Genomic DNA, 55,866 nt, shown 5'->3' on the forward strand with positions numbered 1-55,866 from the left:
CCTCCCCCCCCCCCCTTAATTCTAACAGTTCTCCTTGCGTCCTTTAAAACATTAATCGCCAAAGTCCAAATGGAGTCATTCAATTATTAAAATTCTCGATACCAACAACAAAAAAAAAAAGTAAATCTGCGTACAGGGTACGCTATTTTAAAGTACGCATACGCGCAATCGAACTTCCTAGGAATTGAACAGCGATTTTGGCGAAAAATGCGCGTTTGGCGTACACAGATTCCGCATGTCACGTTTATATTCTTTGGCTCAAAATCAGCGGGTGAGATTTTAAAGAAAACAGAGGGGAGGGGAAAAAGGAAAACACCTACACGGGCAAACAACACACACCTACGTATATACATCAGACACGTATATAGCCATCCAAACACAGAAGTGCACGTATACACATACGCACAACGCGGGGCAAAAAGGCTTCCGGATCAACAATGCTGTTATTATATACATACAGAACCAATGTTTGTTTGTTTGTTCACTGGACTGGCCGATAGACTTTGGGCGGTTTCTGCATCAGAAGAACGCATTCTTAAACGTGAAAGGCCATGTTCGACCGTCTGATGTTGCTACTGTTCACTGTATACACAACTTCGTGTTGAACATATGACGCGCATTCTACAACTGGCGATCAAGAAAAGAAAGAAACAAGACAACGGAATTTCGTCTTTTGACAAGTTCTTCATTTATGGGGGGTTGGGATCTGCTAAAAAATAAAGAAGAGACTCGTGAAGATAGGACGCGATAAAGACCATTATCGGAAGTTTAAAGGCTAAATACACAGCGAATGGTGTTGCCTGTTGGGGGTGTAACGAGGGACTACCGTTGCATCAAATATAGAGAAGCGTCGCTAGTCAGCAGCTGAGGACGCTAATTGGTTTCCCGTACTAAATAATCACACGAGGCATGCCAGTCATGTCAGATTTTTCTGTATCTAATAGACTTATTATTATAATACATTTTTATTTTACTTGCATTTGAGTATAGGCAGAGGAGGAGCGCGTTTTCCATCCTGTTACCAAATGAGCTTAACCCTTATTGTTCCATACTTTATTTGATCGAAAATCGAACGATCGAAAAAGGGGCTTGCCAAAAAGAGACACTAACATCACTAATAGGACGGAGAATGAGCGACAGTCCTACTGGTCGTATCGCATGCGAGATGACGTATATGGAAAAGAGACATCAAAAGAAGCTAAACATAACGACGACAAAAAAAGAAAACATCTCCTATACCGATCGATATCTATAACAATAATAATAATAATAATAATAATAATAATAATAATAAAGAATGGGTGCCATTTTGTTTTCTTTAAAGTTTCCCGATAGCTATATGAATGCACCTATTGATCGCGTATCGAATCACTGAGATCAGTCACAAGGATCAACCATTTATGACACAGCATGGGCCTAAAATCTAAAACGGAATGGATTGCGCAATGCAATTCGATTGTTAGTCGCTCTCCCTTTCGTGTTTCGCCGAATTCATTCAAGATGTCATTTGAAATTCGTACTGGGGTTTAAATCTGATCCATTTGTTTTTCCCTTTTTTTAATGTAGATGATCAAAATGATGATCATCGTCGTCTTCTTCTTTGCCTTTTGTTGGCTTCCGTTCAACCTCTTGCAGGTATGTTTTTGAGCCATAAAAAAATATCGGCTAGCTCTCAAATCGTTTCATGTACATCGATTATAAAGGTGATCGGCGACCATTACCAGGAAATATGGAGTTGGACGAAAATCAACTACGTCGTTTTCGCGTGCCATTGGCTGGCCATGTCGCATTCGGCCTACAATCCTATTATCTACTGTTGTTTCAACTCAAAGTTCAGACAGGTAGGACACATGTTTCACCTTGCCACACCTATTAATGACCCTCCTTCTCCACTACTCTGCGATAAAGAGAGCCCCCCGTAATAACAGTAGGATATAATATTGGTTGCTACATTTTTTCAATTGTTTTTCGATAAGCTTAAATAGATGAACTATATGTCACGGAATGGAGATACGACATTTGAGGTATAAGAGATTTTCAGCAACAAAAAAGAAAACAATATTCGATAAAAAAAAAATCATTTGTTTTTGGATTGTGCCTGTTGTTATAGTGCGCGTTATACGCGTTTTCTATGCACCCTTTATAGCAACATACATATGAGAAGGCTGGCCGTAAAGTATGGCTATAAATATCTTGTTGATACAGAAACGTGTAAGCTGCTAAGCTACTGATACCTCGCAAACGTACACTCTGTCCCCCATTTCACTGTCTTATTTTCATTTTTTGCGTTTATCTTTTGTTTCGTGTGTTTCGTTTTCCTTTTTGCCTCCTTCTGTCTTATCGTGTTCAATGTTTACTTAGTAGCCCGTGCAGCGTACGCGTTTCTAATATGATAAGAAAAGACAAATTTATCCACAAAATAATTTAAAACGAAATATTAAAAGAAGGCCCTGTGCCTCTGTATGTCTCTCTCTCTCTCTCTCGCTCTCTTATAAATGTCCCTCTGTTTCGATTGACGAAAGACGAAAGGTAAGCCATCAACAGACATCTCATAGCGTTCCTTTTTTTAATAATTACTTGTTAATACCCGCTTAAACTGGCTGCTGGGCAACGATTATATCAGAGAAACGTCATCGTGTTCTCCCCTCTCCTCCCGCCCCATCCTTTGTGTATGTTATCTTGCCTGGAAGTTTTTTCGTGCGCCTCTACTTTTGTCATTTATTTTTTTCTTTTCTTTTCTATTAAAAGAATAATTTGTATTGGCACTCAAAAGGCAAAGGCAGTATACTAATTACCGCACGCCCAGTTACGGTGGCAATTAAACCATTGAAAACAACTGAAACTAGTGACCAATATAAATTTGAAAAAAAAAAAATTAAATGCAAAAGCATAAACTCACTGAAATTTTTTTAATGAATCGCGCATATTTAGATTGTTCTAACAGTGGTAATGAATATTTTTTGTTCGTCGTTTTCTTTTCTAAACCTGGAATAATAAAACCAAAGGTAAACAAGATAAAGGAACAATAGTTTCCACCGCATGAGCTGCACGGCTATGGTTGGCTTCTTTCTTTTTTTTGTAACAACATTTCAACAATGATTAAAATTCATTTTACAGAGCAGTGAATTTTGAATAGCTTAAATAATAAGCCACAGTGATGAGATCCCATCTAGTCATGCAAATTATCTAGCTGTTTCTTTTGATCCCTTTTGGTCGTAACGTACGGTCCGAAGACGTAAAAAAAATAATAATTGTCTGATACCTCCTGAATGCCGATTTTGTATATCAAGCAATTACTATTTTTTTAAAGGCCCAAATAATTTGTGGGCATCCCGTGGAAACTAAACGCCGAAAACCCGGCCTCCGCCCCACCCATTTCCCCGTGTATTGCAATTCACGTTGGTACTTTGAAGCTGGCGATTGTTGACCATTCTCACACCTTTCGATGTCGCTATAGATAATGCCAATCCCAAACGCAAAACAACCTGACTGTGACGCCAAATCCCTCAACATTAAATATTGCCCGACCACACCCTTTTCGCATTGTCGCTAATACCCGTTTCCAAAATAAACCAGTGTCAATCTATGTGGATTGATTATTTTTCTGTTTGTTTGTTTTGTAAGCACATCGACTGCTTTCGCAGCTCTTCTACAGTTAAATAAGGAGGTTCGATTTTTGTCATACGTAAAAATCGGGTTTTTAGTAAATCAAAAACCTTTTTTTTTCCTATTCACGCGTCACAAGCGAATACGCGCGTGATGCTTAGGAATGATTTCATTTTCTTTTGACTAATAAAGTCATTAGAATTCCATGTAATACACTACTGAACCAATCAGCTCTAGATTGTCAATTATATCAATCAAATAACCCACGCTCAAAAATCGAACTGCCTTAACAAAACTGTTTTTGTGTTTTACCTTTTTAAACAAAAAAAAAACGAACAAAACAAATGGATTTAAATGGTCAACCGTCGATTGCTAATAAATGATTGCTTCATTTTTGGATGTACAGGGTTTTCAAGTATTGGGCGTGCGTTGTGGCTGTCTGAAGGAGAACGTGGAGTGGCTGAACGCGGGCGATTGCGACTGTGGTGCTCACAGCGGCACGCAAGGGAGCGGCCATGGCGATCACGGTTGCGCCCCGCTGCAACGGGTCAACACCTACACGACGTGCGCTGGCGGCAACAATTTAGGTCAGCACAGCAAGAACCCGTCGTGCCGGGTCCTGCTTCCCAGCAGCCACAACAACCATCACGGAGCCAACATTCACTTTGCGGGCCAATCGGGTGCGCACAACCGCCACTACCAACACCAAACGAGCTGCAAATCCAGCTCCTCGGCCCGTTTCCAGCACCAAGCGGAAGCCGGCGGCCAGCAGCAACGCGCAAAGTGTTGCTCCTCGTACAACAACAGTGCGAACACGCAACGCCGCTTCTCGCCGTCGTCATCTGCGGCCGTTTGCGGCGCCAGCGTCAATTACAACCGATCCGCTTCTCGTCCGCCCAAGTTTGTCTTCCGCACCAATTTCCCAACTCAATCGTCGTGCCACCAACAGCAGCAGCAATTGCTCTCTGGTGGGGATGGTTCGCCCACGAGCATCCAGTCCGCAGGCAACACCACGGCCGAATCGCACATTTGAAAGTGAGCGCGCAAGGCCACAATAGCGGCCATCTGGTACGACGGAAATTCTTCACCAACAATAGCCGGCCAAATGATAAGAACAAAAGAGATCTGGCGTGCGAGCCGTCTCATTCTTCGAGACTCTAGCACTATAGGACCATTTCCGTTTTTTCTGTTATCGTTTTTTTTATTCGTTTAACATTCTTTTATGTTGTTTTCTATTGATTTAAACTCATCAAAAGGTGGATTGCCTATGGCTGTTGACTTGTCGTATCCTGGTTTAGCAATTTTTTTAAATTACGTATTTAAGTTAAAAAAAAACGTAATGTAAAATCTGCTAAAATCGTGCGCAGGTAATCAATACGTGATGTTTTCATGCCTGTTCTGCTCTTTAGATTTCACGTTAAAGAGTTGGGGAAACAGTCCGCGTAAACAAGTGTAGTATAAGACAACCATTTAGTATTATTGAAATAAAAATGGGGAAGCTCTGAAAATGAGTCAATGTCGTGATACCTTTTGAATCGTACGACATTGCAGTCGTGTATCCATTGATTCGATGTTGACGCTAAATTGAATCGGAATATCTGAATGATCACCCATCAAATGCCATAACGAATCACGTTCGCGTCACGTCAGTCACTCTCGTATTCCTCACGTATATTATTGTTATGTCGGTACTGTGACGTCACATTGATACAGTCTATGTACAAGTCAATTTCGAAGAATCAAAGAATATTACGGTTTCGAAAGGCAGTGACAGAATGGCCTTGTATGTTCCAAACAACAACTATGTATATTATACAAAAGAAAGAGAGAGTTTTGGTTTACCCTTGACCTGATTTAATGAGTATATTTGGACGACACATCGTCTGAATTCTATAATGTGTTACGTTTGCGTTATTTTTTAGTTTTTTTCGCGATTCCATGTTGTTATGATAGACGGTTTGACCGCAAATGTTGTATCGAAAAGAGAGAGTCATTTAATGCACATTTACAGCGTAATGCCCTTCACCTTCTTTCCTTCTTCCCTCTCCCACCCCGCCCTTTTTTTTGGTTCACGTTTCTAAATAGAAATTGACCGATATTAAAATATAAAAAAAAATACGGCCTGATTAGATAACAAGTTAATCTCTCAGCGCGTGTCTGTTGTATATCTCGACTCGCAGTCCGGTACGCGCTCACGTTGACCTTTACGTTGTTCCTTGTTTTGATGTTTCATCGCCTGCCTACGTGTTGGAAACGTTGACATTCGACCAATTTATGTTCAAATTCTAATAATAACCGACATTTTCAAGAACAAATTGCTTGCGGAAAATTCAATTAGCACCGATCAATTCTTATATTTAAGAAAAACACAGTCAATAAACCTAAAGCTATTAGCGGATTTCTATTTAAGCAAACGCATGAAACGTGCTCCTCTTGGTCACCACATTAACACGCGATTCACGCCCCAAAACCAAAATACAAAACAAAAAACAATTGTCCAATTTTATACATCTCGCTAGTTAATAACGTGCGCACGAGTGGGTTGAACAAATGTCTATTTTTCTCAGCCAAAATCCATTGATTAGTACTTATTGTCACTATATACCCTTGTTCCGCTACTGGCGTATGTAACCCCTAGCCTCCCCTGTCTGAGCTATATGTATACGTAATCCATGCTACCACTTTTATCTGCGTAACAGTATAGCCGTGAGATAAAAGCATCTCTTTTCTTTGGCGAGTTGTTGGCGTGCGTGCGGGAACTTGTACGTTAACGTCAACATTTTGTTTTTGTACCTGCCGTTGTATGAAACGAGACACATACATACAAAATATTGTCACACAATTACACTCTATTTGTTTTGTTTTTCTTGTCAACCGTTTATTGTGTGCAGTCGTTTTGATTACATGGCAATCTGTATAACATTAAGTCGACATTTTGCTTCGTTCACGATTATGTATGTATCGTTCACGATATGTATCGAAATCCAAAATGAAACTATACAGCATATACTGCAGGCACATTATGCGTATAAGGAAAAGCATGAAACGCTTGAAATAAATAGTTGCAGTGTTTCGAGGTGTGCGTACCAGATAACCAAATGAAGTCTGGTGTACATTTGACTCTGAAAAATACAAGTGAGATTGAGGCTAATGTTCTTGTAACCTATTCCTTTATTCCAATTTTTTTTTGTTCCCATTTGATACGACGGTACAACAGGAATGATACGACCAGTATGGAGATGCAAGTTCTAGTTTTTCGCTTTCACATATCGCCCTAGCAGTTGAGACATTCCGTACGGCGTTCGTTATTCGATTTTTAGTTCCACTCTCCCTTTTTCCTTCTTCTGCGTATCTCATTTGAACGTGTCGCGTAATGTGGTCAATGCCGGTGCGTTTATTGCTTGGTCGACATCGCTCGGAAAGAGACGCCTTTGCACTTTGGCGTCAAACTCTGTTTTGAAATCCCGCACAAATGTGATAAAAAACAAAAAACAAAATAACAAACAAAGCGAAGACACCCCTTAAAAAAAATAGAACGCAAAAAAAGTTCAGTAAGCTTATGGGTTGTGACTAGGTTTGTGATTCGTCGGCATTAGTTAATGGTTGAAACAGTTCATCGCTCATCTTATTAATTTCCGCGAAAAACATCGTTCTGTGATCGAAACTTCTGCGCTTCGTTTCAAACTTCGCCACGTAACCAAGAAATGGCAAAATTATTTGAAGACCCTGGTGTGGACGAGTTCCGCGGATTGGACATGCGAAATTTGGGTATCGACGAAGCCTGGATGGTTGTGACGTCACAGTTAACCAACCCGTCTTGGCTCTACGTCCTTTCCGATGACTGCGATCAAGTGAGTGAAATTGGGAATTTCAGTTATTTTGTGCAGAGTATATGTTCGTTAATTAAAAGCTTTATATTTGATGGATCACAGCCCATAAAACGAGAAGAAATATGATACGTATTTTCTTGTGTACCTTGTCGCATAGTTCTACAAATATAGAGAGAGAGACGCAAACAGTGTTCGTCGACACTCGTCGTTTTCATCCGACGAATCGGTGTGACGCAAGACTGTGATGGGTGCCAGTCTGAAGAGCTTATGTGAAAGTAAATTATAAAAGAAAAAAAAAAATGCGTAATAGTATACGGTGGGCGACAAATACAAAATGTAGAATCTCGAATATCAATACCCATCATGAAATTGCGTCTTTTGAAATCGTTCCTGTTTGAAAAGAAAGTAGACTATACTCTTTTTCTTTCCTTTTTCATTTGCTTTTTTTCCCACTATTACTAAAGCATTTACTACTCCTGGGCTTACACAACAGTGTTTGACTGAAACTTTCGTACCGAATGTTCGTGAGCTTCCCGCAGGTCTCGTTGTTGTTCGATAAGAACACCATTAAATCTTATTTGCGTTATTCCAACATTGAGGCATAAAAACAAGTACTTGACAACTGAAGCAAAGAAAAAAAAAACAAGTTGTTTGTTGTTTTGCCTTTTCCCCTCAGGTTCTATATTCTTAGGTTTTTTTTTTTACTCAACACGAGCTGCAATGTTTTCTCCATGTCGCCTTATCACTCCTAAAATTACACAATTGTTAGTTCTCCCACTTGTCTGCCTTCGTTTTTGTTTTACTTTAAAAAAACAAAGCCTTGCCTTTAGTGTAGTTTCCAAGTCCTGGTTGTCACAGTATTATACCACGTCCTGTTGTGATGTTGCTATTTGTATAGCGCGGCACGAGGAATTTACATAGTCTCATTGCAGTCAAGAAAAAAGCTAACACATATATCCCTTGCACGTGCAAGACAAGTAAGGAAACACAATCGAATTAGCATTGGCATACATCGCAACGTCGTAATGGGGTCACGGAAAAATAGGGGGGATAAACAAAATTTTTTATAACTTGATGTCATACATGGCATCTTTTTTAAAAGATATATAAGAAAAGAATGTGATTGTAGATAGCGTTATTAAGAAAAACACTTTGAAAGAGAGAGTGTATCCGGAGTTGTCGGTAGACGCGGGATATTGTATATATATCCAGCGTGCAATGATTGTTTTTTTTTTTACACGCGATGGGAGGTGAAACATTGAACGTCTGTGACCGAGTTTCTATTGAATTTCATTCAGCCAATATTTATTTGTGGCCCTTTTTTTCCCCTCCGTGTTACATTGTCTATTTCGTTTTAATATATACAATTTCCGAAGCGAAAAGAAAAAGGGGAATGCGTAAGTGTCCGCCTTGGCTTTCCATCATCTGGAAAAGTAAAGTTCTACAGCCTATAATAGAAAAACAGCCAATAACATGTAAATTAAAGTGAATAAATCTTGTCTTTAAAAAAATCGCGTTGTTATTTGCAATTATCAAATAGAATTTCATTACCATTCCCATATAGATCCTCGCATGAATAAAGTGCAATTTGATTTATGATTCGTTTTAACTTGATTGTCGCAGTGCGCTTTCAAATTGCTGGCTAGCATCGGTGCGGAAGCCAATAACAGTCTCGAAATGAGCACCAAGCACGGATGGACGTTGCGCTTCAGAAATGATAACGATTCAACCCACGTCCCTCGGTCCACAGACAGGTAATAACAGTCCCAGTTTGTGAATATTTAAAAACACTTCTATAATCTGCCATGGATTTGCAATGCCTTTATAATTAAGTTGCAAAGACTTCATGTTTCCGTAAAATGACTTATTTATTTAGACCTGAGTACACTCGCCCACTAAGTAAAACCGTAACGCTAAACAGTTAACGCGCACGTGTATCCGAAACGGAAGTGATACATCCTTGTTTTCCTTTTTTTTTTTGCGTTTCCTAGCAATAATACCCTGTGCCAACTGCACGTTACAATGGGAGAATTCGGAGTCTATGACGTTCAGATCAACCCGTCGGAGGGTGATCGTGCCAACTGCAGTTTCTCTACGGCCAAAGAACCAGTTAACATTTATGCTCGTAAGTCTCTAGAGTTTACTTTCTAAACAGAATGTCTCCGACGCCCTTATGCGTTATGTCGTTTTCGCCGGATAGCTTTTGACGTCGAAAAATACAAAAAAAAAAAAAAAAAAGATGACAAAAGTATCTTGCAACATAAGCGCACGGACCGGGGTAAAAAAGCACTGCAACGGTGTGATTGTTCAAAGAAATATTTGCTGCATTGTCTGTGCATGTACTAGATAAAAACTAAAAATGTAATATTACGTATCTATAATTGTATTGAGCCTTTTGTTCCTTATAGCTTTATTGGCCTGCTTTCTCTTCTACGTTGTACTGGCCTTCTTGTGGATTGGATTAAAAAAAGCTTTGCGAAAAGGCTATTTCGATGGATGTCTCTACGCTCTCAAGCTGAAAAAGAGGCCAAATGTGAACGCTGATGAATCGGTCACGTGCAAACAAACCGAAGATGACAAGACGAAGAAAAAGAGCTCTCGACTCAAATCGCTAGACACATTTCGTGGGTGAGTTGTGAAGCTTTTAAACCCATTTGGTTTATACGCAAATCCCATCCGAATTCGTTTGATAAATATTGTGCGTTAGTGTATAAAATGAAACGCGGGGGGATGACTCCGGTAGGAAGAAGATCCAATCCTCTAGTTATTCCCACCTGAATATGCAAACGTGATGCTATAGCAACAAAGGAGTATTCAATCATCCGTACATTCGATTTACATCTTTCCGATGTGTTTTTTTAATTTTATTTTTTTAATACGTATCTATGCCAGATATAAAATGAGATGTGCACATATGGATCTATAGTACCATATCGATTTCAAAACTATAAGACGGTTACATAACCCCAGCTCAATTTAGGTTTGGTGAACGTCGGGTATACGCAGTTTGCTTTGACGAGAACTATCTAGACTTTCTGAAGTAAGAAAAAGAAGATCTTCCATATTGAAGTATGATTGGGCTAAGCTAACAAAGAATACGCCTCAACACTTACGACAGTGTAGTACAACTCTAAAGAGAAGCTCAAATTAAACCAAGCGGATAACAATTTTTACAGTGAAATTTGAACAGGCCATAATGTTGTACATGTGTAGGAAATGCTAATCCGTAGGTCACGTTAAGTAAATTGGCATCCCATATCCTCCTTTTTTTATTAAGGAATATAAATTATCTAGTTTGTTTATACTAATCCTTTTGTGATGAAGGAAAAACAAGAAAAAAACCAGATATCCACAGAAGGATATTAAATAAATCAAACGATCAAACGTTGGAGGGAAGAAACTCTATGAACGATCGTTTATGATTTATGCGAAATGTTATTGAAAACTTTGCCATTCAAATTTCAATACTAATTTATAGCCTTCATCTATTATCTATTTGAACAACCCATTTCATTTTGCTACTTTCCTTTGGCTATGTCGCACAATGTAGAATCAGTATTGTCGTCATGATATTCGTCAACGACGGCGCTGGCCAATATTTCTTCTTCGAGCACGCAACTTGGAATGGACTTCAAGTGGCCGATCTCGTCTTTCCTTGGTATGTCAGCTATTTATTTTTATTTTTTTTTTTCAAATATTGCCATTCCATTGCTTCCGTCATTTAACGGATGACACATGTCATTGTTCTAAATTGTTCTTTGCTCACAGGTTTATGTGGATCATGGGTGTGTGCATGCCGATCTCGCTGAGATCCTCGCTACGCCGCAAAGAAACCAAACTGGCCATATTTGCAGGCATTTTACGTCGTTCGTGCATGCTCTTCCTACTCGGACTAATCAACAACTCGCTCGGCGGACATATCGAGCTCAGCCAATTGAGAATTCCGGGCGTACTCCAGCGCTTCGCCATCACTTACTTAGTTGTTGGCATGGCCGGCCTTTTCTTTACGCCCGCCGATCTCGCGGCTCCTTATCAATCAGTACGTAAATTCGAACACTAATTAGAATGAAGAAGCTTTGCTAATACACCCTAACTCAGAGTAAAACTCGGAAAATGTTGCAAGATATCATCGTCCTGTGGCCGCAGTGGATTTTCTTTTTGCTGCTGGTTGCCGGCCATTGTTTCATCACATTTTTCATTCCCATCGAAGAGGAATGTCCTGTCGGTTACCTGGGTCCCGCTGGACTGCATTTAGATAACAAATATCCAGGCCAGTGCATCGGAGGAGCGGCAGGCTACATCGATCGATTGATCCTTACAGTTCAACACATCTACAACTGGCCCACAACCAGGCAGGTCTACGAATCCGGGCCTTACGATCCAGAGGGAATTTTGGGTAAGAACATTTTCGCTGAACCATTTTCGATTCATCGTGTATCTTACTCCTCCGCTCCTCCACTACAATTAGATCTTTTCAAATGAGAAACATCAATTCTTTAAACGTGAATTCATTCACAGATGCTATATATATTCATGGTTAGCGGGGATAGTCTCAGACTTAGACATAAGAGTCTTAAACAAATAGAAATCGATTCCTAAAAAAATATTGGTTTTAGTCTAGACAGAGAGTATACGTGCTGCTCTACAAGCATATTGAATATCTATCTATTAGCATCCACTGTAATGAACCCTTTGGTTCATTGAAGCACTTTATCGACCATAGCATGATTGCACCATCCTTCAGCTATAATCTTTCTTATCTATACTATATAAATGTTGAAAGGGAAGGTTATTTAAGAGCTACGTATACCATGTCATCGACTGCATCATTTTTAAAAAAAAACTATATCAGTCGCATTCAGATGTACGAGAACATTTCGGTGTTCTTTCTTCATCTGAAGAGGCAAAGAAAATGACCAAAAAGATAAACGTGCCTCATGTATGTTGGCTATCTTGAAAGAGCTGATCAATTCAAATACCTAGAAAACTCAGTCGACCGCGATTTCCTGTTTACAGGGCAAACCCAACCAACAGTATATGAAAATCTCCTCGCGGTGCATGAACCAATCGCAGAATAAAATTGAGATATCTCGTGAAGTAAATATCCTGGAAGTACAAGCATTTCTTTAAAAAAAACTATCTTCTTCATTTATTTTTAGATTTGGGTTGTAGATTGGCTTGTTCTTTGTTTTCAATTCGCGTTTTTTTTGTATCGAAAAAGCAGATTACAATTTTCTAGTAGATGTTGATTTTAGTGGCTAGATAAGCCCAGTTTCATTAATTTATGTTTTTATTTCCATCGTAGAAAATGTTAGTGTGTTTCACGATTGGCTAGCGCATCGACCTACTGACACGTTTTTATTGCACCGGTATGCCATTTCTTCAATGTTCAACATCAACGAACAAGTCAAATTTTCCTCTGTCCAAGAAATTCAGGCATAGTGGCAACATTCGGTTCACACCTCTAACTCATACGGGCGTTTATGCATGATCGTAACGAAAGGGGAGTAACAAGAAAAGAAAACAAATTTGATTTTTGTTCTGTTTTTTATGAAAGAAAGAAGCCCACACAAACATTCGGTAACCTAGCCGTGATTATATCCATTGAAACGGTAATCTCCAGCACTCAAGCAACAGTCCATCCCATAGAAAAGAAAATAGTAATAAAAGCTCTTTTCAAAAATTTATTTATAACAAACGACCCGCCCTCCGCCCCCCTCAAAAAACGAACCATGAAATGCAATCACGAAAGACCGATTCTTTTGGTTGGTTTCACACGCTATTTATCTCCTACTTATCTTGAATAGCAATTTGATATTGAGCTTTTCCTCTACTATATCTTGTTGCTGCACGGCTTTCATGTTCAGCGTGGCTTATTCTTGATTTCTTGGATCATTGTGTCTGACTGTAAGCCAGCGGAAGTGTGATGGAGTTGAGAGACCTCCCCCCCCCGTCCTTAAAAGAAACTGAAGAAAAACATCTGACATCTGGATCGGGACCGACGTTTCGGTTAATGCAACATGTCGCTCGTGACAGCCACCTGTCGTATTTTAGTTCCTGATGGTAGACTTCTTTGATCGCCATAGCGACGTCGGTGATCAATGTGCGCACTGCGATTTGATACGATTATCAATCAGGACTTTATCATACGAGCCTTGCGTGAATCTATACGCGATTTCTTTTCCATCCCGGTTATTGCTTCGATTTCTTTGGCACATTTCACATGCGGTCGATGGTTTCGGCCTACTTATTTACTCTATACGATGATTGATATCGCAAACGGAAGTAGTTCTTCCGTTCAAAAGAGAAAACTGCTGTAGAAATCATTTTTATGTAACGTATCGGAACAGCAGGCGCTTTAACAGTATATCTTATCAAAGACATTCACGAACCTCTTATTATAGTTGGGGGTATTCAATTTGTTTCGTATGGACAACGAGATCATTTGTAATCCTATTTTGTCTAGGCTCGATGTTGTGTACGTTCCAGGTGTTTTTGGGGGCGCAAGCCGGCGTGACTCTCCTAGTATTTAGCGATTGGAAATCACGAATCGCTCGTTGGTTGTCGTGGTCCGTTTTGACCGGCACTATTGGCACCGTCCTCTGTTTGGCATCACAGAATGACGGCTGGATCCCCGTTAACAAAAATCTATGGTAACCGATATTTCGTCATACTCAACGAGGTATATTAATCTCGTTTCGTTATTTTTTCGAAAAATAAAGGTCATTGTCCTACGTCATGGTAACGACTTGTTTCGCCTTCTTCCTCTTGAGTGTTTGTTACTACCTCATCGACATCCGAAAATGGTGGACTGGGGCTCCTTTCTTTTATCCCGGTATATTCACGTCGTTTCTATTCAGTGTGTGTGATTCTTGATAACTGATTAGAATACCATTTTCGATTGATTCAAAACACTAGGCATGAACGGCATTCTGATGTACCTGGGTCATCAAGTAACCTACAACCTTTTCCCGTGGCACTGGCAATCTGGGCCGATGAACACGCATTTTGAACGTTTGGTAGAAACCCTTTGGGGAGTTTCTCTTTGGGTTGCCATCGCCACTTGGCTGTATCACAAAAAGTTCTTCTTAGCTCTTTAAAACATAAATATCGGGAGTTTATAAACGTACTATTTACAACGCTCGCATGGCAACCTACTGACGATTCGTTCTTGGCAAATTGCTATACTGACGGAGACCGTCTTGCTTCAAGATCCGTGACGATTAATCTTTCAAAAGTTAAAGAACAGGGTTGTACACCACATGGTTCGGACGGTAAAAACAAAAAACAAAAAAAACGTTAAACACTGGAATGGCTTAAAGTTCAAAATCGATGTAAGACGGGCGTAGTTTCCGTTCAAACCGGAGCCGTGTGAACTATTCGCTTCCAAGAAAAACGTTTAACGTCTACGTCGTGGAAAAGTTAAAAATGAAAGGGGGATATGTGGGAGCCGGTTCGTGTTTGCAGAAGGTAGGTTGCTTTCAATAAAAAAAAAAAGAGCAAACGTAAAAGGTGTGAACAAAAAATGCCAAACATCTATTGGTAAAGAAGAATTGAACGAATAATTGATTTTATGAGAGATGCATATTTCATGTTAGGTAGTCGGCAGCAGTAAGAGATCGATAGTTAAGATGCTTTGTGTATACGTCTATGGGTAAACAGCATTGATAAAGTAGGAGGTTACAGTTTACTGTCAAACACTTCGCGCGTAGCTTTGCAGCATAGACTTCTAGAAGATGACATTTCCATAATTGGAGTCAATTTCTCTCTTTTTAAATGCAATTTTCCGTTACCGGGAAAGCAAAAATACTTCGAAGAAAAGAAAAACACGGTAGCGATCAGAATGTAGGCTCTATCTAATGTCATAGCAAACATCATTTTGCTAGCCGCCTTCGATCCTTTAAATTCAATGTCATTGCATTTGCGAAGCTATGTAGTTGTGCAGCTATTCGGTGGGAGTTCTTCCTTCTGTTCGACAACGCTTTGTTTTTAATTGATTAATGCTCACGGGTGCAATCCTTAACTCAATAAGAGAAACGGAAACAGTCATGAAAAGAAATCATAAAATTCCGCTTTAGTTTATTCCCGCGTCTCGAAAGAGAATGAAAGCAATTTCTAACATGAATCCCGAAACGGCGCATATTTACTGTATGCAATCAGTGGTAGTGTGTGCTGTTATTACAAAGATGAATCCGAATGAATTTTGTGTGTACACAAGTGATGTTTTCTTAGCACTCGGCGAACAGTTATTTGTTTGCCGGATAACATTTCTACTCAGTCACCTCATTGCTTCAAAAGTGTGTGGTTTGTGGATTAAGCCAGAAAGCTTTGCTCTACCACACGTATCGGCAGCACATAGAAAATAATCGTAATGCAACTGTTTGCTATCGCTCTATATACGACGTGTCCAGTGGTGCACTATGTACACTTTGTTTATATAGGCCAACTATACGGTATAGAAATATAGGCTTTTATTTCGATCTAAAATACACCGAAACCCTTGACATGAATGAGGGACAAAGAAAGAAGGCCCGTTGAAAGCTCTTCTTTAATAAAATATACAGGCACATGCGGTGTCCGTTGGCCAATAGTGACATTACAAATCATCTTTTATAAACCATAGGACGCGACCGTATCCCCGAGTAAGGGGGTAAAGATGATGAAATTGATTTACGCAACCCCTTATTGTTTGTAATTTTATTTGTTGTAGTCTGTTGTGCGAAATGATGATATGTTTGTACTGTACGTTGCAAGAGGAAAATGTTTGATTTGGATCCCTAATTTTTGACGACGTTTAGTACAGCAAATATATTTGCATAGTTTAGTTGTATGGTTACGTTTTATGTGGTAACCACGCGTGCATTGTAGTCCAGGAAAACAGCCAGAAGATTACATATCGAAAATAACAAAAATGCAATAACTTCAACTTTCGGGCTTCTATTTATTTGAATTCTCCGCGACATACGCTAAGAACATGTTTCTTTTCTAAGCAAGCACGAGGAAGTCATTTTAGAGCAGCCTTAATTTTATCTGCTTTTATAATAGAGAAAACTTCGTATAATAACCCGTCTCAGCCTCAGTACCGGGAAAACATCTGTTTATGATCTAAGGTGTCTGCTGCTCAGAATAAGTTCTGTGCTAAATGGAAAAAAAATGTCCTTCATATAGGAAATTGAATTGGGCTAGATAGACTTTAAAAAGCGTAAGATAGGATTATTATTCTTGGCTTCAGATTGTTTTTTTATCGATATATTTAGATTTTTGGTTTGCGTGGGACTTCGTTTATATTTGAAATTCATCCGCCAGTTGGGATCGCGCATATTTATTACTACTATTATTTTAAACGAAGAAAGGTGAGCATTTACGAGGCATTACAGCCTTTGGTGGAAAAGGTTTAAGACGGATATAATTCCCATACAAATGAATATAAATTGCCCAGGACACCAAGGAAGAAATACACATCAAAATAGCAGGGCAAGACTTAAGTTAATTGAATGCAAAATCACAAACAACGTAGCAGCCAATGAAAAAGATGTCTCCAAATTCAAATGTGTTTAGTCATTTCATTACCATTCAAATTATAGCTGGTATCCCTATCACATTCGTCCGTATTGCAGAGGTACGACACATCTACCAGTTCAAAAGAGAACAAACAAAAAATAGAACAGAGAAAGAGAAGGATAGCAAAAAAGAAAGGCGAATAAAGGTATGAAACAAGCAACCAGCAATCAACAGGGCATCGGGAAAAGTAGTTCCATCGAATCGTTAGCACGGCACTCATTTGGGTCTTGCACTCTCTGCACTTTGTGAGCAACAAATCGATCATCAATTAGTTAGCCATCTAGGACCTTTAGATAAATTTGTCTTTTTTCAATTTCCTCTGCCTATAAAGCATTTATAGTTGCTCCTAACATTTTTTCCCCCTCCTTTATACTGTGCGTTCCAGCAACGACTGCTTGGATAAAGCCCGCTGAACGAGATCAGCGTAAGGCGTGAAATTCCCGTGACGCAACCATCATTTTGCAAACTGACGTCTCTCATGAAGCGTTTTTCGTTTAAAATTTGTTTCGAAATGGTTTTGACGAAAATAAAAGTTTGAGTGTGAGCTGGAAGTTTATTTGCGCGCTGCTCGGCAGTCCTGTTCAAAGTTCCATATTCCCGTCATTAGAGAAAGGACAAACTTCTTGAAAATAAAGTTTTCGTATGAAACCAGAAATACCATGCCTTGATGAATGCTCAAAAGACTTCCAACCCGAAGGCCCAGCGTGACGAGCAAAATTCAAATGGCATTGCAAAAGTATGTCGCTAAGGCTTTGACGTTAAGGTTAATCCAGGACGTTTTTTGTACGCCGACCTCTTAAAGACTCCGTCTTTTCAAATCAGGCCATTGAACTTACTCTTGTTTTTGTTCCATTGACATCTCATGGACGTCGTGCGTTTTCCGCCTTTTTACGTGAGAATTTATTTAGCCTTGCTTCGAAACTGCTCCTTTTGCATCGCATAGAGGAGTTCATGAACCAAAAGAGCTTTAATGTCATAATTGTGTCACTCCTCCTCAAATTTCCCTACGTTTGTCAATCTACTGATGAACGAAAATGAGTCGACTGTGGTTTGAACAACAGGTTTACTTCAATTTTTAATTGTTTCTTTAGACTCCGATGACGTCACTCAGCTTATGAACGTATTGTTTTCGAACGTAGGGATCTCCTACAACGAGGCGACTTCCCAAGGATTTCGAGATCTCTAAATGAGCAGTCCTAAACGAGATGTTAATCATTTTTTTTTCTAGCTCAGTACTCCGACGCACTTTTATGAGGTGAAGTAGCTACATACGCATTTGTGCTCTGTCACCTTTTGTGCCCAAACATTGGTATTGTTCGTGTTTGATCGACTAGTAATTGCAAATGCCGTTGCCGAGATGAACTACAGGCTGCAAGACTTCCAGACGGACGCTTCGTTGCACCTTATCTTTTTTTTCTCCTGAGCCAGATAAAACTTTAATTCAGTCAAAGTTTGTAGTATTGCCAGGAGGGAACCCAACGATTGCTATAGGGCGCCGAAGCCGTTGCTGACTTTATTTTCTTTTATTGTAAGTTAGAATAGAAGCCAACTTTTTCTTTTGTTCACGTAATGGGTTTGAGGGACTGAGATAAACTCAATAAAGCAAAGCTGTCATTTTTGGAAACAAAACACCTTTGATTTTTCCTCGCGATTGGATCTAATAAATATGCAATGAAATGACAAAATGAGTTCAATCGTATTTATTTACTCATCAAATTATGCATTATTTTCTCCTTCAGAGGACTTTCATTAAAAATATTCAACGTCTTAATCCTGTAGGCAAAATAAAAAATACGCCCTCTAGGAAGCCTTCGATTTGCAACGAAGCCCAAGGCTTTCGGTGTATTTTTGGTAGTTTGACATTTTTAGACGACAACAGGTTGTATTGCTGTTTAGCCCAATCGACCAATGAAGGAATTTGAGGCATTGACTCGATAAATTCGTTCAGTTGAGTCTAGTGGGTCTTCGCGTCTTGTGCTTGTGTCAGGAATACTGAATCGATGTCACAGTTAAATTGTTTATTGGAAACTTTTTCGTGGTGAACAAGTGTGATAATGAACAGCCCAGCACTACAAAGTCCATCAGAGGAGCTGAAAGGAATTAGATGGCCTGTTTTTCTCGTCGTGTCGTCCAACGACGGATCGTCTCTTCCAATAAGTGCCTACAAGAAACCCTTTTCTAGTAAGTTTGTTTTATGCTACTTCTTCAAAAAATTATGGCAAGCAGAAAGTTGGCATCATAGAAGATTGCCAAACTCTTAATTCGTTTGTTTTGGTTATATTTCATGCTATACAATTTCTCCATTTTTGTGGTTCTTTAGAGGTAAAACACAACGCCATCTAGCTACTGGTGTTCCGTCAAAAATGTTTTTATCTGGCACCGCTAGGTGTCTATGGGCAAATTTTACCGAACGACGTTATTTATCTTTTGTGAATTAAGGAAAACGGTATAAGGGTGAGGAATCACTATTTAAACACGTCCTTTAGACGAAGCGCTGTTGTTAGGAAAACTACAGAAAAGAGCAATGAATATGAACTAGAATCCTTGATTTCAAAAACACAAAACGTAGCTATTTTCCCACGAAATTTACGGAAAAGTAGATGGACAAGAAATCTGCCTAACTGGCAATCATGAAAAGGACAATGTGATCAGTTGCAATAATTGTTGCTTACGTCCTCAGAACTAGGGTAGAGAGCGCAATAATCATGCGCACAGAAGAACGGGTGGTTTTATTGATCTGGTGGGGTGGGGCTGTCGAGTTGTTGAGTTCGCCGTGAACGTTACATAGTTACCCACTGTTCTCGGTTTCTTTTGAGCTCAGGCGAATGTATCATCAAGACACGAGATCGAAAAGAAACCAGCGAGCTCTCTCCATGATCTCCATGGATTCTTTTCCGTGTCGAATAAAATCTGAAATGTCTAGCATCAACGATACAATTTACCTGTGCAATTTCCGCGTGTCAGTGGACGGCGATTGGCTTTGCCTAAAAGAGCTGCACGAGCTTCAGTCTTGCGAGTTCCCATCACGTCCACCATTCCTTAGAGAAGAATATGGTTTGTCGTCTGGTTGTTTTGACTTTCTACATATTTTTCAAAGTGGAAAAGTTATATATTATTATATTCTACTCGTCTGTTCTTTTCTGATGTATCCGTTTTTGTTTGTGTCGGCCGTTAGCCGTTCTTCGCTTTTGAGCAACTCTGCCCAATTCAATTCTTTAGCACTGTACGACAAAGTAGCAGAAATACAAAACTGGTGAAAGGCCCCCTGAACAAATTTGAAAACAGTTTAATTGAAACGTTATTTCTAGTAGCCGGTGTTTAATTTTAGCGAATGGGAAAAAAAGGACTGACTATGATATTGTGATTCGCCGGTTTACATTTGATTAATTTGTATTTCGAAGCTTTCATTTAAAAAGGTTTACATGTAATCTTATTGCCATATTCTCTTCATTTTTTCGTTAAAACTGTATGTTGCAGAGCGAGATCCAGCGCAAGTAGAACGGACGAATCTGGTCAATTTGTGTAAACTCATCGTCAAAGAACTCATCGACTCATCGGTTCAGTATGGGCGAATGCTTGACTCGGATTTCGTCCCCCTACAGCACTTTTTCATCGTTTTAGAACATGCCCTTCGACATGGACTGCGACCCAAAAAGGTATCGTGAATGACATGTGTATTTTAGTTCGATAAACGGGTTCTAATCTTTATTATTCTAATTTCGAATACAGGGAATCCTCGGACCAAAAAAAGAACTATGGGACCTTCTTCAAACCGTCGAGAAATCTGCTAACGAAGCTTGCGACATAACTGCAAGCGTAAGAGATCTACCAACAGTCAGGTAAATAACATTATTAGATGTGGTTTTGATTACAAATGAAGCAATTTATTATTCTGTTTTAAACAGAACAAGTTTGGGTCGTGCTAGAGCGTGGATTCGTCTCGCTCTGATGCAGAAAAAGCTGGCCGACTACTTAAAAGTCTTGATTGACCAGAGGGATGGTGTTTTACATGAATATTACGAACCTGGAGCTTTGTTACTCTGTGATGAAGCTGTCATTGTGCTAGGACTTTTGCTAGGTCTCAATGTTGTCGATTGCAATCTCTGCTTAAAGGTAAATGTGGGAAGATAAATTTTATTTTATTTCCATTCTTTTAAAATCTTTATTTATTCACAGGAAGAAGATCTTGATAGTCAACAAGGTGTAATTGATTTTTCCTTATATTTGAGGACTGGTAGCAATAATACGATGAATGCTACTACCGACACCGTCGATTCTTCAAGTATGACAGCCGTGCTAGATCAGAAAAATTACGTGGAGGAACTTAACAGACACCTATCGTAAGATTCATTCGCTTCCAACGATGAACTGAATCATTAACTCTGGTTTTTGTTTATTCCATCAGGGCAACTATCACTAATTTGCAGACCCGATTGGACGCGACAACAACGAGTAACACGCTCATGAAAGAAGAACTTACACTGGCCAAACTGGCTCTGGCGAAGGCACAAGAGGAAAATACGCTTCTCAAAGGATATGTCCGAAATGAAAGTATGCCTTTGACTTGATTTAAATCGTTTAAAATAGCATTACCAATGCACGTCTTTAAGGAAGCGATTCAGGTTCTCAGGAAATGGAACCGGTCAACGCGACGAATAATCGTTCTAGCACCTATATGGCGGCCGAAGATGCTATCGCCGAGGTAAAGCTTCAGTTGGCTGAAGAGAAGAATAATCGTTTGGATTTGGAAAAAGAATTGGAGCTTCAGATGAACATGCGAGCCGAAACAGAGGTTGCTCTTAAGTTGCTAGAAAAAGACATCCACGAAAAGCAGGATACGATCGTCTCGTTGCGCAAACAACTGGAGGACATCAAAGTCATCAACTTGGAAATGTTCCGCAAATTACAGGTGAGCTTTTCTTCTCTTATTGTATCAGTATCGAGGTTCTCCGTTAGGTTATGATCAATTCTGAAGTGTTAAGTAGCTCAAGGGCAACTGCGTGGTATTCTGCTAGTTAAATTTGAAAAGGGAAGCTATAATTCCTTTGCCATTTCTTCTGTGCGCCGCATGAACATTTTCTTTTCGATTTTTTTTTAAACGTTTATTCTATCGATTAAATCGTAATAGCAATGATTGGATTTTTATGTTCGTGGCCGTTGTGGCCGGCAATATCGCACCATCGCAAGCTGTAAAACTGTGCGCAAACTTGCTTTTTACTAGTACTAAATGAACTTAAATCGATTTTCTTCCTGCGAGCTTTCAAATCAACTTGGGATTTTTCGTTTTAGTTGCAGTTGTGTTTTCTGATTTCAACGTCGTGATATGATTGTTAAAGTAATCCGGTCCAGTTACAATTAGAGTGTACAGGATTTTGGACGCATTTGGTTTCGCTCGTATCAATCACGATCTTTTATGGCTGGTAGATTCACGTTTGCGTTGCCCCTCTGGAAAAGTAATTAAATTTTTGATTGATCTGGTGATAGGGGAATCTGAATAGATTGTAGCAAGAGATGACATTCTTGGCACTTAACAAGAAATCTGAATTGACATTCATCAACCAGAGGAATGTGGATACATTCCTCATCTGCAACGTGAATTCCGTTGCTGATTGATGAGACATTTTTCTCTTCGACGTTTCATCAAAGTGGAGATCAATCTTAACCCTAACCATTTTTCTTTTTAAAACCAAAAAAAAAAATAATAGAAGTAACCCTAGAAACCAAAACTACGTAGGAAAAATAAAAGAAAATAGTTTTCAAATTCTTCGCGATAGATACAGCACAGGTTTCTGCACAGTTCTATGGTTTGCCATGGCTATAAGACTGATTTTACTATAGCTCTTGCAGCCTTTCCACATCCTTCTACCGAAAATGAAAAACTAATATTGCTTGACTAATACTGGCCGTAACTGAATTGGTAAAGGAATGCGAGCTAGACCTACGAGAAAAAGGGGAAATGGTCAGTCGCCTGCAGACTAAAGCGGCCCATATTTCTCACATACTGACCAACCTGGAACAATGTCCTAATCCGAGCTCGCCGCCACCGACGACGATGACTCCCAATGCCAATTCCAGTACAACTGAGCGTTGATGCAAGACGCCCTCGCGTCGGCATTTGTTTCATCCTTCTGTCTTTTTGCTTTTACCTTTCATCTGCTGTGCTTTTAACTGATCTTGACTATGCGACAAAGAAACATGAACTCCCTTTTTTTTTTATCGTGCTCCCACACCGTTAAGCGAATCACGGGCGTTCTCTCGCGGTGCGTGGTTGCTGAAAGCGTGTACACACCTCCCCTATTTTAGAAAAAGTTTTGTCTTTACCGCCCGAACGTGTCATCTCCTTTTTTGAGATCTGCTAGGAATTTTAAAACAAATCAAATTCGGCTGTGTACAAATCCCGACATCTGTTGTGTTAATTAATACATGTGTTTTTGAAGAAGCGGTACACTTTCTGTTTATACCTTTCTGTCTCCTTCTGTTTGTCTTTGTTTTGTGTTTTTGTTTCCTTGGTTGATCGTTCTTCTTTATTTATTAGGATCAAGAGAAAACGGCCAATATCAAGAACGAATATGTGGCTAAATTAGAAGCGGAAATCGGTGAAAATAAGAAAAATCTACGACTGACACAAGAACAGTATGCATGCGTTTTGAATCGAACTTTATTTGTTGTTTGTTTTGTTTTTTTCTGATGTATTTGAACAACGTAAAATGACTTCGTACGCAGGATGGACGAATTGAAATTGGCAGCGAAACGGACTGAGGATAACGTACGTCGCTCCATGGAAGAAAACATGGAGTTACAGTCACATTGTCGAACCTTAGAAGAAGATCTACGACTTGAAAAAGAATGGCGCTCATCGCTGCAAGAGTCGATCGTGACCGATCGCACTACCATGGCCGAGTTGCAACAAAAACTCGAGGAATCTCATGAAATCCGAATTGTAAATCAAATATGCTCTTTAAACATCTTATGCACGGACTACCATAAGAGCTGTTATATTTGTAGGATTACGCCGATTTGGAAGGTAAACATCAACGACTGCTGAAACTCTGCAATGATCAGGAAAAAGCTTTAGAAGAAGTTGGCGTTCGATTGCGTGATACTAAACTGGAGGCAGACACATTAAAGTATGGCATCGACCTATTTATCGATCTACATTTTATTTTACACTTTGCGTTACACTTGCATTTTATTTTTCACTCGTAGAGAAGCCACCGTTTGGGTTCCCAGGGATGCGCAATGGGCACCCGATGAACAGGTGACTCACTGCGGACTTTGCAACAAGGAATTTAATCTCGCTCGCCGTAAAGTAAGTTACATAATTCGCCGCGCATTTAAAACGCGTGTTTAAAAAAATATATTTTTCAGCATCATTGTCGTTCGTGTGGGGAGATTTTCTGCGCCGCTTGTTCTGATCAACAAGCGCAATTGGCGTCTTCCGCCAAACCTGTCCGTGTTTGTGACACGTGCCACACTCGCTTACTTCAACGTTATTCTGCGGCCTCTTAAAAAAACGTTTTATCTTTACTTTTAAACTTCCTTCCACTGATGAAATGTTATTCGATTTGAAATGTCTATTGTGCCTCTAATGCTCGGGTTCAAAAACAAAAGAGTTTTAAGATTTATTTTGGGTTGTATTGAAAGTTTTCAATCGTTAAAAGATTTGAATGGCGTTCAAAATACATAAAATATGCTCGAATCGAAGTGGTTAATGAACGCAAATGGATGACTGGATCAAGGTCTGTATGGGTTTAAGCAGCCTCAAGTCTTTAGTTTGATTAGTGGGATTGGCGAAAAGGAAAAAAAACCTGGACAGTATTTTTAAACGAAACACTTTGTTTTTTGCTTTTTTTTGGGGATTTTTCGGTTTATCACAAAAAGCGCACGATTTCATGCGATAAAAGTCGTTTTGAATCAAACACCTATATGAGCGTATAAAAGTAGAAAGCACTGAGAGGGGGCTTACGGAAAATTGATCTAAAGAAGTCAGGTAAAATTTGCATACACCCACCCCCCATCAGAGAAAAAGTCTTTTTGGGGAGATTGGGGAGAGTTGGCGAAAAACAAAAATTGAGTTAAGGTTAATTATTGCGTTTCGTTGAAAAGGAAAAAAAAAATTCACATTGGAGTAACATTCTCCCCTTCTTCAAGTCCAAAATGTTGCGTTCCAGGTGGTGCGCGGTAAGTTGGGAAATTTGGTGGCAGCTGGTTCTGCGAAAAAAAATCGCGATAATTCTTCTGCTGGCGACGAACCATTCCAGGCGATTGGGCAACTAATTGCTGTTTATCTGTGGTACTGGTTAGCCCTTTAGGAGGCCATACCTGTTATCAGTATGTTAATCACTTGAATAATAGCGCACAAACCTATTTTGTTTATCAACTGGGATTGAAATGTTTTATTACCATGTCTCCCAACATCCGGACGGGAGTGGTTCCACGTTTGAAGAACGATTCTGATCGAATGGTAGGAGCCTCTTTGCTGAAACCGGTTTTTTTAACCGCAGCCGGCCGCAGCAGTAATCCAGGTGGAGGGCTTGGTTTGGCGATGAGCGTTCGTTGTCCCACCAATTCGTCCGAGGCGAAAGGTTCTGGCATTCTGCGCGATGACATCCTTACTGCTTTCTCCTCTTTGCTTGGCTCCTATTCAGCCATACGTATAACAACTAGTGTGTGTCCAAGATATGCTGATTTAAAAAATGTCAGTCCTATGTGGGTTTTACCTGTTTCTGCTGAGCAGCGACTGATGGACGAATAGGATCCGAATATTGGACGAAGGCGCTTTCCTTTGCTGATGCAAATGGATCCTTTATGAAGGGATATAAAAATAAAAGTAAAATCAAAACATTTCCTAAATGATGCTAACCTCTTATCAAGTTAATCCTGTCACCCAACGGAACAACGAAAGCACTTTTTCTTCCAAATTGTGTCACTAGTTTTTGCGATTTTAATTGTTGGAATGGTGGGTAAACGAAAGAGACGACGTGAGCTGGACGCTGCGTTCCAATGGACTGTTACCGAGACTGGACCGATTTGGCGTCATGTACTGCTTTTGCTTTGCCGGTCTTTTTTTTTTCCCAAGTCGAAACGAGACGCTTCATGCATCTCCGGCCGCGGGACCGAATCTACTTTTGGATTCGTTCACTACCTTTTTTTCTTTTCCTAGTTTTCCTAATCTGCGGGAACTTTATTCTCCATCAGGTTCTCTAAGCTTGTCTGATTTTTGTTTCTAGTCTTCTATTAAGAAAACAGTTCTAGAATAATTTAGCACTCGCACTCTCTCTTGATGTTTAAAGAATATATACATATACATACTGTATATAAAACGGGCTTACCTTATCCGTCATAATTAACAAGCTCGTTGTCGGTTAGTTCAACTGTCTGTGGAATTTGTCATTGAAATATCTACAGTGTAGAATGTCATTTCTGGAAACCGCCCATACTTGCACTTTGTTTAATTGAGGCCTAAATTGCAAGAACCTCTTTTAACACCCTATTGGTGTTAGATAAAAATATGCCCGACGAAAAGTAGGCGTGAATGCACGGTTGGACATGTGCAAAAATTTATGTTGTGAATTTCTTGATAAACCCATGAAAAATATGTTATGATTTTCTAATAAAATGCTTTAGATCAATCTATCGTGACGTAAATAAACGGGAAACTCGGATTAAGGAGTGGACGTAGATACAACGCCCACTCCTTGATACGGGCTCGGCCCCACCCTGAGTCGTACTTTTAATACGTCAGCTTTGGTACGATCTAAATCTAGAATAGCATCTAAGACATACCAAACACGGATTTATGATCCATGCTCCTCGAGAAATAAAAAAAAAAAAGGGAAAGAAATCAAGTATAAATCTTGCGATACCTAAATCGAGCAACAGTTTCCCGCAGGCTTAAATATTTACAGCACGTTTCGGATTGCGTAAATAACAGTGGTTGTTGATGATCGCACTTCATCACATGAATTGCAAGGATACTAGCGGGTCTTTCGAAGTTCCTACCGTCTTTTGTGTTAATATGTTTGGCTTGAGATTACAGCCGACTGTAAAATCCCAGTCCCTGCTATCAATCTTGGTTCTTCCTCATCAATCTATGCTGTTGATGAAAATTTATATTTCCCCTTTTTTATTCCCACCCATTCATTCTTTTTTCCACGTTCGTCTCATCGTAAAACAATGCGACATACCTCTGAAGCCAAAGAAAACAAAAACTTTTCTTTGCCACCGTCGCGTTGCACGTCTATGACGCATCGTGTGTCGGCCATCGTTTCAGCGTGAGTGTTTCTGACTTTGCAAGCGAACCGTTGCATGCCGTCTGCCAAGTGGAAGCTCCACCGAGGGCCACACATATTTTAACACTGATGTTTGGGTGTACCAAAAAATAGAACCCAAAAACGAGGATAGCCGGAGAATGGTCGAGAAAGATCGGGATTTTTCATTTTCAATGGATCCATCTGCCGACCTTTTCACGTAATTATTACTGTTGTTCTATGCTATCGCAAACTAACATAAGAAATGGCACTGTGGAGGACGCATAAAAATTGATTTTCTTACTTGGGCATCGGAGTATGAACGAAGCATGGGTTTTCGCTGGCCTCGCGGCGGAGGCGGTGGCGGAACGACTTTGGGAGTTTGCTGAATCACCAGATCATCCAACTGGTTTTGATATTGTTGCTTTTGATGGTTAATCGTGTTATAGTCTCCTTGTTTTTGAAGAGAAATCGTGTTATAGTCTCCTTGCTTCTGAAGGGGAATCGTGTTATAATCTCCTTGTTTCTGGAGAGGAATCGCATTGTAGTCTCCTTGTTTCTGCGAAACGTAGACGTCGCGATGCTGTAGCGATGTCATGCCAACTAATCCGCTGTCGTATCCGTAGTTGCGTGTTTCAATCGTTTCGATTTTGCTATTTGCTGTCGGTGGCCAAGCAACGCGTTTCCTGTCTAATAGTCCACACAATTCTCAGTTTACCATTTTTGCAACGTTTTGTTTTACACTATTTCCACTTTAAAACGAATTTGCAGAAGGTAATGGGAAATTTGAATCATCAGAATTAGTTTTAGATTGACAACGAAAAAGGGGGGATCAATGCCTTTTGCACCTGAATATTCCATTGACGCTCTTGAAGCTTGTTGCTGATGCAAGTAACATAGCTGCGGCTCATCCTGTGACAACATCTTGTAAACTTCAGACCTTGCCAGGTTTGGTACGGCCAACAAACTGAAATCAACCCTACATGTGTAATCACAGCGAAGATTAAAGAGACATCATTCTTCAACGTCTATAATTAAATTCTTTTATGTATCTTATTCATTTTTGATGGACAAATTTCCGCTAAGGTTGGCTCGGAACGCGAAATATAAATTTAGTGCGCGTTGCTCATCCTGACGGTATCGTAACATAATTCCAGACAATAATAACCATTGCTAATCAAATTTATCTACAGCTACGTCAATGTCCTTTGTATAACGTTTCTGATCGCAGCCGAGCTCGTGTGAAAACTTGTGCGGGCCTCCATGTATAAATAGATGCCGCTGTATAACCTCGTAACTGAACTTGCCCACCTTTTTTTTTATTAACTAGCAAGGGACTTTCGTTTATAATGGAAATCGACCGTTCTAGGACGCTCTGTGTCTGACTCATTCCACAGCAATGTCCTATATGTGTAGGCTTCCCGAATTAGAAATATATAGCACGTGAGCAAACGATAACAGCCTTTCGACTGAAATTCTTTTGTCATTGTATTCGTTCTCTTAATTTTTGTTTTTTCTTATGCCTCTTTTGCTAATCAGCTGCCTTTTGTGAACGAAAACATCCAGAACCCTCCCACACGTTTTCAAGAAATGTTTCATTACATCCTATGGCATTGTTGTTGCATTACTTCAGCATATGAAAAGAACTGGAAGATACGCTCCTATTTATAACTTTCGTGTTCCGATAATCATGTAGAATTAGGAAACAATTTTTGTTTTTATTCATAAGATATTTTCCAGTGAACGTTGGTTCGTCTTTAACTTCCTCTGGGTTCTGCAAAAAACATCTATTTAAGAAGGAACCCGTCGGTTTGGGCTTAACGTTCTGTAAGATACGCCAGTTTTACTTTCTTACAGTACCAACATTTCGAAAGAATTCCGGATGCACTAAATCCTCTAATCGAGCTGTAACCTTATTCAAATAAACTTTAGTGTATCATATTTCCAATAACTTATATTTCTCGAGAAAGTTTTCTTTGCTGCTTGTGAACTTGCGCGTGGGACGGTATAGCATTTACGTAAGCCTTCCTCAGGGGCTCCTTTCTTTTCGCTTTCGGGAAAAGAAGGATACAGGGAACAAACAGAGGAGGAGTTTAGCATCAATACGATATACCGTCCTTAAAATTCTAATAGTTCTTTTAACAGCTTTCGCTATAGCGGACTCTGTAAACGAATTAGTTTTCATCTCATTTGTTTCATTTGGATACCAACGAACACTTAAATGGATTTTTCGAACTCTACCCCATTTTTTTTTAAATAAAAAAAATTTGTTTGTAAAGAACACTTCTACATAAACACAACAACGGGAATATCAAAGCAAAATGGACTTCTATCGCACTTATAACTCACAGTTGTGTTATTCTTACTCGCCAGCTGTTAGGGGTAAAAGAAAGAAGTTAAAGAGACAAACACCAACAGAAGAAAGCCAGATGATAAACTAACACAAGAAGCGAGATTTTGGTCGAGAATTTTCCTCACTGGCCGTAAAGAAACTGTCGGTCGATGAGGGATTCGACAGTATAACACCATGGTTTCGAGTAGGAGGTGGCTTGGCGGCATATCAATATGTTACACGAAAATACTTGCTTTGTTTTTATAAAAATAACAACAAGAAAAAGAATGAATGGGAAAAAAGAAGGTGAAAGGGATAGCTCGCTTTGTGTAACTAAATCAACCAATCGTATTTGAGGCCATAGCCATTCTTGGTATGTTTATTTCGATTTAAAATCGCCTCTAAATTTTTAGCGCTATTCAAGTAATGTGCCACTTACCCAATAGCTCCGTTACCCAAAAGACGAGTATGTCGTTGAAGCGTTTCAGCCACCTCTTCAGTCGAATACAGTCCTAACGGAGAGTTGTACTGATTGTGTACCAGCGTCACTCTTTTCTTGGACGCAGGCTGATGATGTTGACGCGTCGCCATTTCTCGTTGTTGTAGGATTTAAACGATTCAATTTTTTAGGTCCTTTCTTTCCTGTGTAAATTGAAAATCGTCCAATGTTTCAATCGATTAAGCAAAGAGTTATATATCGGCAGACGCGTTAGCGTGAAATAATTGTACAGTTAGTCATAATGATCAATTTGGACATCTGGAGTTTTGCCGAACGGAAAAATCAGACGCTAGAGAGAAATCTTTGGAAACGGTAGCAGAAAAAAGTGCTAATCTACAATAGAAATTTTTGCTCGCATTGTTATCTTTTGAGGACGCAGCCACTAAATTCTAGATATTTGAGTCTATTTTGGTCGATAAGCTGTTAAATCCTAGCTATTGTATACGTAGCAGCAGCGAATATCGTATGTAGTGGCGACAGACGGTACACCTCTTATTCTTACACGCTACTGCACAGAGTCGGTAAAGGTAAATTGTTTTAACACTTTTCTGTTCGTAAATTGAAAAGTGCTTGATTACGAGTTACGTCAGGCCATTGCGTTTTGTTATGTTGTAGCGTTTCCTATGCAACCAACGCGCGTTATTCACGTGTAATGGCAATTCACGTTTCAAACTGAACAAGGTCAACTTAGACTAATCGATCTAAAACTTACGTGTTTGAAAAACTCCACTCCTTTGCTTTTATTTTGATCACTTCAGGAAACAAGAACTTGCGAATAAATGATCAAAAATGTGTTACAAGAGTATAGATCTTCCCGTCCTCACAACCTCGAGTCTCGTTGTGGTCTGTATATGTTTCTAGGGCGAGCCAGCCTAAGCTATACTCCAGTCAGTGAAAACGAAACGGCAAAGTTGCAGAGTTCTCAATCGTCCAAAGAGTGCTATCTTTTTATGTTGGCTAGCACGTTTGCTGTACGCCATTATTAAACAAACTAATTATTTAGTTTCCTGGATAAGCGTTATACGTGCTATACTTGCATGCTATGCTTACAACAATGTTATGAATTTTGTTACAATAACTGGGAACTTTTCCAGTAAAATGAATTTACATTGCGAATCAAGCGTGCCGAATGAAACCATTTACGAATCTGTCCGCCTTTGAGGTTTTTTTATATGCTTGACGGATGGATACTTTCATTTAACCGTCCGTGCTGGATGCATGCCGATATCAAACTCAAAGACCTACGTTATAACACACCCACCGCCCAGGCAATGGAAGGCATTGCTTGGTATCAACATTGCTATTAAGAAATCTGTACTTTGTGTTTAAAATTCGATCAGCAAAGCTTGTAAGCATCGTTTATGCAATAAAGTACAAACTCCCTCTTTCTTGCGCACATTCGGACAATAACGTTTAGCATCTTTGCTTTAAGGATCAAGGATAATATATTTGGGGAAGGTTCGGGACAACAGCGTGGCAGCTTGAAACTGCAGGAGTGCAGACTTATAATAACAAGCGCTATTTGTATCCGTAACGGTGGAGCAATAAAAAGTTAGTGGCATTCTTTTCAAAGTGTGGCATTCGCTTTTTTTTTGCGTCTGGTGACCAAAATGGGATGGCCATCAATAACACTAGTAACACGGCTGAGCTATACGCTCTATCAACACGTGATAGCGATAGTCTAAAATGTTAGAATAAAGTTAAGCTAGTTTCTGCAGCAGGTGATAGAGCCTGCACATCCACTGGATTATAACGAACAATAAATGCAATTTGCTTCAAAAGTTTAGTTTGTTTTATTCTTTATTCTCTAGTTTGTATTTCTTCCATTCAGATTCAGACTTTTAACTCAATGAGGTCCACTATCTAAGCTCCCTCTTGGTCTGTTCCAGAGAATTTATTTTCCAAATATCGATAATAAAAGTTGAAGTTGCTCAGAATCGTTCCACGTCTGTCTCTTGCTTCGCTATGCTTCAGTTAGTTTTTTTCCATATCGCTGCCGCTTGTCATTCATGCAAAGCGGCTCGAAATTCAATTCCATAGCATTTTTCGGTTTCATTGGCTGCTTGATCCGGCATGATGCGCGGATGGGATTCTCTCATGTAGTCGTTGAGTGAAGTTTGTTCTGTTTCTTTCTATCGATGCTGTGCTTTGAGTTTTTGAATTACATTCTGGTGTTGGGTGGGAGACTGGTTGCCTGAAAAGAATGTCCCCAAATTCCCCAGAAAAAACCAAGAGTCTTAAGAGAAACCGAAAGCATTTCCGATGAAATTTTCCAGTCATTGATCAAATTTCAAGCAAAATGTAGATGGAGGGCCGGTTAAAGGTTCAACATCGACTAGTTATTCTGAATAATAAATCCAGCGTTCATAGATCACCTTCAGCCTTTAAGAGAGACCGCTTGTGAGTATATGATAACCGATGATTGAAAATATAAAGCAGTGGAAATCCAACTGAAACTCAAAAACGATAAATTCCATAAAAATTGAAGTCCATTTTCAAGATCCTCGTTAAATTTTTCATCTAAATCGTATATGTTTATAGCCATATCTAGGTATTTAAAATTAAATGAAATGCGCGAAAAAGCCGGGCTTATTTTGTCGGGCTTATTTTTAAAACTGACTTTTATCACCAAAAAATTAGGCTGTAAAATTTTTTACTTTAACTTAAGTTGTTATAACCAAATTTGAACACTGGATCCACGCACAATATTGGTTTTGCCATTATTTACATACATACATAGTTGGTTGTGTCATACTCAAAATTAAGCCCGGCAAACTAATTAAGCCCGACTTTTTCGTCTATATAATTTTTTTTCGAAACATCTAGATATAGCTATAAAAATACATGATTTTGCTTCAAAATTAAATCAAAATCACAAATATGTCGCTTAGTTTTTGTAGGGCTTATAGTTTTGAAATAAATCATAAAAAACAACAAACCCAAATATGTGCGCTACCAGCGTTTTGTTTCCGTTTATTGAAAAAGCAGTTGGTTTGACGGGAAAACAAACCCTTTTTTCGAAATCAGCGTTTAATTTGGGTTCTGCAGTGTGATTTTTATCCGATTCTAAGAGTTTTTATTTTTGGCGAATTTTGACAAAAGTGTGAAGGCCTTCTCACTTTTTCATTTTTGGCCAAAATTTAAATTTTGTTATAAATACATGGTTTTGATTCGAAATTGAACGAGCTTCACAAAACTGAAGTTTATTTTTACGTGGGGCTTATAGTTTTTTTATAAATAGAAAAAAAAAGGATGATAAATGCTTGCGCGCCAGCAGCCCGTTAATTCATTTTATTACACAAATGGCTGGTTTTACGAGATAACAAATATTTTTCCTGAAATCAACGTTTCATTTTAGGTTAATTTTTAATGAAATTGAGTGCCAAAATTACAAGAATGAATTTCTGTCATACTCAAAATAAGCCCGACAAAGTAAGCCCGACAAAATAAGCCTGACTTTTTTGCCCAGTGAAAACGAAATTGATTTTCGTTAAATCCTGTTTCTAAATCGTAAATAATTAGCTGTGTATTTCATACATTAAACAACAACAAAAAATCAATAAATTTAATATTTCGTAAATTTTCTATAAGACTGAATTTCTCGATATCTTACGTAGAAGCATTGAGGCAAACAACAATCAAATCCAGCAAAGGCCCTACCGTTCCTTCCTATCGAAAATTTTCGAGACATGATATCTAATGTTTGCTGATCTCGATTCAGTGTTTGTCTTGGTTATAAAGCACTTGTGGATTCAAATTCCATCTCTCATATACTTGATCTCTGGAGTGGCATTTTCTTTTGAAAAATAAATATAAAGTATTGGCGATTAAAAATGAAAAATGTAGTCTTTTATTACAACTTCGGATAATATTACAAATTTGCAACCATGCAATAAAAACGAGATACACGGTTTGTTGACATCGACTGCTATTTATAAAAGACTTGATAACGAGGTAATTTCACATATTCACGATCCTGCCGCGATTCAGCGATCTAGGGCCACATAGGTACCTTGTTCTCGGAAGAGCGTGCCTTTTTCTAAACGATAATATATTCGGCCAAATCAAATGGAAACCTAACATATTTACACCTGCAAAAAAAAAAAAAAAAAAAAGGTTAGGTTAATGAACACTATACATTTTTTTTTTCATGCCCTAATGCGAAAACTTCATTCAAAAATTCAAGCACAATTACTTTTGTGACATGATTTGAATAAAATTGGCGTTTTGACTTTCACCGTAATATGTAGATTAAGTGAGGTTTGAAAGTTCTCAATACATTTTCTAGCTTTTTGAGAAATCACGCTAGTTTTGATTGCCACACTCACGTCTTAAATACCTGTATAGATTTATGGGCTTAAACCAGAAGGGCTGCTTGTTTCCGCCCTGAATAAAACGGGTTTAATGTCCGAAACTCGTTTCCTCGGCACAACATCATCGGCATACAGAGTTTTCAGCTGGGTTACTAGCGATAAAATTCTTTCAATTTCAGCTATCTCCAGCACTTTTTGATCCTGAACCGTTTTCAAATTTTCTCGCAGGACTTGCTCTTCCGTATCCTTCACCACCATTTGTTTGACGCTTATATTTTCCGTTTTTCTTATTTCGGAAGAGTGAATGGCCAAATTATTCTTATCCTTTTCCACCTTGTCAACAAACTGTCCGAGAGTCTTTTCAATTTTCTTTTCCATCTCGATGAATTGTTCTTTATTGACAACGCCCAGCAACTCTGTCATTTGTTTTGCAGTTAAATTTATTCCCTCCTCTTCTAGCAGTTCGATTACCTATTAAATAACACATTTAAAATTTTATAAAATAAACCAGATAACAAAAAAGAAAAACCAACCAAAAAAATTCTCAAGTTTTACCTTCATAACCTCTTCTACCGTGATAACTCCATCACGATCCATATCAATGTGATCCAAGATATGAACAATGGCTTGAAGGTTTGCAGAGTTATCTATAGCATTAATCCGGCGAATGGATGCAATCAGCTCTTCGATGGAGACCATGTCATCGTTGTCTTTTGTGAACGGCTCTCTTTCTGTGGACGCAGATCCGTCTATATGGTTTTCTAGTGTTGCAATCATTCGATTAACAGTTCGTGAAAGTCGACGGGCAGCTTTAGATTCACGTAGAACCAGGCGTTGACGTTCTGGAGATCGCAAAAGGTCCTCCAGTTCTTGAATATCCTCCCTGTAATCAGCCATTTCTTCTTTCAGGTCAATCAGATCCCCTTTAGCGACTAACAGCCTTTTGCGCTGTACACCCACGCCCTCCAGAGCGTTTTCCAAAAGCGCAGCGTCAGCTAGTGTCAGCTTTTTGCTGTCGAAATCAGACTTGCTCGCGCAAAACTCTTTCCGTTCTTCGTGAATTTTGGCTTGTTCCACCCGAAGAGCCTCGATACGAGCTTGATTGTTAACTTTCCCTCTTCGGTGATTAATAGCGTCGCTGGTTTGCGCAACAAGTGACTCTGGTAAGGAAGCAATTGTTGCTTGAAGTTGTTCGGTGGCAGAAACGTTTTCAGGTAAATACAGCGCTCGTGATAAGAGCAGTAGCGACGGCGGGACTTTCCCGCCCATACTGAGGTCCAGCCATTGAAATAATTGTGATTTAAGACGAATCTCGCTAACTGTAAAAGATAAATAACTCAATAAATAAAAGAAAAACGCAACAACGAAAGAAAATATACCTCCAAGTGATCTCATGCCACGCTCGCGACAGGCTGCCTGTAATTCAGAGATGGTGAGGGAGCCAATTCCTTCTTTTAGAATTAATTTATCGTCAGCTGCCAATCGGCGTAATTTCATTCGTAATTGAAAGCGTAGCAGGTTATTAGTGCCGATGGGAGCAATTTCCAGTACGCGACAAAGAGCAGTCAGCTGAGGACGGCTAAGAGAATCTAAGGTGATCTCATCTTCAAATAGCTTAGAGAAACGTAAAATTTCTTCGTTAGACGCCTGTTGGCCGGAGCTTCGGATGTTCTGAAAAAATCTTGCGAAATCCTTGGCTGTCTTACTTTGATGACCGCTACCCGTGAGTGCCATTTCATCCAACGTCTGTTGCAAGAATTTGGCCATTTCTAATTTGACTTTGAGCGTCGTTTTGAACTTAACCTCTCTGTCGTTGGCTGTTTGAAAGGTAGAGGGTAACATGTTTGGAAAAAGCTTAAGAAAAATGGGTAAGGCAAGTTCCATAAAGGGAACAATTATAAAAACTGAGAAGGGAACAAGACGGAAAACATCTGATGTTGTTGTGACAAGTTGTTTCTTTTCACGTCGGGAGAGAGTCTCGCCTCGAAGAACGCGCATGAGCAAGCTTCCCGAAATACCGATATTGATAAACAGCAAACGGAATCCATGATAGTAATGCACCAATTCGTCTAGAATCCTTTTGCTTAATGGCGGCTTTTCAACAACAATCGAAGATGCAGGTTCGATTGCTTTCTGCTCGTGTTTGTATGACAGAACAGAAGCTTCCACTGAGGATGAAGGACGGTTCGGGGTGATATCGGCCCAGCGTGTAACAGTCGTCTGGAAATAGCGGTTCGGCGTTTTTCTGCATCTAGCAACGAGTATGACTCTCTTTGTGTGTTTTAAGTTCCTTAACATCTGAGGATGTCCAAGACAGGAAACAGACCGCCACATGATGTTGCACTTGATTGTGATAAAAACACACACAAATAATAAAAAGTTTTCCTATCAACTGCTTGGCGAACTGAAGTGGGTTAACCTGCTCGTGTTCGCTGCTACCCTTCAAGTGTTACCGACGTGAGTTGCAACGTCAACGAGACTCGCAAATCACGTTTTCGTCTGATTTTTTTGCACGTGTGCTTTCCTTTTTATCTTTTATTGTTTTCCTACCCTTACAATTGCCAAACGAGATGCGATTGGCCACTATTTTCAACACTGACGTCAAGTGGGGTGAACGGGAACATCGCATGATGTTCGGGGGAGGAGCCTTGTTGCCATGTAGGTCAAAATACGGCTAGCGTGACTGTTCATGCCTCTGCTTTGAATAACGAATAGATTAATTTTTCCCTTGGCATCAAGGTTTCTCCGAAATGATTTGCAATGTTCTGCACGGTGTCGTCCGTTAAGGCTACACACAAAAAAAAATGAAGAAACTGAGAATATGATTAATAAAAAAAAAAACATACCGCCGTTAGACGTGACCTACATTTTTGCTCAGGGGGCATCAAGTACAAGAATTATTTCTAGACCATAGCGAGTGCTCTAATTTTGCTAATTATTTGGCCAACATTTTTCCTGCTTGGCAACTCCTTTCTCTGGCAATCCCCTCCCAGAAGAACGAGACAAAGCGGAGCCGACAAGACATTTCGTGGCACAAAGCCAACATGACATAGTACGACGTAGGCAAGTTCAACGGCCCAGTGAATGTGTTGCGATAACAATAAAAAAGAAAAACTTTCCTTGGTGAACCCAATTTCCCTTCCAAGAATAAGAAAAACTCTTGCGAAGTACTGAATTAACTTACGCATCATCTCGTTAGCAATCTATTGGTGCAACGAATCAGACCAGAACTAAAGAAAATCACGAAGTATTGTCTGCCATAAAATGAGAACTAGTAAGTTTGTTTTCGATCCTCGATTACACTGACACGCACACACACACACACAAAAGATGGTCTAGAAAAACGGAAAATCAGTGACTCAGGATGAAATAGAAAGGGCGAACAGACAGTTGCCTTCAAAAGGATGAAAGAAAAGATTAATCTAGCACGATTGACCCAACGGACAATCTTCCATTGACGTGTACCCTTGGACTGGTTGGCCCAAGGCGTTAATGCCTGTTACCAATTCATCGAGCTTCGAGGGATGACAAATAATAGAGCATCGACAATGTTCAGTATCCAGTAGGGCAGTGAGATGCAGCCGAAAAGCTCGTCGCATTTGTTCCATAGTAACAGTAGCAACACGGTGGATCAGTTGTCGGTTGTAATCGGCTGGTGCATTGGACAGATACGAGCGAACAGACTGGTGCACTGCGTCTCCTACAGTCTTCTCCCGCTCTACCAATTCAAAAATAAGTGAGCTCCTTGCTGATTCAAGCAGACTCAATTCCCAGACATCATCAGTGTCACTCCTGGCATGATTTTCAAGGATGCTAAAAACACAGAATAAAAACAAAAAGTTAGTCAAATGATCAAAACTTCACTGGCTGACGAGGAATATACCTGCGGGCCTCTTTGTAAGCCACCACGGGTTGCGAAGCTCGATATAGCGATAAGTAGAGCAGGCCTTCACTGACTTTCAAATTCAAATTATATCCGTAGACTAGACCTTGCGCACGAAGATTGCGCCAGAAAGGTCCTTCAAGTTGGCCGAGGTATTGCAAAGCGACAAGAACGGCGGCCAGATCTGGATGGTGAATGTCATCGATGCTGCGGACGGCCTGGATGAGAAAGCAGGATTCGACCGCTCCAAGACAAAGTGCAGCACCCATTGGGCTAACTGACGAAACCTCTTTCAGTAATTGGTAATCAGCAACAAGATTTATCAGCCCATCGCTATCTCCGTTGGCACTTTGAGTTGCTTGCCAATCTGCAAACATATGAGTATTCCACAACGAAATGGCATCATCAGGAAGGCTCTCTATTTCAGCTGCCATATGAATAGTGAGGCAATTCGGGCTAGTGATGGCATCTCGCAAGTCCGTCAAGGCGCGGATGATCCGCTCAGGTGAACGGCCCAATTCTTCCACTAATTTGTGGAGGAAATGTTGTTGCCGGATCAGTGAACAGTGAGCATGATTGCTCTTCCCGTCGAAGGCCAAATTGCGAATCAGTGCCAACGCCATTTTGTTTCCTTTACGTTTGATGCGAGCGACATCGTTAGCCATTTTCGAGGCAATAACTTTCATACGTTCTGCGGTGAAAACAGTTTGCCGCAGAAAATCGCTGAGCCAGCAAATGCCGTCACTGTACTTATCTTGTTCAAGCTGAAGCATCAGGACGGCCATGTTGCAGTAAGAGCCACAGAAAAAGTGATCTGCGTCAGAGGCGTCCACACCCAAAGCAGCGTGGGTTTTAACGGTGTCACCACTCAGCTGGGCTACAACAGTCCTGCATCACAAAGGCACGTTTAATTCGTAAAAACCATCAGTGAAAATCGTAGCTAACCAAAACTTACTCATATGAGACTAATTTTCCATTGCGCATTATTGCAGATTCTGGGAGACAGTTCATCAGGAGGGGCAAGTAAAGGCGCTGATCACTGGGAACTAACGAAGTGTCCATCAGGGCGTAAAGGTAAACGAATTGAGTTTTGACATCGTCCAGCTGGAATCGCACTGGGATTCGTTCAAGTTCGCCGGGGAAGCGGTCACACCCTGATGTTTCTCCACGATTGCAGTATCGTTGAATCGAATGGTAACTAATAGAATTAATGTCCGGAATAGGAACGGACATGATGAGATCCACAGGAGCTTGGCGATCGTTGTGCTCCAAAGCGGCAGCAAGCTCATCCGCCTTATCAGCTAGTCCTTCACTTCCTAGACTATTTCGTTGCGTTTCTAATCGTTCCAACTCCTGAGTAGTGTACGCTTCCATTTCCTTCTTGGAAGGCATGCCTACAAGTGTGTAACGCTCAAAAGTTATTCGATTGTAAAAGGATTAGTTACGACAAATTCACCACCTTGAGTCAAAACGCAGGCACGACCGAGTATATAGCGCAGAATTAGGTCGTTCCAAAAACAAGGGCTTTCTTTCGCTAATGCTTTTAGATCTTCCATAGGATTTACGCGGCGGCGAAAATCTTCGTGGCTAAAAACGGTATAAAAGAGAAAATTAAACAGGAACAAGGGTTCTCTGCAATATAAATGTTTACCTTCGACCATAGAGAATGTCACCTACAGCCATGAAAGCAACAGTGTCATGAGGGTTATTCTCGAGATGACTCAATTGTTCTAGCATCCTTCTTTTAATCACCAACTGCATACGTTTCATGTCCAAAGGTTCACTGCCATTCCCGTATGGTTCCATAACACTAAATAACTTAGGTTGAATTTCGCCCAGTTTGTTGATAGGCACGTTTTCAAACGCCAAATAGACGACTGATTCGGAGTTCTCGATGAAAGAATAGCCTACTTTGCTTGCCAACGGGTCAGATGTTTCGACAAAGGTCTTTTGCAATGGGCTGACGGCCGTGTCGGTAAGGTATTCCATAAGCATCATCAGAGCACACGTTTCGTAGAGCTGATATACACAAGAGGGTCCTCTCCATGCTAGCCATACCATGCCCTTTTCTTCCTCTTCGCACGGATAAGGTATGAGTTGATCGATAGATTCCATGAGGGGTGGGACTGCACTTTGCCATGGCCGGCTAAATGGTATTTGGCTGTTTTTGTATTTTGCAATAATAGTATCTTCAACGGGCTCTAAAGCCTTAAAAATTTGTGAGGCTTCCACGCGACCAGTGATGACCAGGACCAAGTTCTCTGTTGAGTAAAAAACCTTGTGGTAGTTGCGAACCTTCTCTATGGTTGAACTTTCCCTGAGATTTTTTTAGAAGGCCACTTGTGACTGATTTTTACCCATAATGACCAGGGTAGATAGCTCTTAGCATTGCATTATGAAGTACTCTGGTTTCACCAGTGTTTTCACATCCTAGTTGCATTTCACAGTATACTACACCAGAATCTTCCCCATCACCATTAACATGATGCACTTCAGTAACGAAGCCAGAATCCATGAGCAGAGGATTAAGGATATGGTCCACATAAATAGGTAAGAGTGCCAAGAAGCCTTCACTACCAGCTGTTGTCATAGTATAACAGGTATGGTCAACATCAGTCCAAGCTGCAAGGAGATTTTAGAAGATCAGAAACTTGTTCAGAAATTAATTTCAATAAATTACCATTTGTTCCTGAAGCCAAGCAACGATTAGCCAGAATGTCAAGCATGCCTTTGTAGGGGTATGATTTAGATCCCAGAAAAATGAGGTGATCCAAAGTATGAGGGAGACCATCATCATCACGTGCTTCTGTAGCCAAAACAAAGTACCCATTCACTACTGGCCCGTCGACCTCTGCGATGATCAATTTTATTGACGACTTTTTCGTTTTATATTTGTGGATAGGTATTACGCCGGTGACTGTAGTGGTAAAAAGTAATTCGTAATCTTTTGCATTCTTGTTTTGCGCCACGTCTGCTGATGAAGTCATTTTGAATATATCTGAAAATATAGAGAATGAAGACGTGTACAAGTTGCCACGAAATGGGAGGCGTAAACAAACTGTAGCTTTCGGCTTGCTACAATAACTTTAATAGCTATTTATAGAGAACACTTACCCTCATGTGATGGGAAATTTGAAGTATAACGGCAAACTTCACTTATGTTGCCACACTAGCAGACGACACGAATTCCACGTCTCAATTGCACAACAGAGGGCGTTTGCCTTGTGAAATTTCTCAATCCCTGGCCACTAAGCGGTCAACGTGCACGTTATCGTAATGTATCGCATATCGCAATCAGGATACGGGCATTGATGATAAACAAATATGCGTAGACAAAACTTGTTTACTTACTGCCGGGTACAAACGGCACTTTAGAATTACTCCAATACTTTCTGACTACGTAACGGTACTTATTTGTACATGGTCACATACTTTCGATTCCAGTTCTCCATCTAACAGTCTCTTACATAATGGAAATATATCGCACTTACTGACAACGCTGATAATTCAGGTTTTTACTGATCAGTATGTTGTAAGACATCCTTGCACTCCTTGTTTTTGCAGCGCCAAGACATTGTTTTTAAACGAAAAGATACCGCATTAATTCGGCTACTTTCAAAAAATATTTTAGGCAAGGCGGAAACCTGATAGACGTTGGGGGCAAATGGCACCAACTCTTCATTGTGGAAAACAAGAGCATTCTCGAAAGATCTTCTAAATGTACTCAACTTTTATTTCTCTCCAATTGAAAGCCAGTTGCTTGCTACTACCATGTAGTTACGCCTGACCTCCAACTTACTTGCTGAAAGAGCATTGAGAGTATTTATATGTTTAGCCACGCAATGAGATTAGTTTCGCCACCAATAAACGAAGGATGAAAAACGGGCTTGAAAGGAAAATGCGCTACAACAGCTCATGGTTTTCGATACCTTATTCACGAATTTAATCAAAAAGAGTCGTACTCAGGACGTAATTGAAGTTGTTGAAGCTACTTTTCATTATTAAGCCAGTGTGCACATGCATATTTACGTTAATCGACTTCCATATTTGACATTTTAAACGCATAATTTAGTGCACGTGATATACATGAAATTTAATTGCAAATAGCCATGTTTTATCTAAAAATCTTTGTGCTTTAAACCAGCACAGGATATCGGAACAAGTTGTTCCGCTAAATCATGTGCTTATAAAATAAGTGACTTTGTGTTCCAAGTGCTAACATGTTACGCAGGGCTCCCGTCCTACTAACAAGTTCTTATTTATACGCACGGTGCCGTGACCGTTGTGCTAACTTACCACCTCATCACGAATGCGAATGACAAAGGATGACGAAGTTACGCAACCTACCAGCATACAGCGTGTACTTAACTTGTGTATACTCTTGTCGGACGCAACTAACAAGCAAGGGGGTGCAGTGCTGAATATTATAGCTACCTGTATGAACGTGTAACTATGTACGAGGAACCGTCGGGACAAAATGAGCTGCACGAGTTATGAGCTGTGATCCAATTGTATGCAAATGTACGACTGCGAGATATTTCCAAGTAAACTTATGCGTAACGGATGCAGAGTTTCATTGTATCGATGACGGATGGTGTCGCGTAACCGTCTCGGAGTAGTGGGGAAAATGAGCTGAAACATTTAAGTGGTAAATTGAAACGAGTCTTATTAAAAGCTGATTGTTGAAATTGATATTTTATTTTCCGTTATCACTGTTGGATTTCTTGCATGTCTCAAACGCATTGCACATTACTGCGACCATCTTGAAGTGTTATTAATGTTTGCGTTATATGTAGACAATTGAAGGCTGGAAATGTTGCACGGCTCGCAATTCTAATCATCTGTAATTCGATGTAGAATTTTAACTAAACGAATGAATGCCCAAAACATTAAAAATTATTCTTGTTCATTGTCTTATTTAATTTTTTCCATCAATCTCGGTTTTTTTTATCGGAAATTATTAAATCAGGAACACATCTCGTGTATCACTAGTTGAATAACTGTGTTAAAAATTAATTTATAACAAATTTTGGCAAGCCATGGCTGTTAGTTATTGTTCTTTTTCTTTTCAGTTAATGAGGCTGCATAGCTGTGTAGTTCCTCGTTATATGTATGACCTGTCGCTCGCGCCACGACAAACGCAAATGTCGTGTAACGACTTGGACAGCAGGGCGATGTCTCCATCAACACATCGATCGGAACAGACGCTACGTCTAAAAAAAACCGCTTCTATTATAACATTCACGTCGCCCACATTCTTATTCATATTTCAGTCTGGAAAAAAAAAAAATTCAGGGCCGTGTTTATTCTACAAATCGAGACTGTTTTCTCCTTGCTGTAAACTTTCACATACAACAAATCCGTTCCTCTACTGCGCCTTTCCATAATAAATAAAAAAAATATAGTTTGTTATGTATTTCTTTCTTGCCTATAAAACGTTGAATAAACAGCAAAGGAAGGAATGCATTTCTTTTTTGTCTCCATCTCTACGGTTGTCGGAGACGCGCTTAGATAGAACAGATAAAAACAGTCCCGAGAAAGCCGAACCATCATTCGGTTCAGCAACCATTATGGAATTCCATATTCGAATTGAACAACATGCTGCGCGTAACGAATGACGTTGCCTCGCTACATTTACAAAAATATTACATTCGGTGTGTTCCATGAAAAGTGAGTATTTTCTTATTTTCGTTTAGCATAAACGATAGCCTTCCATTAACTGGCGCACTTCGTGTATGTACGCGGAAGCAATGCGATCTTTATTCGCTCTTCCGTCCGCTCAGTTCCCGCAGCATTTCGGGGAATTTAATACGCCCGCATGGCGCCCAAAACAATAACATCCCGAACTACAAGATTAAAGTGCTTCTTTTCTTTAAACGTACTGCACATATACCGCCTTTTTCCGTATTACGCCGCCAAAGTGCCAAACTACTGGCAAAAATAAGTCCCTTTTTTTTAATGATATTTAGTAAACAAAGAGCTGATGAAGAAACAATTTCGGCTGGCGCACCAACATCGTCTTGTTAACAGCTCATTAACATTCATCATCCATTAACACTCATTCGGCTTATAGGAGAATCACGGCCGGAACAGCAAAAAAAAAAAAAAAAAAAAAACGAAAGGCGCTGAGCAACTTGTTACTTTATAGCCTTAAGCTTCCAATAGGTTGCACATTAAGTATTTTAAAAGTTAGTCTAGACGTAGAAACAGGATTTTGCAGTCGTCTGTATATGGAACCAATAAACGCGAAAGCTTTCCTTCCCAGAATCGTGTGGAACAACATGTTATGCATTTTCCATAACACGCATTATTGAAAGTACTTGGAACCCGCATTTAGCGGGTTTCTTTCAACCCCTACTGACCCGTATTTTTTGTTGGAATCCTAATTTTTAGCCTAAACGCAATCTGTTGTGTAATGGGAAAAAGGCGAACGAATCAGTATTCGCTGCGCACACAGCCTGCATTAACTTTCCTTCTTTAAATAACGGCTGTTGTTTTTGTTTTGTTTTTCTTTTCCTATACTTCCCCAATCAGTGTGGCAAGCAGTCAGAGTTGATTAAGAAAAATATGATTTAGATGCGAACAAATTGTTTCTCGCAGTGGCGGGATTGTGTACATAACATCCACTATTTTATAATATAGACAACATGACCTGCGTGAAAAAAAAATATGGTGGAAGGAAAAATGGAAAGTAGCAAACAATCTGTTTCCACATCTGGCAGTTGAGTACATTGTGTAGATAGCTAAAGTTTAAACACGTACTCATTCACAGCGTCCGAAATCATAGTAAGCATCAAACATGCTGCGCATAATACAAGCTTCTTGTATTCTCTCGGGCAGAAAAGTTTTGTAGGAACGCTCTATCCCCTCCTTATTTTGCATAAGTCTCGGACATTTTACTGTAAACAATTTCGCTAGATATTGCATGGATAGAAATCAAGCGCGTATTCGCCCCATAAACTCTCTTTATTCTTGTTTATCCCATTTACGTGCATACAAAAAAAAAAAACACAAAATTCTTTTTCATTCATTTATTTTTTTTTTTTTACGAACTGGTAGAGATATATCTGCTGCCGGATGATGGCTAAGGCTATACACACAATGGGTAGCATAGACACACGGAATGGCCGAGACGGGAGCATTCCTGCGGATGGGCTATATGGCCCTTTCTTTTTTTTCTTTATTTGTAGAGACTCCACATTGCTGTGCTGTCTATGTACTACTTGACGACGCCATTAATACGCGAGTTTGACGCTCCGTCGACTATGCGCGACTCTCAAACTAGCGCCCACAGAAAAAAAGAAAGAAACTTGGGGATACACACAAAAAAGAAAAAGGACGAAAAGCTTTAGCGCCTTTTTACTATTTGCTTTGGCTGTATAAGAATATAAAAGAAAGAGTTTTGCCACTGCTGTTGCCAGCCGCATATGGGCGTTGTCAAGCCACTTCATACAAGAAGTGCCTGTCTGCACGTAAAAAACGAATTCTGGGAATCCCTTCTTTTGTTTCCTTTTATTAAAGGCCAACCAATAACAGACGACAGACTGCAGAATGTCTTCCAAGTGAAAAATAAAGAATAAAAAAAAATATGTCTATATCTGTACAGTGCGGTTGCGTGTAGAATGTAAACTTTCGGACTCACTGTTTCTGCTCATTTGAATAAAACAGTCTTTCCCATATTTATTTCTGCAATATTTTGTGCAGTCTAATGTCGAGGGAGAACAATCCAACGAAATAATACAGGTCGTCATTTCGAAATAATGGCATAAAATAATACATTGAAAAAAACAAAAACAACAAAAACATTCAAGTAGGACAAGCATCTTGTTTTCAGCGGGGGTTTTGTCGAGTCGCCTCTTCAAACTTCAAGGACTTTTTCAGATTTTTGTTTTTCTCTTCAAGTTACACGCAAACATGAAAAAATACAGAGAACACGATAACGCAGCGCAGTAAACGAGAAAAAATGGCGTTTCAAGCGGAAGCAACTCTCAAAACACAGTCTGTTGTTATTATACATCAGCGAAGGATTGTAACAAGTAACAAAGAAAGAGCGAGGGGGGAAAGAGGACGCGAGAAAAACAAAAGTATCTGGATACGATGATCCGCAATCCGTTGAGAACAGCTCGGCACCGAACAATGAATCTCTTTCCCTTCGTATAAAATAGTGCCGCCTGTTGTATACCTTCTAATAAATATAATGCGATATAATAGGGCTTCAGGGACGGTATAGAACCTACGCGTGTGTCTACAAACAGTAAACTTGGCTAGGTAGGATTTAAAGCTGGGATTTTGGAACAGAGCCAATATATATCTTCTTATCCTGCCCTATGGTCTTCCCCCCCCCCCCCTTACCTCTTCTAGACGTGTCTTGTATTACACGTATAGTGCACATAATATGTCTCTTTATTGGCCCCGCGCACTCTAGCACCATTTGTTTCCAATCGGCCTTAAATATGAATAGAAAAAATCAATGAACTTTGGATTTGGCATTCAAAAATTTAGTATTTCATTAATCCTTTTTTTTAATATTTAACAAGCTTTTCACGCTTACCAATATTTTGGTATGAAATCATAAAAGTTCGTTTTTGCATTTACAACTGAAAGAAAAAGACAAAATTAAGCCTTTTTTTTTTTTTAACACTAGACAGCAAAAAGGAAACCTTGTCTGGTGCAATTGAAATGCCATCATAATGACAAGAAGCCAAGAACGTGCAGCTACGATCTAAATGCGTTGTATGTTAAAAAAACTGCGAGGAATAAACATATTTGTACACGAAACAGTGGATAAAACGAGGCCCATCTGTTGGAGTGCGGAAGGAAAAGGAGCCGTAAGAATCTTTTAGAGGGGATCATTTCCGCCCATCGGACGGATTTCCATCAGAAGGCAGACGGATAGGTTGATCGATGGCCTTTTGCTGAATGACGACTTGATGGATCTTTACACCGCACATAACTCACGTTACATAACGACGTGCAAGTACGTCTCAGCTATTCCCAATCAACAACAAAAAAAAAGAGAAGCAAAACGATCGTTTCGGGTACTACACGGTAATACACACAAAACGGTTATGGGCCTTTTAAGAAGAGACGATTACAATAAAAAAAAAAAAAATAGAACAAGAAACTCGTATACGACGAGCTATACACACAGCCCAAAGTGATGAAAAAAGAGAACACTTCTTTAATGAATGCTTCTTTTATTATCATTATTTTTTGTTTTCAGATGATGACTTGATGTCTTTATCTCGTCTTTATAGCCTCAACCCACACGTGCTGCACATTTCTTTCTCTCTCTCTCTCTCCATCTCCCACAAACTATTGTTCTTTTGTACACAGCGTGTGCTATATAGTGAATGGCCAAATAATGATGTCATCCGAGCTCTGTCGAGCGTCTCAGTTTACCCATATACATGCGCCCCATTGGCGGCATAGACAACGGCCAGATAGGCCTATATGGATTGTCTTACATTTATACACGTCCATTTTCCTATTGCACCGTTCATAGATTGTGCCGCTAGTATAACTTGCTGCTGTGTCAGCCTTCCCAGCAACGTCAACGGCATTCGAGTGATATAGTGCAGCCGAATAAAAGAGCGATCGACAGGCAACGATCGAATCATCACAGTCACGTCAGTGAATATCTTAAAAGCGAAAAAAAAAAGAAGCTCACAGGGAGAAGAAATTGAATCACCCAAAGAAAGAAAAAAAAAAGAGAGGAATAAGAAGAAGGAAAATGTTTTTTTTTGTTCGACATCTATTGAAAGCGCTTGCGCGATACGACGGGCGTGTTGCTGTTAGCAAAACGCGGCAGAGGATCCAAGGCCAGTCTGACGCCGACAACAGTAGCGGCAAACGTTCAAATCCATCGCCGAGCATTCTTGTTTCCCCTTCCGTTTTCGTGAACATTCTCCGTCTTCCAGCGGCTCGAGGCATCCCAATGATGCCCCGATTTTTCGTCCCATTCACGTGGTCGGCAACGTTTTATTTCATGTGCAAATTGATTTAGTTCGAACTGCGAAATTTCAGCCGCTCGGAAATGGTTCATCAACAATCGTACGATCATCGACATTCGTCTTATCATCCGCCTCCTGCGGCGTTCAGTGAGACGTCATCGGTGATGAACAAAAACTATGAGCAACAACAGCAAGGGGGCGATCACAGTTTGAGGAAAATCGGGAAGAACAACAACAACAACAATAACAATGCGTCGTCGTCGCCATCGGCCTCGTCGAACGCCGTCAATGATAACGACACCTTTGCGCGTTTTTGGCCTCAGCCAGCCAATAACGCAGCGGCAACTAGCGGTGCTGCTCCTCTCCTTGCAGGCCATCCCTGCGGGCCCATCAATAGCGGCGCCAATGGCAACAACCACGCCGCCGCTCACGCTTCCGTCGAGAACGACGTCCGGTGGTCCAAATTACTCCGACACGATGGTACACCCACCAAGGTAAATTCTTCCTCTTCCTTCTATTTGATTAGACCGATATCCTACGTATATCTCCGTTTTATTGCTACCCATAAAAAAAAAAATGTTCATTTGAGTTTTACTGTTTTCTTTCTATTTTTTTGTAACATCTTATTTACTGAACGAAATGTTGAATAAATCGGTTTAAAGTAGATTGTTGATACATTTCTTAAAACAAATTCGTTCACGACAGGTTTTATTATATCCCGAAGAAGGATGGGCCCGAACAGCCACCAACGCTTATTGGCTCCTGTCTATTCCTTGGTGGAACCGGAACCGCTGCAAAGTTGTCGAAGTCGCTGGAACGCGGAGGTACACCAACTTACCCCCCCCCCCCCCATCCATTTGATTTATGATTTCCCAATTTTTGAAAAATTGTTCACACTGATTGCCGACGAATGGCGACATGTTGATTGCTTTCTACATACGTCCGCAAGCTAAATATGAGTTAGGTAAACACGAGGATATCGATCGCCCAAGTTGGCATGAAGGATATGCCGTTTCTTTTCCGATTGGTTGATGACGAACGTGTGTGTTTATCAACATCGATTTCATCGGGATGCTTCACATGCTGCTATATCTATTTTTTTTTTTTTTATCTATATACAATCTACCCCTCCCCCTCTTACGTCTAAATGGATATGTGTACGTACAATGGTGGAACACGAAAGAAATCGAGCGTCTAAACACGTACTTGGATGGGGTTCTTTTATACATCCCACACATGGGGGAGCCTCCCCCAAAAAAGAAGAGGGACTTGTTTTCGTAGACTCAACAACACGACGGCATGTTGATGATGGAATTCTTTCTGATGTGGCAACACGAATCAAAAGGACAAGGTGACAAGTGAAAAAGAAAGGGGAGGGGGGGCGAGACGTTACATAACATTTTGTAATAGCCTTTATTTTTCATCTTTCTCGATTTTTTTTTATTTAAAAAAAGAAAAAGAAAATCACACTGGTCACGCTCTTTTTAACTCCACCGGCCAAAAACTTTACTTGCCTCTCGCTGTCTCTCTCTCTCTCCACCCACTCCTTTCTCTTTTTTATACATCTTATTTATGGTGCGGACGTCTGCGAGAGGGTGTGTCCGCTGCCGGCTGAATGTCGATTGAATTTCCTCGACAGAGCAACGTACGAACACGATGTCTTTTGCTGTTGGGGGTGCCCTTCTTTCTTTCTTTTTTCTTGTGCTCTTGATTATTCCTCCCTTCTCACGGAGCGCGACAGGGAGCCAAGCGAGTGTCCAACGTTCAAAAACATCTTTATCGATTAGTTTTCGCTCGACGGCTATACGCACATACACGTACGAGTAGAAACAAAGACGTTGCGCTCGTACTACTACAGACCGAAAATCCTCTTACAGCTTTACTTATAGACATGAAATGATATGACCCCGGGACGGACCCCTTCAATGCACGCAGTACTCCAAGTAAAAAGGGAAAATATATATTCACTAGTACATCGTACCATATCGAGATCAAGTCTATAAATTTTTCATCTCTGCTGAGCTGCGCTCCTATTGTCAGACATAATAAAAGTCTATATGTAAATCACGTATTGCCGAGCAGATGAATGCAAATTGTCCGCTTCCAATCCAGTTTTTTTTTATACCCTTTTGCATTTTTGTAAAAGTTCTGCTAGGAATGCATGTTAACGGATAAAGATCCTTCGAATTTTGAAATGTCGGCTGTTTCCGCAACAGCAATCAGCTTGATGAAGCATACAGTACAACCGTGTAATTCAAAGCTACTCGCAATACTTGTGATTGAAACTTTCGGCTCGCCCACCGACAGACGATCAAAGACGAGTTGAACGTTTGACATCGATACGGTCGACATCCCTTGATGGATGGATGTTCTTATGGTGCTCTGCTTCTAGCCGTTCGAATCAGTTCCTCCGAGCGTACAATTCCCTTTTTTTTTTTTTATTCTTTATCCTTCTTCGTTAGATTCGTGTTACACAATGTGGGCCTGCTACCCGTATGATACACGCTCCGTAAAATAAAAAAAAAAAAAAAAGGTTACACACACACACAAGAAAAAAGATCCTGAAATCGATCACGACGTTACTGAAGCGAGTAACAATAAATCTTTCCGCCAGATTGAGGCTCTTCCTCTATTGTCTATTTGGGCATCAATTTCTTATTGCTTCCAGGTAAATAGGAGTATTTCGATAATAACCTCTCTCAACCCGCATCCCTGAAAAAAAAAAAAAAAAAAAAACGAGCGGCTAAAATTTTGATTCCTTAAAACAAAAGTCTGCCCGAAAAGCCCAGAAATGGAACAAAAGAAGGAGAACGTTTCGGGGACGATCAAAACAAATACATAAAGCGTCAGCATTGTTTTCGACGTGTATCGATTGGAGAGCAACAATGGAGCTGGCTGAGTTTTTCAATGTCGCCTATAAATATACACACGGTAGCACAGGCAAGCAGTAAATCAAAAGAAGCCCGTTTTTTTTTTTTTTTTGTTTTCTTCTTTCTTCTTTCTTTTCAAGCGGAATCGAAAGAAAAGAAAATTGGAGAGAAAGAAAAAAGTATAGTGGCTTTTCTTTCCCTTTTGTTTGATCTACGATCGTTCTCGTCTTCGTTTCCAAATCGTTCGATGACTTGACATCGACTTGCTCTTTATTTATTTCCTTTTTTTTTTCTTTTTTATAGACACAGACGCAAGAGGGTTTGCTTGTACATGTCTTTGGCTACTAGATTGCATCGTCTTTCGTGCTCAGAAGGGGTTCTCTTGGATGTAGCATATATCTCTATATCTTTTTCTTGGGTTGTTCTTATAGCTCTGCATCTTCTCCATTTCTTTTATACATATATTCGATCTCTTTTGATAGCTGTAGTGTACTGTATAGATCTACGCGTTCTGTCAATTGTTTTTCTTTAATGTGCTTCTATCTTTCTAATCAAAAATTTCCTTTTTGTTTTCTTCTTTAACCGGATGCAGGAGCACGACGCAAGCCAAGTTGATTGACGCCGGTGATAGGCGAACTGTTTACGTTGTTGGCTCGTTTAAAAGCTCATCTACGACGTCGGCCGATCTCTCGTCGGAGCCGCAATTTAAATTAGCGCTGACGTCACACATAACGACAGCCGATGTCAACCTCGGCTATTTAATGACAGGCACCCTGGAGCGCGGCCGTCATAGCGATTCTCTCCAGCCGACCCATTTCGCCGTCCTTCGCAAATTCGATTGGAATAATCCTTGAATAATAAAAAGATTCATTTCAAAAATCCCCTTCAAAAAAAAAAAAAAGTCCGCAAAGAGAAAGAAAAATATCTGGCCTCTATAAATCGATGATTATCTTAAGTATAGTAGACGTGTTGATTGTGCGTCATCATCCGTTCTATCACGACCGTCCGATTTGATTAGAAAAAAACAAAACAAAAAGGAAAGTGAATCACTCTTGTTTCTTCCAAACTTTTACGTCGAGTTCCGCGTTGCGCATTTGTTTTCCATTCTTCTATCGTACGTATATACATCTATCGTGTCACTAACTCCACTATATGCATGTGTGTACGCGTTACACGCAGTCACGATACATACAATTACATGTAACTATATATAGACGTTGCTGGTGTGTATGCATAGACACTACCATCATTAGGGATGCGCTGCCGAACTTGCCACTTCATTCAATGTCTTTGCGCATACATCTCAACGGGCTCTCGTGTTGGTCGTGTTATACACACACACACACACACACACTGGCAAATCTTTCGCTCGTTTTCTGCTGCTATCCCTTTGGCCCGCCTATGAATATTATTTCCTATCCTTTCGTATTCTGCCAGCTTTAATTCTTGTCATGGCTCCTATCCGTTCCTCGCATTATTTGTGTGTATAACTCTCCTTTGTTATTTGTTTTTTTTTCGGTCTCCGTCCCTGGATTGTCTTTTTTGAATTCAATTTGAAAGCAAAAAGAATTCGAGAATGAAAAAAAAAAAAAAATTGTCTTCTTTTTTTTTCTTGTCTGCTCTGATGCTACTCGCATTTTTTCACACACAAAAAATCTGATATGAAACTCGACTTGAACGCGATGTCTATACAACCAGTGTATTTCCAATAGAAGACAACACAAGACAGAGAAGAGCGCTCGAATTCTGTTTTCTCCGGCTCTTCTTCTCCCAAATCTCGTGTTGCTCCTTATCTTTCTATTTCCCCTCGGCTATATACTACTCGGCATCTCTTTGTATAATACTCGTGCCAATACAATCGGGTCGAATTTGAGACTCTTAGTGGTTCCTCCTCTGTTTTCCCATCATTTTCATTTCTCTCCCTCTCTATCCTTCGTCCTCTTTCCCATCGACGACGACAGCAACAACGACAGCCGACTAGCAATGTCAATAGGTCCCTATACAGAAACTATGGCGAGGGGATCGTATCAATTGACGCGGGGCAATACCATTGTATCTAGACCGATGCTCTGTAGACACTCTGACTCGAAATGGGTCCTGAGGTGACAGCGCGAGCGTACACATCTATACCGCTGTGTATGGGAAGAAAAACGAAAAAATGAAATGAGGACAGACAGTAAGTGCAAGAACAGCGGATGGGTGTATTTTCAAAGAAAAATCGATTTCCTTCGACGCAAGTCAAATCTTACGGGTACGCAAATAAAAAAAATAAAAAAATTGGAACACCCTATTCAAAAAGGGGAGATGGGGAAGAAAAGAGTTCACTTTGTGGGCGATAGACGCCCATCTCCATAGAGCTATTATTGATTCGTTTTTTTTTCGACACACAACATGTGCAGTTGAAGACGATCTGTCACTCTCCCAAGTCGTCGATAACTTTTGGCATGGCAATTCTTCGTCCAATTGTGCATTTTCTGCGCCGCATTTGCTTATCTATTCGAATAACGTTCAAATAGTTTCATTATAAACGCCATATATCATCTTTTTTTTTCTAATTTTCAAACAAATTGCGACAGGAATTTATGTATCGATATTAGATTTTCAAAAAAATTGGCAAATAAATTGAATATTCCTTCCCCCCCCCCCCCGTATTTCTTGAGGTGTGTGCATATGTCTTTCTATAATGCACGCGTAACATGTACGTAAAATATAAAAAAAGAACAGGAGAGATCCTACTTGATCCCATTTGCCCGATTGGATGGCGGGGCCGATAGCATCATATTTGGTATTCCAGTCTAGTTCATTCGCGAGAGGAGTCATCCAGCGACTGTGTATATAATAAAAGAAAAAAAATGTTGTAAATAAAACATCCCATCCCCCATCAAAAAAAAAAAGCAAACGAAATGGAAAGAAAACTTGGTCCCGTTGGCTGTGGATCACGACAGATCCGCGTAAGGCTGTGCCCCTGCTTTACGCGTGCAACTACCCTTACCATAAGTATACAGTATTTCTCAGTACCTTAGCGCATAAATATATTTCTCTTTCCTGATTTAATTTCACTGCTGCACGTAAATGATTATAGATATGTATTTTCAATATGTGGAAATTGCCTACACGTTGCGCGCGTACATTCCCCGCAATATAGGAATAAAAACTGGAAAGCCAAATAGATTTGGAAAATTCAAGTTAATTAAATTGGAAGGATTATTTGCTCGGCTTCTTATTGTAGCCTACAAACGAGAAGATCTACAAGTATAAAGCAGGTACAATAACGGGATGCACACCATTGGCGGTGATATGCGCGCGTTAATCTAAAGAGGAAAACGTAATTCAGCTCTAATTGAATTTAGCTATGGCCGCGTAAAGAAACACAGTTTACACCGCAAGCCAAACATGTATACTGTGTGCAGCCATAAAAACTGGAGAGCGTGCGGGTGGGGGAAAAAGCTCAAGAAAAACTACGTATATACGGTAGATTTAGGAAGACTGTCGTGAGATGCGCTCAGAAGATAGTAATGTTTGACTTGGATGAAAGTGATCAGATAATCTACTAGTCTCGCGAGAAACCACTCTCTCTCTCTCTCTCTCTCTCTCTCTCTCTCTCTCTCCCAATTTCTTTATCCCTTTTCGTTGAGGTCGATGGGTGTAGGGCACGAGCGTGACAGACGCACTGGACGGTCAAGATGCGATCACATCACGCAGACTGCTAACCCAACCGGACGCTCGCCATTCTTTTAAAGTTTGTTTCCTTTCTTTGTGTGTATAGGTTGAAATGAAAATGAATATGTAACAGGCTGCTGGACGAAAGTAAAAGTTGAAAATGTTAGAGCTGCAAGTCCTAATGTGCAGCGCCAGCAAATCGTTTCGGCATAGGTCAGTGGCCGCTACGACTAGTTGCTGTTGGGAAAACGGGCATTAAATACTGGTGAGGCCCGTGCGCTGCGTCCGGCTAAAGACATTTGCGACCGCAGCACCGCACCGATTGGCACTCCACTCACTTTTCGTCTGATTACTTTCGTGCCAGTTAGTTCTGTATCACGAACTTTTACTCCAATTCGACCCTAAGAGCTCAGCGTATACAGACGGCTTTGATTGCTATATAACTTTTTTTTAGATTCAAATGGATCCAATGGTTCCATATGTTTATCGTCCAGCCTCCGCCGAATGCATTTCAGTAGAAGCACAATCAAATCGCAACCCCGACTGAGTCTACACTCAGCAAGCCTTTAAAAATAAAGCCTAGCAATGAACTACTTGCTTTATATAGGCCTATAAAAACACGAAGATTTTATGCACGATATATTGCAAGTATATCACGCACAGACGAATAATACACTCACGTTTCATTCGCGAAGGATAGATGTGTTCATCTGGAATCGGCTGGCGATTGGGAATTTGCCAAATGAGAGCGCGATGTAGATAAACTTTATACGACCCACTAGCAAGTTTTGCTTGGAATTAAAACTGGGCTGAACTGCGGGGCCATTCATTATTCTGTCTCGCTTCTTCGCTAACTTATTCATACTCAGTAATTAACCGTCCACGCCATCATTCAGCCGTCGTTTTTATCCTGTTTCGACAGGACGATGAAGACGAATAGACTTCAAGGGCTGTCGTCGATTTCTCTCTGGAGTCTTGAGATGATCAACGCAACGATGCTAATAATTATTCATCAATGAAGTTGAGTCACGGCGCCAGAATTCAACAAGGAAGGCTCATAACACGGGGAAGCTGTCCGTTTGAATCGTTTGGTAATTGAACGAAACTGA

At 40.1% G+C, this 55,866-nt stretch overlaps 7 protein-coding genes across 10 annotated transcripts in view; 4 read left to right on the plus strand and 3 right to left on the minus strand.

Annotated features, from left to right (window-relative positions):
• The window catches only part of LOC130700513 (RYamide receptor-like), a 9,048-nt gene extending 4,275 nt beyond the window's left edge, over window positions 1–4,773 (plus strand). The window contains exons 3-5 of the mRNA XM_057522562.2: window positions 1,567–1,635; window positions 1,704–1,841; window positions 4,013–4,773. Coding sequence (XP_057378545.1) covers window positions 1,567–1,635; window positions 1,704–1,841; window positions 4,013–4,639 — 834 coding nt within the window. The 3' untranslated portion in view covers window positions 4,640–4,773. The remainder of the gene's footprint in view (window positions 1–1,566; window positions 1,636–1,703; window positions 1,842–4,012) is intronic.
• A 2,234-nt stretch (window positions 4,774–7,007) lies between these two features.
• Window positions 7,008–14,575, plus strand: LOC130700547 (heparan-alpha-glucosaminide N-acetyltransferase-like). Its single transcript, XM_057522591.2, has 10 exons — window positions 7,008–7,457; window positions 9,060–9,190; window positions 9,428–9,561; window positions 9,845–10,064; window positions 10,987–11,094; window positions 11,205–11,475; window positions 11,535–11,832; window positions 13,903–14,089; window positions 14,159–14,271; window positions 14,355–14,575. Exons 1-10 carry the CDS (start codon window positions 7,311–7,313, stop codon window positions 14,534–14,536), a joined length of 1,791 nt encoding a protein of 596 aa, XP_057378574.1. The 5' UTR covers window positions 7,008–7,310; the 3' UTR covers window positions 14,537–14,575.
• A 4,300-nt stretch (window positions 14,576–18,875) lies between these two features.
• LOC130700465 (RUN and FYVE domain-containing protein 2-like) lies at window positions 18,876–24,696 on the plus strand. Of its 2 annotated transcripts, none has more exons than XM_059496464.1 (12): window positions 18,876–19,178; window positions 20,475–20,653; window positions 20,727–20,836; window positions 20,903–21,110; window positions 21,174–21,337; window positions 21,403–21,548; window positions 21,608–21,906; window positions 23,533–23,630; window positions 23,721–23,937; window positions 24,003–24,124; window positions 24,204–24,306; window positions 24,366–24,696. In XM_059496464.1, exons 1-12 carry the CDS (start codon window positions 19,052–19,054, stop codon window positions 24,504–24,506), a joined length of 1,914 nt encoding a protein of 637 aa, XP_059352447.1. In that variant the 5' UTR covers window positions 18,876–19,051; the 3' UTR covers window positions 24,507–24,696. The 2 variants fall into 2 exon arrangements, with proteins under 2 accessions (XP_059352447.1, XP_057378498.1); XM_057522515.2 differs by lacking the exon at window positions 18,876–19,178 and adding an exon at window positions 19,771–20,051.
• LOC130700462 (uncharacterized) lies at window positions 24,611–30,919 on the minus strand. 3 transcript variants are annotated; one of them, XM_057522509.2, is made up of 7 exons: window positions 30,791–30,919; window positions 30,019–30,221; window positions 28,096–28,226; window positions 27,552–27,937; window positions 25,718–25,801; window positions 25,401–25,637; window positions 24,611–25,319 (listed from the first exon to the last, which is right to left on the minus strand). In XM_057522509.2, the coding sequence occupies exons 2-7, from the start codon at window positions 30,168–30,170 to the stop codon at window positions 25,116–25,118; spliced, it is 1,194 nt and encodes a 397-aa protein (XP_057378492.1). In that variant the 5' UTR covers window positions 30,171–30,221; window positions 30,791–30,919; the 3' UTR covers window positions 24,611–25,115. The 3 variants fall into 3 exon arrangements, with proteins under 3 accessions (XP_057378492.1, XP_057378493.1, XP_057378495.1); XM_057522510.1 differs by lacking the exons at window positions 30,019–30,221; window positions 30,791–30,919 and adding an exon at window positions 29,614–29,748; XM_057522512.1 differs by lacking the exons at window positions 30,019–30,221; window positions 30,791–30,919 and adding an exon at window positions 29,597–29,732.
• Window positions 30,920–33,989: 3,070 nt separating this feature from the next.
• On the minus strand, window positions 33,990–37,110 carry LOC130700461 (mitochondrial proton/calcium exchanger protein-like). The gene is made up of 4 exons (XM_057522508.2): window positions 35,771–37,110; window positions 34,947–35,710; window positions 34,418–34,862; window positions 33,990–34,169 (listed from the first exon to the last, which is right to left on the minus strand). Exons 1-3 carry the CDS (start codon window positions 36,723–36,725, stop codon window positions 34,428–34,430), a joined length of 2,154 nt encoding a protein of 717 aa, XP_057378491.1. The 5' UTR covers window positions 36,726–37,110; the 3' UTR covers window positions 33,990–34,169; window positions 34,418–34,427.
• A 456-nt stretch (window positions 37,111–37,566) lies between these two features.
• LOC130700460 (uncharacterized protein C05D11.1-like) lies at window positions 37,567–41,535 on the minus strand. Its single transcript, XM_057522507.1, is given in 8 exon segments — window positions 37,567–38,204; window positions 38,275–39,162; window positions 39,230–39,668; window positions 39,734–39,861; window positions 39,926–40,602; window positions 40,604–40,896; window positions 40,955–41,272; window positions 41,389–41,535. Coding segments are annotated over 7 exon segments (3,123 nt in total). The 5' UTR covers window positions 41,262–41,272; window positions 41,389–41,535; the 3' UTR covers window positions 37,567–37,813.
• A 6,579-nt stretch (window positions 41,536–48,114) lies between these two features.
• LOC130700464 (uncharacterized) lies at window positions 48,115–52,961 on the plus strand. The gene is made up of 3 exons (XM_057522514.2): window positions 48,115–48,721; window positions 48,933–49,051; window positions 51,690–52,961. Exons 1-3 carry the CDS (start codon window positions 48,311–48,313, stop codon window positions 51,949–51,951), a joined length of 792 nt encoding a protein of 263 aa, XP_057378497.1. The 5' UTR covers window positions 48,115–48,310; the 3' UTR covers window positions 51,952–52,961.
• Window positions 52,962–55,866: the final 2,905 nt, after the last annotated feature.

The sequence above is a fragment of the Daphnia carinata genome, chromosome 8 (assembly GCF_022539665.2).
Source record: "Daphnia carinata strain CSIRO-1 chromosome 8, CSIRO_AGI_Dcar_HiC_V3, whole genome shotgun sequence".
Taxonomy (NCBI): domain Eukaryota; kingdom Metazoa; phylum Arthropoda; class Branchiopoda; order Diplostraca; family Daphniidae; genus Daphnia; species Daphnia carinata.

What these genes read in the sequence shown, in the direction of transcription:
- LOC130700461 (XM_057522508.2), bottom strand. Translation starts at nt 36,725, where the DNA reads ATGTGGCGGTCTGTTTCCTGTCTTGGACATCCTCAGATGTTAAGGAAC. An exon ending in TGGCATGAGATCACTTGGAG is followed by an intron (nt 35,711 to 35,770) that starts GTATATTTTCTT and finishes TATCTTTTACAG; the next exon opens with TTAGCGAGATTCGTCTTAAA. An exon ending in CGGTAGAAGAGGTTATGAAG is followed by an intron (nt 34,863 to 34,946) that starts GTAAAACTTGAG and finishes GTTATTTAATAG; the next exon opens with GTAATCGAACTGCTAGAAGA.
- LOC130700464 (XM_057522514.2), top strand. Translation starts at nt 48,311, where the DNA reads ATGGTTCATCAACAATCGTACGATCATCGACATTCGTCTTATCATCCG. An exon ending in ACGATGGTACACCCACCAAG is followed by an intron (nt 48,722 to 48,932) that starts GTAAATTCTTCC and finishes CGTTCACGACAG; the next exon opens with GTTTTATTATATCCCGAAGA. An exon ending in GAAGTCGCTGGAACGCGGAG is followed by an intron (nt 49,052 to 51,689) that starts GTACACCAACTT and finishes AACCGGATGCAG; the next exon opens with GAGCACGACGCAAGCCAAGT.
- LOC130700547 (XM_057522591.2), top strand. Translation starts at nt 7,311, where the DNA reads ATGGCAAAATTATTTGAAGACCCTGGTGTGGACGAGTTCCGCGGATTG. An exon ending in GTCCCTCGGTCCACAGACAG is followed by an intron (nt 9,191 to 9,427) that starts GTAATAACAGTC and finishes TGCGTTTCCTAG; the next exon opens with CAATAATACCCTGTGCCAAC. An exon ending in GCCGATCTCGTCTTTCCTTG is followed by an intron (nt 11,095 to 11,204) that starts GTATGTCAGCTA and finishes CTTTGCTCACAG; the next exon opens with GTTTATGTGGATCATGGGTG.
- LOC130700465 (XM_057522515.2), top strand. Translation starts at nt 19,823, where the DNA reads ATGTATCATCAAGACACGAGATCGAAAAGAAACCAGCGAGCTCTCTCC. An exon ending in ATTCCTTAGAGAAGAATATG is followed by an intron (nt 20,052 to 20,474) that starts GTTTGTCGTCTG and finishes TGTATGTTGCAG; the next exon opens with AGCGAGATCCAGCGCAAGTA. An exon ending in GAACTTAACAGACACCTATC is followed by an intron (nt 21,338 to 21,402) that starts GTAAGATTCATT and finishes TTATTCCATCAG; the next exon opens with GGCAACTATCACTAATTTGC.
- LOC130700462 (XM_057522509.2), bottom strand. Translation starts at nt 30,170, where the DNA reads ATGGCGACGCGTCAACATCATCAGCCTGCGTCCAAGAAAAGAGTGACG. An exon ending in GTTCATACTCCGATGCCCAA is followed by an intron (nt 25,802 to 27,551) that starts GTAAGAAAATCA and finishes CCCTTCATAAAG; the next exon opens with GATCCATTTGCATCAGCAAA. An exon ending in TCGCTGCTCAGCAGAAACAG is followed by an intron (nt 25,638 to 25,717) that starts GTAAAACCCACA and finishes ATGGCTGAATAG; the next exon opens with GAGCCAAGCAAAGAGGAGAA.